The 68331-nt window shown below is 59.8% G+C and overlaps 5 protein-coding genes and 1 long non-coding RNA gene across 29 annotated transcripts in view; 5 read left to right on the top strand and 1 right to left on the bottom strand.

Annotated features, from left to right (window-relative positions):
- Positions 1-1952, top strand: part of LOC135975916 (uncharacterized) — a 6395-nt gene extending 4443 nt beyond the window's left edge. Inside the window, exon 3 of the mRNA XM_065569259.1 lies at positions 1849-1952. Within this exon, the coding sequence (XP_065425331.1) occupies positions 1849-1952 (104 nt within the window). The remainder of the gene's footprint in view (positions 1-1848) is intronic.
- LOC135976007 (uncharacterized) overlaps positions 1-6592 on the top strand; it is an 18246-nt gene extending 11654 nt beyond the window's left edge. Inside the window, exons 2-3 of the long non-coding RNA XR_010593248.1 lie at positions 1981-2071; positions 3887-6592. This is a non-coding gene — a long non-coding RNA (uncharacterized LOC135976007). The remainder of the gene's footprint in view (positions 1-1980; positions 2072-3886) is intronic.
- Positions 6593-9984: 3392 nt separating this feature from the next.
- LOC101947743 (lysophosphatidic acid receptor 6-like) lies at positions 9985-16706 on the top strand. The gene is made up of 2 exons (XM_005313679.3): positions 9985-11403; positions 14316-16706. The coding sequence occupies exons 1-2, from the start codon at positions 11317-11319 to the stop codon at positions 15402-15404; spliced, it is 1176 nt and encodes a 391-aa protein (XP_005313736.3). The 5' UTR covers positions 9985-11316; the 3' UTR covers positions 15405-16706.
- Positions 16707-25840: 9134 nt separating this feature from the next.
- Positions 25841-40736, top strand: LOC101947482 (lysophosphatidic acid receptor 6-like). 4 transcript variants are annotated; one of them, XM_065569045.1, is made up of 3 exons: positions 25841-26166; positions 31565-31670; positions 37570-40736. In XM_065569045.1, exon 3 carries the CDS (start codon positions 37696-37698, stop codon positions 38704-38706), a length of 1011 nt encoding a protein of 336 aa, XP_065425117.1. In that variant the 5' UTR covers positions 25841-26166; positions 31565-31670; positions 37570-37695; the 3' UTR covers positions 38707-40736. The 4 variants fall into 4 exon arrangements, with proteins under 4 accessions (XP_065425117.1, XP_065425118.1, XP_042702112.2 ...); XM_065569046.1 differs by lacking the exon at positions 25841-26166 and adding an exon at positions 27164-27472; XM_042846178.2 differs by lacking the exon at positions 25841-26166 and adding an exon at positions 28098-28448.
- Positions 40737-45718: 4982 nt separating this feature from the next.
- Positions 45719-53371, bottom strand: LOC101946749 (uncharacterized). Of its 3 annotated transcripts, none has more exons than XM_065569043.1 (7): positions 52995-53371; positions 52140-52241; positions 50668-50894; positions 50167-50305; positions 47548-47678; positions 47072-47124; positions 45719-46862 (listed from the first exon to the last, which is right to left on the bottom strand). In XM_065569043.1, exons 2-7 carry the CDS (start codon positions 52176-52178, stop codon positions 46081-46083), a joined length of 1371 nt encoding a protein of 456 aa, XP_065425115.1. In that variant the 5' UTR covers positions 52179-52241; positions 52995-53371; the 3' UTR covers positions 45719-46080. The 3 variants fall into 3 exon arrangements, with proteins under 3 accessions (XP_065425115.1, XP_065425114.1, XP_023969496.3); XM_065569042.1 differs by having other exon boundaries at positions 52140-52210; positions 52995-53370; XM_024113728.3 differs by lacking the exons at positions 52140-52241; positions 52995-53371 and adding an exon at positions 51094-51251.
- Positions 53372-62505: 9134 nt separating this feature from the next.
- ZNF3 (zinc finger protein 3) overlaps positions 62506-68331 on the top strand; it is a 10841-nt gene continuing 5015 nt past the window's right edge. For 3 of the 19 annotated variants that reach the window (XM_065570258.1, XM_065570251.1, XM_065570244.1), the window contains exons 1-4: positions 62619-62751; positions 63599-63740; positions 66993-67055; positions 67745-67871. In XM_065570258.1, the coding sequence (XP_065426330.1) occupies positions 67032-67055; positions 67745-67871 (151 nt within the window). In that variant the 5' untranslated portion in view covers positions 62619-62751; positions 63599-63740; positions 66993-67031. The other 16 variants (XM_065570255.1, XM_065570249.1, XM_065570243.1 and 13 more) reach the window with 10 other exon arrangements.

The following is a 68331-nucleotide window of genomic DNA, read 5'->3' as shown; positions in this document are numbered from 1 at the left end:
CACACGCACCCCCCACACCAACACCCCGTCACACACACCCCCCAGTCACACCCACATCGACACCCCGTCACACCCCCACACACCCCACGTCACATACACCCCCACGTCACACCCACCCCCCAGTCACACCGACACCGACACACCGTCACACCCACCCCCCACACCCACCCCCCAGTCACAGCCACACCAACAACCCTTCACACCCAACCCCCACACCAACACCTCGTGACACCCACCCACACACAGACACCCCATCACACCCACCCACCAGTCACACCCACACCAACACCCCGTCACACACCCCCACACACACAGACATCCCGTCACACCCACCCCCCAGTCACAGCCACACCAACACCCCGTCACACCCACCCTCCACACAGACACCCCGTCACACCCACCCCCCAGTCACACACCCCCCCACACACAGACACCCCGTCACACCCACCCCCCAGTCACAGCCACACCAACACCCCATCACACCCACCCCCACGTCACACCCCCCCACACACACCCCATGTCACTCCCTCATGGACCCCACGTCACACCCACACACACCCCCACGTCACACACACACACAGCCCACGTCACACCCACACACCCCACACCAACACCCCGTCACACCCACCCCCCAGTCACACCCACACTACGTCACACCCAACCCCACACAGACAACCCGTCACACCCACCACCAGTCACACCCACACCAACACCCCGTCACACCCACCCCCCAGTCACACACACCCCACACACCAACCCCCCGTCACACCCACCCCCCAGTCACACCCACACACACACACCCCATGTCACTCCCTCACGGACCCCACGTCACACCCACGTCACACCCACACCCCCCATGTCACACCCACACACCCCACACCAACACCCCGTCACACCTACCCCCCAGTCACACCCACACCCCGTCACACCCACCCCCCACAGACACCCCGTCACACCCACCCCCCAGTCACACACACCCCACACACCAACGCCCCGTCACACCCACCCCCCAGTCACAGCCACACCAACACCCCATCACACCCACCCCACACACAGACACCCCGTCACACCCACCCCCCAGTCACACACACCCCACACACCAACGCCCCGTCACACCCACCCCCCAGTCACAGCCACACCAACACCCCATCACACACCCCCACACACAGACACCCCATCACACCCACCCCCCAGTCACACCCACACCAACACCCCGTCACCCCCCGACACAGACACCCTGTCACACCCACCCCCCAGTCACAGCCACACCAACACCCCATCACACCCACCCCCCACACAGACACCCCATCACACGCACCCCCCAGTCACAGCCACACCAACACCCCATCACACCCACCCCCCACACAGACACCCCGTCACACGCACCCTCCAGTCACACCCACACCAACACCCCATCACACACACCCCCGACGTCACACCCACCCACACACACCCCATGTCACTCCCTCACGGACCCCACGTCACACTCCCACACACACCCCCACGTCACTCCCACTCACAGCCCACGTCACACCCACACAGACACCCCGTCACACCCATACCCACACAGACACCCCATCACACGCACACCCCACATCACACCCACACCCCATCACACCGACACCGACACCCCATCACACCCACACCCCACGTCACACCCACAGCCCAATACACCCACACCGACACACTATCACACCCACACAGACACCCCTACACAAACACCCCACATCACACCCACACAGACACACTATCACACCCACACAGACACCCCGTCACACACACACCCACGCAGGCACCCCGTCACACCCACACCCCACATCACAAAGTCCGCCTTCACCACCCCAATAGGGCTGTTTGAGTTCCTGGTCCTGCCTTTCGGCCTCAAGGGGCACCTGCCACCGTCCAGCGCCTGGTGGATCAGTTGCTCAGGGGGATGGAGGGCTTTGCTCTAGCGTATATTGACGATATCTGTGTCTTTAGCCAGACCTGGGAGGAACAAGTGTCCCAGGAGAAGAGGGTGCTGGGTCGCCTCCAGGATGCAGGACTGACCATGAAAGCTGAAAAGTGCAAGGTGGGGATGGCAGAGGTTTTATACCTGGGCCACAAGGTGGGGGGTGGCCACCTGAAGCTGGAGCCGGCCAACGTGGAGGCAATCAAGGCCTGGCCGCTCCCCAGACTAAGAAGCAGGTCCAGGCTTTCATTGGGATGGCGGGGTACCACCGGAGGTTTGTGCCCCACTTTAGCTCCTGGCAGCTCCCCTCCCGGAGCTGTGTCGAAAGGGAAAGCCGGACAAGGTGGTCTGGACCGAGCAGTGCCGGAGGGCTCTCTGTGCGCGGAAGGGGGCACTCATCCAGGGCCCGGTGCTGGTAAACCCGGATTTTAACAAACCCTTCCTGGTGTTCACCGATGCCTCGGACACAGGGCTGGGGGTGGTGCTGATGCAAACTGATACTAAGGGGGAGAGACACCCCATCGTGTACCTGAGCGAGACGCTGCCCCGGGAGCAGCACTACGCGGCCATCGAGACGCAATGCCTGGCCGTGGGGTGGGCCCTTAACAAACTGCAGCCGTATCTATGTGGGCAGCACCTCACCGTGTGCACCGACCATTCGCCCCGACGTGGCTGCACCCAATGAAAGGGGCTAATGCCAAGCTGCTGAGGTGGGCCCTGCTCCTCCAGGGGTATGACATGGAGGTGGGTCCATGTGAGGGGGAGGGCCAATGTTATAGCCGATGCTTTATCACGGGGCGGGGACCCTGAACTTCCCCAGGTCACTGGCTAAGTGACCCTGCTCCGTTCAGCCTGGAACGGGGGAGAGATGTGACGAAGTGGGGGTTTTTCTTGTTTTCTGTAGAGTTTAAATGGTTTGCATGCAGAGGGGGTGGGACTCAGTTTCCCTGGGTGTTAGTGGTTTAACAAGGTGAGGGGAGAGGGAGTGTGTTATGAGTCGGCAATGTGATGTGGCCGTGAAAAAAGCTAATGCGGTCTTGGGATGCATTAGGCGAGGTGTTTCTAGTAGGGATAAGGAGGTGCTGGTTCCGTTATACAAGGCACTGTGAGACCTCACTTGGAGTACTGTGTGCAGTTCTGGTCTCCCATGTTCAAAAAGGATGAAATCAAACTGGAACGGGTACAGAGAAGGGCCACTAGGATGATCCGAGGAATGGAAAATCTGTCGTATGAAAGGAGACTCGAGGAGCTCGGTTTGTTTACCCTAACCAAAAGAAGGCTGAGGGGGGATATGATTGCTCTCTTTAAATATATCAGAGGGATAAATACCAGGGAGGGAGAGGAATTATTTCAGCTCAGTACTAATGTGGACACGAGAACGAATGGATATAAACTGGCCGTGGGGAAGTTTAGGCTTGAAATTAGACGAAGGTTTCTAACCATCAGAGGGGTGAAGTTTTGGAACAGCCTTCCGAGGGAAACAGTGGGGGCGAAAGACCTCTCTGGCTTTAAGATTAAGCTTGATAAGTTTATGGAGGGGATGGTTTGATGGGATACAGTGATTCTAGTCAGTAATGATGGTCAATGATGGGATATTAAAAGTTACTACAGAGAACTTTTCCAGGTGGTCTGGCTAGAGAATCTTGCCCGTATGCTCGGGGTTCAGCTGATCGCCATATTTGGGGTCGGGAAGGAATTTTCCTCCAGGGTAGATTGGCAGAGGCCCTGGAGGTTTTTCGCCTTCCTCCGCAGCATGGGGCAGGGGTCGCTTGCTGGAGGATTCTCAGAGACTTGAAGTCTTTAAATAATGATTTGGGGAGTTCAACAGCTAAGTCAAGGGAGAGAATTCTTCCAGGAGTGGGTGGGTCAGGTTTTGTGGCCCGCATCATACAGGAGGTCAGACTAGATGTTCATAATGGTCCCTTCTGACCTTAGAGTCTATGAGTCTATGAGGACATGGGGACCCAGCTGATGGCCGGGAGGATGGATACCCCAGCGACCGGCGACCTGGTGACCCGGAGGCCCAGCTGAGGAGACGCAGCCGGTTCTGGCCAGTGGGAGGACAATGGGCTGCAGAGTGAGGACCCAGTGACCTAACCAGCCGGTTCCAGCCAGAGGACAGAAGCGAGGAGCGGAGGCCCCGGTTTACAACCCTGTTTACCTGGAGAGAAGACAATGGACAGAGGCGGGGTCTGGGGCCAGTGATCTCAGATGCCCAGCTGCGAGCAGGGGGGCTCTGGGCTGGAGAGGGGGAGCAGGCAGAGCCCACCTGAGTTATACCAATAAAAACTAGCAGGATCTTATTAAAGGGGACAAGATAAAGATGCCACATTTATTATGATAACAATTTCATTTATGACCAATAACTAATATCTTAATCCTTATACACACACATTATACCAAATACCTACACACACACACACACACACACACACACACACACACACACACATCCATCAGATGTTCTGCAGCTGCTGCATAGTTACCAGTCCTGCTTGAGTCTGTGGCTTGAGTTTGCAGCTTGGGTTCGTAGCTTGTGGCGGTAACTGGCCAGGAAAGCCGGGCACAAGGACGAGCTGGGTCTCTGTTGGGCGCACCGATGCCCTTCCATGTTGGCAGCAGAATGTTACCCTCCTCCAAAGTTTTCCATCTCACCCATCCTTTTTGTAGGCTTCAGTTTGAATCCAGAGTCTATAGGTCTTGCTGTGTCACGCTGCCTCTGGGTTTGGTGATTGATCACCCGTCAATTGCAGACATGACTTTCAGCCTGGGACCGGGCTTTGATCTTCCTTCTATTGTACCTTTTCTTTTTAGGGTGGATTCTTCTTACTGTGTTAGGGCTCTTGTCCTCATCTTCAGCCGTTGGTGTTTGAACTCTATTTCATCAGGACAGGCTGGGGCTGGAGGTTGATTCCATCATCCATCCATACCTCATTCACACATCTAAACTAAACTAATGAGATTACAGCAGGGTTTGCAGAAATGAAGGTTGCAGCAAGCCCTTACAAAATGGAGTAAGCGTTTTAAAATGGGGTGTGAATTACAATATGGCGAACAGTGAACAGAAGTTACAATATAGACAAGTATAATGGATGGCAAACAGTGAACAGAAGTGACACTGTAGCAAGTGTAATAAATGGTGAACAGAAGTTACAATCCTGAAACAGGGCAAGTCTCAGTGATTTCAGCAGGAATTGGATTGATAGTGAAACGTACAAAGGCAGCTGACTGAACAGCTATGGCTCTTAACAAGCATCTTAACTGTCAATTAGCCAGTTATTGGGGTAACCGGTTTTAGGAATGAATATTGTTTCATTCATAAAACTTTACTTATGAAGTTACATTAATAAAGTGAACAATTAAAAACAATTTAATTTAGGGTTACCATAGGTAATTTAGGGTTACTCCAGGGCCCGAGCTGACCCAAGCTGGAGAGGCCGGGGGGGCCAGACTGGGCCGCGCCTCCTCCCCCCACACCGCCCTTACCTGCTTCAGGCTTCCTGTGAATTAAATGTTCGCGGGAAGCAGGGGAGGGGGCGGAGTTGGGGTGGGGACTTTGGGGAAGGGGCGGGGCCCCGTGGAGTGTCCTCCTTTTGGAGGCTCAAAATATGGTAACCCTATTTAATTCATCAGTTATACACCTGGATGCAGAGAGACTGGGGTGTGCTGGGCCGAGGGAGGCCAGGCCTGAGGGTCAGAGAGTTTCCTGTGCTGTGTTCAACTCTCAATAAATCCTCCTGTTTTATGCTGGCTGAGAGTCATAGATTCATAGATTCTAGGACTGGAAGGGACCTCGAGAGGTCATCGAGTCCAGTCCCCTGCCCACATGGCAGGACTAAATACGGTCTAGAGAACAGGGTGGCATCAACCCCTTCGGGGGTGAAGGACCCGGGGGTCCAGAGCGAGGGGACTCCCTGAGGGGGCCCACGACAGAGATGGACGTGCTGAGGCTCCGAGAGGTGCGGCTCCAGGAGGTGGAGGTGTCACGGAGTCCCCGGGCGATACTCGGGAACTGCTCCCCACAAAGCCAGTCAGGACTTTGGGGAGCCTCCTCTCCCTCAGAGCAGACTGTCTTCAGGGCAAGACGCTCACACGGCTTCACCTCCTGGGTCTCTCCTGGGAGCATTCAGCATATGCCCCTCCGTGCGCTTCCCACAGCGAGTCCACCCAGGCGGGGTCCTGGGGAAGCCAAAGGGGTCTGCACCCCCCACTTCGCAGTCAGACGTGACTCTCAGCCAGCCAGTAAAACAGAGGTTTATTAGTGAAGGGTTAAAATCCATGTGCATGTTATATAAACAACCTGGTATATGAATTATGCCAGCTCTTTTCCAGACCCAAAGTCCAGAGTTTGGTCTGGAGACCAGAGGCCTAGCTAATAGTGATCAGCTACGAGAAAGCTGGGGTAAACAAGATAACATTGCCTTTGCTAAGATATGCTTGCTCAGTAGAAATGCCAGATGTTGAAGCAATAACTGAATAATTATGTTTCATCCAATGTTTCAAATTGAACAAAGGATCCCTGTTCCTATTTCGGTGCATCCGAAGAAGTGAGGTTTTTACTCACGAAAGCTTATGCCCAAATAAATCTGTTAGTCTTTAAGGTGCCACCAGACTCCTTGTTGTCCCTGTTCCTATTGTGTTTCTCCTGAAGGGAAAACAGTCTTCCCACAGATCCAACCTTGAGTTTATGAAAATTGGCACATGTCACTATAATGATATGGCACCCTTCCACTTCCCTTCCAAGGGACCAATGCACTGCCTTAAGACATAAAGGAGACAATCTCTATTTTCATATGCTTTCACTGTTTCTTTGCTTTATCCCCTAGACATGTACCTGTCGGACAATCAAAGGAGTTACTCCGTTCCTATGGACCCCAAATCAGAATTCAACATATATATTTTATACTAATAACATTTTATCAAAGTATTAATCAAATGTTAACTTGCTAACTTGAGACCATGGGCGGAGACATTGTGTAACCTTTTAACCATTGGCTATTGTGCTATCTTGTCTTGCTGCAAAAACTATCCCAGGGTGTGGAACTGCCTACCCCGTCACTCCCCCCCGCCCATGGAAAATCTATATATTCCATTGTAATCAATTGATTGACAGTGTCTCTGAGCCTAATAAGCCAAGTGACACTCCGCCAGCGCTGTGTGTAATAAACCCCTATGCTTTGACCTCTACGCGGTGTGGATTTATGTCCTTCAATTAGATGACAGGAACACGGTCTAAAACAGAGCTTGTAAGTACAGCGAATGGGATTCCTCCACCGGGTCCATTCTGGGGCCCAGTTAGGATGACCAGACAGTGAGTGTGAAAAATCGGGACGGGGGGTGGGGGGTAATAGGAGCCTATATAAGAAAAAGACCCCAAAATCGGGACTGTCCCTATAAAATCGGGACATCTGGTCACCCTAGGCCCAGTGAGGCAGACCCCCGACTGCCCTCCCTTCCAGTCCCCAGCTAGCTCCAAACTCCAACCCCCGTCCAGCCCCTCCTTCTCTGGGCTTTGTCTCTTTCCTGGGCTAGGAGGTCACCTGATCCCTTTGTCTCCAACACCTTCAGTTGGCACCTTTGCAGAGGAGGGGCCCAGGCCATCAGTTGCCAGGAGACAGAGTGTCGGGCATTTATGTACCCTGGCCCTTTGCTCTGCAGCAACCATACACCCTTATCCCACCACCTAGATACTTAAGAACTGCATAGGGGAAACTGAGGAAAACATTAAGAACAGTCCCACTTCATCACAGGAGGGGCCTGACCCCGAGAGAGAGTGGACCCCCACGAAGGGCTGTCTCACTGAAAGGGGCACCCCCCACGGACCACAAGGGGCCAAGAGTGGGCACGATCTGTGAGTCCGTGACACCTGCACCCCCGTCACACCCACACCGACACACTATCACACCCCACGTCACAGACACACACACCCCATGTCATCCCGTCAGACCCGCACCCCCGTCACACCCACACCGACACCCCGTCACACCCCACGTCACAGACACACCCACCCCACGTCACATCATCAGACCCGCAGCCCGTCACACCCACACAGACACCCTGTCACACCCACACTCAGACACCCACCCCATCACACCCACACCCCATCACACACACCCCAAGTCACACCTGCACCCCGTCACACCCACACCAACATCGCATCACACCCACACAGACACACTATCACAACCACAGAGACACCCCCCCCACATCATACCGTCATACCCACATCCCGTCACACCTACACTAACACCCCATCACACTCACACAGGCACCCTGTCACACTCACACAGACACCTCGACACCCCCCCATGTCACACCGTCAGATCTGCACCCCGGCACACCTACACCAACACCTCGTCACACCCACACAGCCACGTGTGACAAAGTCGTGTTTTATTCATCTTGTTATGTTGCATGTGAGTTTCCCTGTGTGCTGCCCCAATACTTCGGGGATGGGAATTGGGGGGTGATTTTGCTGAGGCCGTGGGGCAGGTGAGGCTGCCCAGCTGTTGGCACCTGTGTAACCTGAGACCCAGGAGGGGGGTGCGACCAGGTGCCAGGTTTGGCCGGGGAAGTGAGACACAGAGAAGGAGGAGGGGCATGAGGGGGTGTCGGAGGTGGGGTGGCTGGAAGCTGGCAGTCTGCGTGGGGGGGCTGGAAGAGGGGGAGTCCAGGGCATTTGGCCTGGGGTCCCCCCAAATGGACTTGGCTGAAAGTCACTGATTTCTGTGCTAATGAGTTCTGTCCTATGCTGTGATCCTGTTGACTAATAAATCTTCTGTTCTCCCGGCTGGCTGAGAGTCACGTCTGACTGCGAAGTGGGGAGTGCAGGACCCTCTGGCTGCCCCAGGACCCCGCCTGGGCGGACTCACTGTGGGGGCGCCCGGAGGGGGCATATGCCGAATGCTCCGAGGTCAGACCCAGGAGGTGAAGCCGTGTGAGCTCCTTGCCCTGGAGACAGTCCGCTCCGAGGGAGAGGAGGTTCCCCAAAGTCCTGCCTGGCCTCGTATGGAGTAGGTGACACCACGCACCCCATCACAGCCACACACAGGCACCCCCTTGCCCTGTTGCACACACCCCAGCACGCACAGACACCTCCCCCGTCACAAACACCCCCCCATACGGGCACACACCCCATCACACCCACACACAGGCATACCCTGTCACACACGTACCCACACATGGGTGCACACTCCATCACAAACAGACCCGCACGCACACACACAGCCCACCATCACAGGCACACCCACATGCGCACACACCCCGTCACAGACACACCCGCACACACTGACACTCCGCATCGCAGACACACCAACTAACGCACACTGCCCCAGACACAACCATTCATGTGGACACCCCCCGTCTCTCTCACACACACCTTCACACACATACCCTCTCACAGACACCCGTGTGCACACCCACCTTTGTGCACACACACCTATGACAGACACTTCACTGTCACAGATACTCGTGTACACACATACTTCACCATCACAGACACACCTGCACAGACACACACCCTGTCACACCCACAGGTACAGACATACCCACCCACCGCACACCCCACCGTCACATATGCACACCCCCATCACAAACACACACAGCCCACCGTCATAGGCATAGGTGCCAACTTTCCCCATCGCCGGCGGGTGCTTGTGTCCCCCCCGCCCCTGGCCCCACCCCGACTCCACCCTTTCCCTGCCCCACCCCCATTCCAACCCCTTCCCCAAAGTCCCTGCCCCAACTCCGCCCCCTCCCTTCCCCAAATCCCCTCCCCAGCCCCACCTCTTCCCCCGAGCGCCGTGTTCCCCCTCCTCCCTCCTAGCACTTGCCGCGTGAAACAGCTGGGAGCCAGGGGGGAAAAGCGGGCACACGGCACGCTCAGGGGAGGAGGCGGAGGTGAGCTGGGCCGTGGGGGTGGGGTGGGGGGCTGCCGGTGGGCGCTCAGCACCCACCAATGTTTCCCCGTGGGTGCTCCAGCCCCGGAGCACCCACGGAGTCGGCGCCTATGGTCAGAGGCTCAGTCACACACAGCCCATATACAGCCCCCCACAGTCACGCACACACTTGCCCACACGTGCCACACACCACAATCGTGCACACGCCACACCCTGTCACACACAACACATCACAATCATGCATGCCACCATCACAGCTGCACACCATATTCACACCCAATGCCCACTCCTCACGTACAGTGCCACCCCCAGGCACACCCCCTTCCGCATACCACCCGGCCACCTAGAGTCTCACATCATGTTCACACACCACCCCCCTCACATCTCATGTGGACAACCCCACCACAATCACAGACCACATTCACACCCCCACCACAACGTCACACCCACAGCTGCAGGAAGCTCATCTCGGAAGCATTTTGCAAAGAATCCGGTTACTTAATAATGGGAATTTCCCAGCCCTGGGGCTGTTTCCCGTCAGCCTCCCCCTCAGCCTCCCCCCCCCCCCCCCCCCGGTGGAGACAGGATGGGGTTTCCCGCTCCCCGCCCCGGCCTGCGGGCAAATCAGCCAAAAATAATTTGTGCCAAATTGGGGGAGGGGGTGAAAAAGTCAGCCAAACGCAGGTTGGATGTGTCAGGCTGAGTGGGGGGGCATGCGTGGGAGTGAGCAGAGGCGTGCAGGGTGTCGGTGCAAGTGTGTAAGGCCCGCAGCGTGTGGGTGTGAATGAAGGCGTATTGTGTGTGTATGAGTGAGGGTATGCAGGAACAAAGGGTGTGACTGTGTTGATCTGCAGGGTGTGTGTGTGTGTGTGTGTACCTTTGTGTGTTTGGGTTAGTGTGTGTGTTTTTAATGGTATGAGGGTGTCTGTTTACACGGCTGTCAGTGTGTGTGCAGTGCATCAGTGTGCATTTGTGTCTGTGTCTCGTGTGTGTACGTGAATGAGCAGTAGGTGGGGTGTGTGTGTGTGTGTGGCAGGGGGTGACAGTGCCTGTGCATAGGGACCAGATAACACCCTGCAGGTGGCAGACAGCGGCTGGGCCGTATGTACGGTGTAACGCCCGGCCTGTCGGGGGGGCTTTCACCCCAAAGAGAGAGGAGCCGCCCACTCCAGGAACAGCAGGGTCACTAGATGCCCAGGGACAGTCCTGGTGCCTCTCGGCCATGGGGCCAGCAGCCTCACCCCGGACACAGGGAGCCACGAGCGACGACTTGCTGGGACCCCCGGCAGCCCCCTAGGGCTGGTCTTATTGGGGATCAGCCCCCACCCCGCCACGGCAAATCGTCTGCTCAGGGTTAGGGTGTTCTCCGCCCCCCCCCCCCGGGAACCTCCTCCCTGGCTAGGGGGTGGGATTAGGGTGTTCTCACTTCCCCCTCTCCCCCCCGAGCCTCCTCCCTTGCTGGGGGAGATGGGGCAGATGGAACAGCCCAGCCCAGTCCGTCTGTGCCTGGACTCTCCCCAGAGAAGCTGCAGGATCCTCGTTCCCATGGACGGGGTGAGTCAGAGCCACAAGGGGGTCGGCGGGGTCTGGCTGGGACAGGTGGGGAAGGGCTGGGTTGGGGCAGGGGGTCCCTGGGTCTAGGACAGCTGGGAGAAGGGAGGGATGCCTGGGGCTGGTCTACAGTTGGGGGGAAGGGTTGAGGGCAGGTCCCACCCATGGGGAACCTGCTCCTGCAGTGGGGCCCCACCCAGGTGCTGAGAGGCTGCGTGGGGAGTTTGGGGGAGACAGGGCAGAGGGAGGCACCATGGTGGAGAAGGGGGTTGGGGTCCCCCCATCCTGCTACGGGAACAAGGGGTTGTGGGATGCAGTGGGGGATGGAGAGGGCCCCTGAGGGCAGGTTCTCCCCCCATCCCCTGCGTCCTGACCCCCCGGGGTGTTCTGTCCCGGGGCTCAAGCAGGCTGGGGAATCTCTGACCCTAGGACAGCTCATTTCACCCCTCAGCCAGTGGAACTACCTGCCACTGGGTATTGGGGCTGAGCAGGGTTCAAAACAGGATGTGTGAGTGTTGTATGGAGAATGACAACATCCAGAGTTATCCCAGGAGACCCCACTCCCCTCCTGGCTCCCAGCCCCCCTGCTCTAACCCACCAGCCCCCACTCCCCTCCCAGAGCCGGGGAGAGAACCCAGGAGTCCTGGCTCCCAGCCCCCCGGGTCTAACCCCCCAGCCCCCACTCCCCTCCCAGAGACGGGGAGAGAACCCAGGAGTCCTGACTCCCAGCCCCCACCCTGCTCCAACCCCCCAGCTCCCCTCCCCTCCCAGAGCCGGGGAGAGAACCCAGGAGTCCTGGCTCCCAGCCCCCCCGGTCTAACCCCCCAGCCCTCACTCCCCTCCCAGAGCCAGGGAGAGAACCCAGGAGTCCTGGCTCCCAGCCCCCCCTGCTCCAACCCCCCAGCCCCCCTCCCCTCCCAGAGCCAGGGAGAGAACCCAGGAGTCCTGGCTCCCAGCCCCCCCTGCTCTGACTCACCAGCCCCCACTCCCCTCCCAGAGCCGGGAGAGAACCCAGGAGTCCTGGCTCCCAGCCCCCCCTGCTCTGACCCACCAGCCCCCACCCCCCTCCCAGCGCCGGGAGAGAACCCAGGAGTCCTGGCTCCCAGCCCCCCCTGCTCTGACTCACCAGCCCCCACTCCCCTCCCAGAGCCGGGAGAGAACCCAGGAGTCCTGTGGGCAGCTGGGTGATGGGGGGGTTTGGAGCAGGAAGAGGGAATTCTCTGCCAGCTGGCGCCTGAATTTCTTCCTGCCCATCCCGTCGCAGCCTGGCTCTGACCCCGGTCCCCGCTGGCCGCTCCCCCGCGCAGTGGGCAGCCCCGCCTGTGGGCGCAGCAGGGTGCAGATCCCGTTAAGCAGCATTTGTGTTGCAACACTGCTCCTGGGTGCCAGCCCCCCCACGCCCCACCCCCGGCGGGAGAGCCGCCCTGGGCATGCCTAACATCCTCCCTCGCAGCTCCTCCGGGAAACCCCTGGGCAGGGTCCCGCCCGGGCTCTTCCCAGGGCTCTGGGATCCAGGGGCAGCGGGGGGGGGGGGGGGGAGCTCAGTTCTTCGGCATTGGCCTCCCACTGGCCAGAACCGGTTGGGACTCCTGAGTTGGGTCTCCGTCAGGTCACCCGTCTTCCAGGCCATCAACAGGGGGCCCAAGATCCCTCGCTGGTCCTGTGTACCAATAAATTCCCTCTCCCCTCCCTCGTTAAACCAGTAACACCCAGGGAAACTGAGTCCCACCCCCTCTGCATGCAAACCATTGGAAAACCACACAAAAAATCCCCCACTTCGTCACAGGCACTAAACGGGCCCCCAGGGACACAGCCCCCCCCCCCCCCCCCCAGGACCCTGCGCTGGGACAAACGAAGGAGATTCCTGGGCCCCAGCCCAGCTGTAACTGCACAAAACCAACCGTAGTGTCAATCTAGCAGGGGCTGCGGGTCGGGAGTGAGGGGCACCGGCAGAGCTGGGGGGGGCAGGGCAGGGCTGGCAGGGGCTGCGGGTCGGGAGTGAGGGGCACCGGCAGGGCTGGGGGGGGCAGGGCAGGGCTGGCAGGGGCTGCGGGTCGGGAGTGAGGGGCACCGGCAGAGCTGGGGGGGGCAGAGCTGGGCTGGCAGGGGCTGCGGGTCGGGAGTGAGGGGCACTGGCAGAGCTGGGGGGGGCAGGGCTGGGCTGGCAGGGGCTGCGGGTCGGGAGTGAGGGGCACCGGCAGAGCTGGGGGGGGCAGGGCTGGGCTGGCAGGGGCTGTGGGTCGGGAGTGAGGGGCACCGGCAGAGCTGGGGGGGCAGGGCTGGGCTGGCAGGGGCTGTGGGTCGGGAGTGAGGGGCACCAGCAGAGCTGGGCTAGCAGGGGCTGTGGGTCGGGAGTGAGGGGCACCGGCAGAGCTGGGGGGGGGGCAGGGCTGGGCTGGCAGGGGCCGCGGGTCGGGAGTGAGGGGCACTGGCAGAGCTGGGGGGGGGCAGGGCTGGGCTGGCAGGGGCCGCGGGTCGGGAGTGAGGGGCACTCGCAGAGCTGGGGGGGGGGGCAGGGCTGGGCTGGCAGGGGCTGCGGGTCGGGAGTGAGGGGCACCGGCAGCGCTGGGGAGGGGGCAGGGCTGGGCTAGCAGGGGCTGCGGGTCGGGAGTGAGGGGCACTGGCAGAGCTGGGGGGGGCAGGGCTGGGCTAGCAGGGGCTGCGGGTCGGGAGTGAGAGGCACTGGCAGAGCTGGGGGGGGCAGGGCTGGGCTGGCAGGGGCTGCGGGTTGGGAGTGAGGGGCACTCGCAGAGCTCGGGGGCAGGGCTGGGCTAGTAGAGGCTGCAGGTCAGAAGTGAGGGGCACTGGCAGAGCTGGGGGGGCAGGGCTGGGCTAGCAGGGGCTGCGGGTCGGGAGTGAGGGGCACCCGCCGAGCTCTGCGTGGGTTTTAACTTCCCTCCCTCCCTCCCTCCCAGCCTCACTGGACCCTGGCCGTGAACGCCTCGGCGCTGCCCCCCAACGAGACGGGCTGCGGGGAACAGGCCGACTTCCAGTACGTGCTGTTCCCTGTGGTTTACAGCCTGGTCTTCGTGCTTGGCCTGGCCGGGAACCTCTCCGTGCTCTGGTACTTCCTGCGCACCCGGACGGCCACCGCCCCGGCCAACATCTTCCTGGCGAACCTGGCGTCCCTCGACCTGATCTTCGTGCTGACCCTGCCCTTCCGGGTGGCCTACCACGCCCTGCGCAACGACTGGGTGTTCGGGGAGGCCATGTGCAAGATCACTGGCTCCCTCTTCTACGCCAACCTGTACGGCAGCTCTCTCTTCCTCACCTGCATCTGCCTGGAGCGCTACGTGGCCGTGGTGCACCCGCTGCGCTCGCTCCGTCTGCGCCGGCCCCTCTACCGCGTGGCCAGCTGCCTGGCCGTCTGGGCCCTGCTGGCCGTGGCCGTGCTGTACCTGACGCTGCGGGGCCCCCTGACCCGCCCCTTCCCCGACGGGCGCCTGGCCTGCCTGGAGAACTTCTCCAGCGACTCCTGGAAGGGCCGGATCTCAGGTGTCAGCCTCTTCGCCGCTGCTGTTGGCTTCCTGGTGCCGCTGGTGCTCATCGGCGTCTGCTACCCGCTCATCGCCCGCCGGCTGCTGGAGACGCCGGGGATGGCGCCCGGCTCACGGGCTGCCCGGCGCAAGGCGCTGCGCACGGTGCTGGTCGTGCTGGTCGTGTTCCTGCTCTGCTTTGCCCCTTACCATGTCACCCAGGTGGTGCACACCCTGTGGCGCCTGGGGGCGCTGGAGGGCTGCCCGCTCCTCCGCGGCACCTACGCCGCCCGGCGCGTCACCATGGCCCTGACCAGCCTCAACGCCTGCCTGGACCCGCTGGTCTATTACTGCGCAGCCGAGCGCTTCGCCTGGAGCCCGCCCTGCAGCGGCCGGTGCTGCTGGGGGCGGCCGGCTGCCTCCGGGGACCCCCAGGGCTCAGGGCTGCAGGCGCTGGACAATGGGGTCTCTCGGGGGGCCCAGGCCGAGACAGTCACCTCGTCCCACGGCGCCCACGGAGGGGCCTGAAGGGTCCCCCCGCACTTGGCTCACGGGGACACACCAATGGACTCCCCCCGCTTGCTGTGCCGTGGACTCTGGGGCCCTGCGTCCCAGCTCTCAGTGTTCCCGCCCCCGGAGCCAGGCTGTTGGGGTCTCATCTTCTGGAGAAGGGAGGGATGGTGGACAGTGTTACATGGGTGTGTAGTATTACGTGTGCGCACAGTCATATGTGTGTGTGAGCGCACAGGCGTGCCAAAGACTGAGGGGTCGGCGTCTCTCCCTTGTTCACGCTGCCGTTTGTCGGGACCATCGGATCTCGCCGAATTGAACGGACGTTGTGTGGCGTGGCCGTGGGCGTGCGTGCGAGGGAGTCCGTGGGTGTGACTGAGTGTTCGCGCCAGGATGTGAGTCTGTGTGCGTGTGACAGGAGCGTGGGTGTGTGTTTTATCCTTGTGTACGGCCTAGCGTGCATCTCCTGGTCTGTGCCACTGTGTGGGGCTGTCCTGTGGGGAAGGATGAGACTTGGGAGGGTTAGGTGTGCGTGTGTGTCTGTGTGTGAAACAGAGAGAAACCCTGGGCAGGGGACACTGGGGGACGCTGGCGTTTGTGTGTCTTGGGGTGGAGGGAGGCGGCTGTGTATGTCTGGGGCAGTTGCAGCTAGTTGTGTGTGTGCACGACGCTGTGCGGGTGCTGGCTTGTGTGTGTGTGACGCTGTGCGGGGTGCTGGTGTGTGTGTGAGAGAGAGAGGCTGTGCGGGTGCTGGGGTGTGTGTGAGAGAGAGATGCTGTGCGGGTGCTGGGTTGTGTGTGTGTGACGCTGTGCGGGGTGCTGGTGTGTGTGTGAGAGAGAGATGCTGTGCGGGTGCTGGGGTGTGTGTGAGAGAGAGACGCTGTGCGGGTGCTGGTGTGTGTGTGTGTGACGCTGTGCGGGGTGCTGGTGTGTGTGTGAGAGAGAGATGCTGTGCGGGTGCTGGGGTGTGTGTGAGAGAGAGACGCTGTGCGGGTGCTGGTGTGTGTGTGTGTGACGCTGTGCGGGTGCATGGGTGTGTGTGAGAGAGAGACGCTATGCGGGTGCTGGGGTGTGTGTGTGTGATGCTGTCCAGGGTGCTGGTGTGTGTGTGTGAGAGAGAGATGCTGTGCGGGGTGCTGGGGTGTGTGTGTGTGTGTGTGTGAGAGAGACGCTGTGCGATGTGTGTCTCTGAACGGCTGGCAGGGGACGCTGTAACCTCCCCTGTTGTGTGTTTGTGTCCCTGCTCCCCCCCGACCCCCGGTCCCGGCTCCTTTTTGTATATTTTGCACTTTGCCAAGTAAAAGAGACATTTCCATCCTGCTCCGTCCCCATCACTCCCCGGATTCGCCTCACGGCACCTCTGGCTCCGCACAGGCCCTGGGAGCCCAGGGCGGGAGTGAGGGGCACTGGCAGAGCTGGAGGGCAGGGCTGGGCTGGCAGGGGCTGCGGGTCGGGAGTGAGGGGCACCGGCAGAGCTGGGGGGGCAGGGCTGGGCTGGCAGGGGCTGTGGTTCGGGAGTGAGGGGCACCGGCAGAGCTGGGGGGGGCAGGGCCGGGCTAGCAGGGGCTGCGGGTTGGGAGTGAGGGGCACCGGCAGAGCTGGGGGGGGGCAGGGCTGGGCTAGCGGGGGCTGCGGGTTGGGAGTGAGGGGCACCGGCAGAGCTGGGGGGGGCAGGGCTGGGCTGCCAGGGGCTGCAAGTCGGGAGTGAGGGGCACCGGCAGAGCTGGGGGGGGGCAGGGCTGGGCTGGCAGGGGCTGCGGGTCGGGAGTGAGGGGCACCGGCAGAGCTGGGGGGGGCAGGGCTGGGCTGGCAGGGGCTGCGGGTCGGGAGTGAGGGGCACCGGCAGAGCTGGGGGGGGCAGGACTGGGCTAGCAGGGGCTGCGGTTCGGGAGTGAGGGGCACCGGCAGAGCTGGGGGGGGCAGAGCTGGGGGGCAGGGTCGTGGCTGGGTCACATGAGGTCTCCCTGCTGACCCTCCCCCCCCGTCAATGATGCCCCTGGAGGGGCCGGAAGCTCCGGATGCTGTGGTGGCTCCCGGGGACTCGATGGGCAGTGCAAGGTGAGTCCCCCCCCTCTTCCCTGGCTCCCAGGGCCCCTCCCCGGGTCTGGGGGGGTGTCACTGGGCTGGTGCCCCGCTGTCACTGCCCCCCCCCGGGAAGCCCAAGCAGCCCCCTGGGGTGGGGGTCCCCCTGGCAGCCCTCCCCCCGGCTGGGCCCCACGTGGGGGGAGGTTCCCAGGGAGCCCCCGGGACAGGGCGGAGTCCTGGGAGCTGGGTCTGAGCCTGGAGAGCCTTGGGTCCCGTCCCCCCCGGCGGGCTGTTTGTGTCTCTGTCTCCAGCCTGGGGAGCCCGGGGCGGGGAATGGGGCAGAAGCGCCGCAAATGCCAGGTGCGGGGAGAGCCAGGTGGGTGCATGGGGGACAGGGGGATGGAGGGGTGTGTAGGGCTGTTTGGGGGGATGGATGGAGGGGTGTGTATGGCGTGGATGGGGGGGAAGGGGGATGGAGGGGTGTATATGGGGGAAGGGGGAGCGAGGGGTGTATGGGGGAGGGAGGGGTGTAGGGCTGTTTGGGGGGATGGAGGGGTGGGGGGGAGGGTATATGGGGATGATGCAATGGAGGGGTGTGTATAGGGGGAGGGAGGGATGTGGATGGAGGGGAGGAAGGAGGATGGAGGGGTGTATATGGGGGGAGGGAGGAGGGAGGATGGAGGGGCGTATATGGGGGAAGGGGGATGGAGGGGTGTGTAGGGCTGTTTGGGGGGATGGATGGAGGGGTGTGTATGGCGTGGATGGGGGGGAAGGGGGATGGAGGGGTGTATATGGGGGAAGGGGGAGCGAGGGGTGTATGGGGGAGGGAGGGGTGTAGGGCTGTTTGGGGGGATGGAGGGGTGTGTGGGGGAGGGGATGTGGGGATGACGCAATGGAGGGGTGTGTATAGGGGGAGGGGTGTGTATGGGGTGGATGGAGGGGGGGAAGGAGGATGGAGGGGTGTATATGGGGGAGGGAGGATGGAGCGGCGTATATGGGGAAAGGGGGAGGGAGGGGTGTGTATAGGGCTGTTTGGGGGGATGGAGTGGGGGGAGGGTATATTGGGATGACACAGTGGAGGTGTGGGAGGGAAGAAGTGTGTATGGGGAGGAGGAAGTTAGATTAGACAGATCCCCCCGCCAAGCCCCACTGCCGGCCCAGCCCTGTCTCCGCTCTGTGGGGGCCCTGCAACGTGTGCCCCCCCGGGAGCTCATAGACTCATAGACTTTAAGGTCAGAAGGGACCATTATGATCATCTGGTCTGACCCCCTGCATGCTGCAGGCCACAAAACCGTCCCTACCCCTTCCCTGGACTCAGCTGTTGAAGTCCCCAAATCCTGTGTTTTAGTGACTTCAATTGGCAGAGAACTCTCCTGCTAGCGATCCCTGCCCCATGCTGCGGAGGAAGGCGAAAAACCTCCAGCCAATCTACCCTGGAGGAAAATTCCTTCCCGACCCCAAATATGGCGATCAGTAATACCCCGAGCATGTAGGCAAGAGTCTCCAGCCTGACCCCTGTTTGCCATTATACTATTTACCTTCCATTGCTCGGTATTCCTCAGCTAATATGTTCTACCATGAAACCATTCCCTCCATAAACTTATCTAACTTAATCTTAAAACCAGACAGGTCCGTTGCCCCCACCGTTTCCCTCGGAAGGCCGTTCCAATATTTCACCCCTCTGACGGTCAGAAACCTTCGTCTGATTTCAAGCCTGAACTTCCCCACGGCCAGTTTATATCCATTGGTTCTCGTGTCCACATTAGTACTCAGCTGAAATAATTCCTCTCCCTCCCTTGTATTTACCCCTCTGATATAGTGAAAGAGAGCTGAGGTCTGTGTGTTGGGTGGGGGGAATCTGGGCACTGTGGGGCAGGCAGGGACCCTACTGCTCCCTGGGGGTCAGGGCCGCATCCTCCCTGCCGGCCACCAGGGGTCGCTGCTCCACCCCAGACACCCCACAGCTGGGCGCCCCCCCCCCGTCCCCTCTGGGGCAGGGTGAGTCCTGGGGACCCAGCCACACTGCAGGGGTCTGGCCTGCCCCCCCCCATGGGACCCTGCCCCCAAGACCCTACCCCCGACCCTACTGTCCCCCCACGCCCCAGGACAGACTCTGACCCCCACCCCCACACTCTGACCCTGACACCTGCCCCCCCGACCCTACTGTCCCCCCATGCCCCAGGACAGACTCTGACCCCCACCCCCACACTCTGACCCTGACACCTACCCCCCCGACCCTACTGTCCCCCCATGCCCCAGGACAGACTCTGACCCCCACCCCCACACTCTGACCCTGACACCTACCCCCCCGACCCTACTGTCCCCCCATGCCCCAGGACAGACTCTGACCCCCACCCCCACACTCTGACCCTGACACCTACCCCCCCCGACTATACTGCACCTCCCACGCCCCAGGACAGACTCTGACCCCCACCCCCACACTCTGCCCCTGACACCTGCCCCGCAACTCTACTGCCCCCCCACGCCCCAGGACAGACTCTGACCCCCACCCCCACACTCTTCCCCTGACACCTGCCCCCCCGACTCTACTGCACCCCCCACGCCCCAGGACAGACTCTGACCCCCACCCCCACACTCTGCCCCTGACACCTGCCCCCCAACTCTACTGCCCCCCACACCCTAGGACAGACTCTGACCCCCACCCCCACACTCTGCCCTTGACACCTGCCCCCCAACTCTACTGCCCCCCCACACCCTAGGACAGACTCTGACCCCCACACTCTGCCCCTGACACCTGCGCCCCCGACTCTACTGCCCCGCCACGCCCCAGGACAGACTCTGACCCCCACCCCCACACTCTGCCCCTGACACCTGCCCCCCCGACTCTACTGCCCCGCCACGCCCCAGGACAGACTCTGACCCCCACCCCCACACTCTGCCCCTGACACCTGCCCCCCAACTCTACTGCCCCCCACACCCTAGGACAGACTCTGACCCCCACCCCCACACTCTGCCCTTGACACCTGCCCCCCAACTCTACTGCCCCCCACACCCTAGGACAGACTCTGACCCCCACCCCCACACTCTTCCCCTGACACCTGCCCCCCCGACTCTACTGCACCCCCCACGCCCTAGGACAGACTCTGACCCCCACCCCCACACTCTGCCCTTGACACGTGCCCCCCCAACTCTACTGCACCCCCCACGTCCCAGGACAGACTCTGACCCCAACCAGGGGCAGTTCCAGGTGCAGCCACTCGCCCGGGGGGGGGGGGGATGATTGCAGACAATGACTGACACCCTCCCCGCCGCCCCCTCAGGGAGACCCGTGCGGGCTGGGCAGCCCCCCACGGTCGAGTCCCTGAGCCCACGGCTCACAGCAAACACCAGCCCAGGGACCGGTGGTGAGTCCAAACCCCTCCAGCACCCAGACGCCAGGATCAATGGGCTGCGTTGTGCCGCACCCCAGAGCCAGCCGCCTCTCAGTGCCGGGCAAGGGATCCCCATGTAGACACCCCCCTGCACCCCACCCCAGAGCCAGCCACCACTCGGTGCCGGGCAGGGGGTCCCTGTATAAAAATCCCCCGCACCCCACCCCAGAGCCAGCCGCCTCTCAGGTGCCGGGCAAGGGGTCCCCCCCGTAAACATCCCCCGTGCTCCAGCCCAGAGTCAGCTGCCTCTCAGTGCCAGGCAGGAAGTCCCCGTGTAAACATCCCCTGCGCCCCACCCCAGAGCCAGCCGCCTCTCGGGTGCCGGGCAAGGGGTCCCCCCGTAAACATCCCCCATGCTCCACCCCAGAGTCAGCCGCCTCTCAGTGCCGGGCAACGGGTCCCCATGTAAACATTCCCCGGGCCCCACCCCAGAGCCAGCCGCCTCTCGGTGCTGGGCAAGGGGTCCCCCTGTAAACATTCCCCGCGCCCCACCCCAGAGCCAGCCGCCTCTCAGTGCCGGGCAAGGGGTCCCCGTGTAAACATCCCCCGCGCCCCACCCCAGAGCCAGCCGCCTCTCAGTGCCGGGCAAGGGGTCCCCCCGTAAACAGCCCCCTGTACCCCACTCCAGAGCCAGCCGCCTCTCGGTGCCGGGCAAGAGGTCCCCGTGTAAACATCCCCCATGCTCCACCCCAGAGCCACCTGCCTCTCAGTGCCAGGCAGGGGGTCCCCCCATAAACAGCCCCCGCCGTCACCTTCGCCGGCCTGTGCCTTGCGGAGCTGTGCCTGGAGACGGGGCTGGGGCTGCAGCTTAGTGCCCGGGTGAGCTGAGGGTCTGGGGGGCTCCTGTGGGGCCACGGAGAAGATGAGCCGGGGCATCGACACATCCCCAGGGACCAATGGCACCACCTTGCCCTCCTGTTTGGGGGGCAGCGCTGGGAAGGGGCCCCACGGCTCAGCGGCCCCGGGGGCCCCTTGCCCTGGCACCTCTGGAAGGAGGAGACGTCCCATGGGACCGGGGCCGGGGCTGCTGTGCCAGCTGAAGGCTCAGGTGACGGTGCGGACCCTGCACCCGGGGGAAGGGCCCTTCGCCGCCCCCGAGTGGAGGGGGGTTCTGCCCCAGAGGGACCTGGCGGAGGAGCTGGCCCCCTGCGGACCTGCGCTGTGGGGAGCTCGGCCGGGTCCCTGCAGAATTTAGGCCTTGGCAAGGAGATCGGTGAGTGCATGGAGAGCGTGAGTGCCGATTCGCACGAGGGGTATGTGCGAGGATGAGCAGCCCTCTTCGCACAAGGGGTGTGCCTGGTCCCATTTGCACGAGGGGTGTGTGTGACAAACTGGGACTGTTCTTAATGTTCTCTGTGAATGCTGTGTGGGGAGTGTTGGCTGGGAAGGTTGCAGGGGAGTGTGGCTAGGACGGTCTGCACTGGGGGATGGGAGACTGATGGACGGAGAATACCTGAGCATGTAACCTGAGAACCCAGGAAGGGCTTAGAGGCCAGGTGACACCTGGGCCCGGGAAACTGAACAAAGGCTGGGGGAGGGAGAGTTTCAGGAGCTGGCTGGTAATGGAGGGAGCCCAGACGGGGCTCTGCCCGCCCCCAATGGGGCTGTGGTACACCAAGATGGACCTAACTGAGGGGGTCCTGTTGTCTGTGCCTGCAAGACCTGTCTTGGACTGTGTTCCTGTCGTCTAAATAAACCTTCTGCTTTACTGGCTGGCTGAGAGGCATGGTGAATCGCAGGAAGCCGGGGGTGCAGGGCCCTGAGTCCCCCCCACACTCTGTGACAGTGTGTGAGCACGAGCAGCCCCATTTGCACGAGGGATGTGTGAACACGAGCAGCCCCATTCACATGGTGGTGTGCCTGGCCTCATTTGCACGAGGGATGTGTGAGCGTGAACAGCCCCATTCGCATGGGGGTGTGCCTGGCCCCATGTGCACAAGGAGGGTGTCAGTGTGAGCAGCCCTATTCGCACGGGGACTGCCTGGCCCCATTCGCACGCGGGGTGTGTGAACATGAGCAGCCCCATCCCCTGGGCTGTGTGTGAATGTGGGGGGCATTCGGGGGCGTGCGAGCTCCTCTGCCCAGACGCCCATGACGTGGTGCTGAGGTTCAACACGGCCCCAACCGCCAGCTACGAGCGCGACATGGGATCCAAACTGCCCTGCGGCTGCTCACCTCCCAAGTGGGGGCTGGGGCCATTGGGGGGCCTCAGGGGTGCAGGGCAGGGGAGGGGGCAGTTGGGGGGCTGGGGGGTTGCAGGGCAGGGGAGGAGGTGGCTGGGGGGGGTGCAGGGCGGGGGAGGAGGTGCCTGGGAGTTGCAGGGTGGGGGAGGGAGTGGTTGGGGGGCTGTGGGGGTGCAGGGCAGGAGAGGAGGGATTTGGGGGGTGCAGGGCAGGGGAGGAGGTGGTTGGGGGGCTGGGGGGTTGCAGGGCAGCTGGGGAGGTGCAGGGCTGGGGAGGAGGCAGTTGTGGGGCTGGGGAGGTGCAGGGTGGGGGAGGAGGCGGTTGGGGGGCTGAGAGGTGCAGGGTGGAGGAGGGGGGGTTGGGAGGCTGCGGGGGGTGCAGGGTGGGGGAGGGGGGCTGTGCTGCCCTCCCCACAACTAACCCCCCCCACCCCCCAGCTGATGGTGTCCAAGGGGCACCACTTTCTGGACGAGCCGCCCTACGGCTCCGGGGTGCTGGTGGCCTGGGACCTGCAGGAGGTGAGACCTGGGGACTGAGGGGGGCAGGGGAGGGACTGGCTGTGTGGCCCATGGGGCCGGGGGAATGGGGGCTATGGGTGGTCAATGCACTGCAGGAGCATGGGACGGGGTCCTTGAGGACTGGGGTCTGTAGCGGGGTTTGGGGACCCTTCCAAGGGACCCGTGCGATAGCCGTGGGAGGTCCTGGGATGGAGCCAGATGGGGAAAGGGGCCGAGGCTGGCGGTGGTGGGGCTGGCACGGACCCCTGGGCACCACAGGGGTCCTGGGAAGTGGCGGGCAATGGGGGGGCTGTGGGGAGTTTGTTCCTTCTGGGGGCCCCCTGGGGGTGGGGTGTATGGAGTGCTGCAGGGATGTGGGTGCCGAACGTCCCAGGGGAAAGTCGGGGGGCTGGGGATGGGTTGGGGGTGACAGGCACCAGGGCCCTGCTGAGCAGAGTGGGATTATGGGGGGGCTGTGTTGGGGGGCTGAGGGAGCGCATTGGGGTGTCAGTGGTGGGATGGGGAGGGATCTGTCTCTCTCACCGACCGGCCCCTCCCTGTAGTGGTACCAGAGCTCTGACTACCCCCATCTTCACCCAATGCTGGATCGGGGGGCACGGGCCCCCCCCAGGCCACCCTCCCTCTGCACCCGCCGCTCAAGCGGCAGCTCGGGGACCTCGTCCAAGAGAACGTGGCCGAGGCCATTCAGCGCAACCCACCCTCCTCTGGGCTCCTGGGTGAGACCCCCCGCGGGACCGGCCAGGGACACCCCCTGGAAACCCCCCCAGAAACCTACCTCCACGATGGCCCAGGGACCCCCCGACACCCCCCTTGGCACCTGCCCCGGCACCCCCCCTGGAAACACCCCCACGACCGCCCAGGGACCCCTCCGGCACCTCCCCTGGAATCCCCACTCCACAACCGCCCAGGGACCCCCCGGTACCTCCCAGTAACTGCCCAGCACCCCCCTGCCCTGTGTGTGGCCCCTCAGGGGGCAGTGCCTGTACTTCCCCCCACGGGGCGGTGCCCCCTGGGGGCTGGGTGGGGCCTAGAGCGGCAGTGACCCCTGGGGGCCGGGTGGGCGCTGCCTGTATTCCCCCTATGGGGCGGTGCCCCCTGGACGCGAGGAGGGGCCGGGAGGGGCGGTGACCCCTGGGGGCGGGGAGCGGCGGTGACCCCTGGGGGCCGGGGGGGGCGCTGCCTGTATCCCACCATGGGGCGGTGACCCCGCTGATCCCGCTCTCTGCCCCCCAGGCCTGGTGCTGATGCGGTCCCTTTGCCGGCTGGCCCCTGTCCCAGCTCCTGCCTGATCGGTGCCAGGATATGGCCTGCGCTGGGCACCCGCCACCCACTGCGCTTCCCTGGTGCGGCGCACGAACCGCGGCTCCCCCGCCCATGTCGCCCTGCACGGGTGGGTCATGCTGCCGGGGCTCGGTGCCCCGCACTGCACGGAGGGGCCCCGGGGGGGGGGAGCGCCCTGCACTGCATGAGGGGCCCCGAGGGTGTGTGTGCGCTCCGCGCTGCACGGAGGGGCCCCGGGGTGTGTGTGCGCCCCGCGCTGCACGGGTGGCCCTGGTGGGGAGGGCGAGCACCCCACACTGCACGGGGAGGGCCCGGGGGGAGGGTGAGCGCCCCGCGCTGCACGGGGGGCCCCGGGGGGAGGGTGTGTGCCCCGCGCTGCAGGGGGGGCCCGAGGGGGTGAGCACCCCTCACTGCAGTTCCCCAGGGCAGATGCCCCCCCAGCCCCGTGCCTGCGCAGGGCGTGGGGGAAATGATGCAGCACTGGGAGCGATGGAGCAATCGCGCTGTGGGGAAGTGGCAGGGTGGGGCCTGCGGGGGGGCAGCGCTGGGGACTGGGGCTTCCTCCCCCCTCCCCCGCCGGAGTCAACCTAGATTACCGAACTTTCTGACCCCTAACCCCGCCCCTTCCCTGAGGCCCCGCCCCCTGCTCATTGCATTCCCCCTCCCTCGGTGGCTCGCTGTCCCCCACCCTCACTCACTGTCACTGGGTGGGGGTAGGGAGTTAGGGGGTGGGAGGGGGTGAGGGCTCGAACTGGGGGTGCGGGTTCTGGGGTGGGGTCAGAAATGAGGGGTTCAGGCTGCGGGAGGGGGCTCCAGGCTGGGGCAGGGAGTTGGGGCGTGGGAGGGTGCAGGCTCTGGGATGGGGGTGCAGGCTCTGGGGTGGGGCCAGGGATGAGGAGTTTGGGGTACAGGAGGGGGCTCTGGGTTTGGGGGGGGCTCAGGGCTGGGGCAGGGGGTTGGGGTGTGGGAGGGTGCAGGCTCTGGGATGGGGGTGCAGGCTCTGGGGTGGGGCCGGGGATGAGGAGTTTGGGGTACAGGAGGGGGCTCTGGGTTTGGGGGGGCTCAGGGCTGGGGCAGGGTGTTGGGGCGCAGGGTTGGGACGTGGGCTTACGTGGGGGGGCTCCTGGTGCAGCAGGGCTGAGGCCGGCTTCTTGCCTGTCCTGGGGCACCCCGCTGCACCCCAGAAGCAGCCAGCAACTCCGGGACCAAGGCAAGAGGGCCAGGAGGGACCATGTGCTGCCCCCCCAGCCCGTATTGGCCAGTTCCCGACAAATGGGAGAGCAGTGCCGGTACCCGGCACGGGGGCAGCGCAGGGAGACCTGTGGGGCACCCTCCCCACCCCGCCTAGGAGCCAGACTGGGGCGCAGCGCGGCCAGCACAGGTAGGGACTCGCCTGCCTTCGCCTTGCGGCACCGCAACCGGGTGCTGCCCGGAGCCGCCAGGGTCCCTTTCCGACCGGGGACCGGACACCTGGTCGCCCGAATTAAACCCCTTGGGCTGCCCTGCTTGGCCGCTGAGCAGGGACCGGGTCCTCTGGAACTGGGGGGGGGGTGGGGGGCGCTGGGTCCCCGTGGATCGGGGGTTGGGGCAGTGCCGGCGTGTCCCTGTTCTGAGCTATTTTTAAATAAATGTCTGTGGAACAACGCCCCCCACCACCACCGTGTTGCGGTTGCTGAACTTCCAGCTGAGCCCATAGACAGACCCCCCCACCCCTCAGCTGGGCACTCTGCCCCCTCCCTTAGCTCCCTGCCCCCCCAGCTGGGCACTCTGCCCCCTCCCTTAGCTCCCTGCCCCCCCAGCTGGGCGCTCTGCCCCCTCCCTTAGCTCCCTGCCCCCCCAGCTGGGCGCTCTGCCCCCTCCCTTAGCTCCCTGCCCCCCCAGCTGGGCGCGCTGCCCCCTCCCTTCGCTCCCTGCCCCCCCAGCTGGGCGCTCTGCCCCCTCCCTTAGCTCTCTGCCCCCCCAGCTGGGCGCGCTGCCCCCTCCCTTAGCTCCCTGCCCCCCCAGCTGGGCGCTCTGCCCCCTCCCTTCGCTCCCTGCCCCCCCAGCTGGGCGCGCTGCCCCCTCCCTTCGCTCCCTGCCCCCCCAGCTGGGCGCGCTGCCCCCTCCCTTAGCTCCCTGCCCCCCCAGCTGGGCGCTCTGCCCCCTCCCTTAGCTCCCTGCCCCCCCAGCTGGGCGTGCTGCCCCCTCCCTTCGCTCCCTGCCCCCCCAGCTGGGCGCGCTGCCCCCTCCCTTAGCTCCCTGCCCCCCCAGCTGGGCGCTCTGCCCCCTCCCTTAGCTCCCTGCCCCCCCAGCTGGGCGCGCTGCCCCCTCCCTTAGCTCCCTGCCCCCCCAGCTGGGCGCGCTGCAGCCTGCAGCTGCCTGGGTTTGCTGCACCCCACCCTACGAGCTCCAGGCCACCGCAGGCCCCCACCGCAGGCAGGGCCCCTCGCTTCAGCGCCTCCTGCCCACGGGCCCTGTGCAAACAGCTCCCAGTTCACAGCGAGGACAAGCCCCCGCCCCAGACCCCACCTCCTGCCTCGGGCAACCCGCCCCCAGGTCATCACAGAGTCACCAGGACCTGGGAGAGAACCCAGGAGTCCGGCCTCCCAGCCCCCCCCCCACTCCTTTTCCAGAGCTGGGGGTGGAACCCAGGAGTCCTAGCACCCAGCCCCCCTATCCCCCCAAAATAAAGGCTGTCGGGTTAACTGGTAAGTGCGCCCCTGAATAACTGCTGAGGAGTCGGGTATAGGGGGTTTGGGTGGGGGCCGGGAGCCAGGACGCCTGGGTTCTCTCCCCGGCTCTGGGAGGGGAGTGGGGGCTGGAGGGTTAGAGCAGAGGGGGCTGGGAGCCAGGACTCCTGGGTTCTCTCCCCGGCTCTGGGAGGGGATGGGGGGTTGGTAGGTTAGAGTGTGGGGGGGAGGTTGGGAGCAGGACTCCTGGGTTCTCTCCCCCTCTCTGGGAGGGGAGTGGGGGCTGGTGGGTTAGAGCATGGGGGCTGGGAGCCAGGACTCCTGGGTTCTCTCCCCGGCTCTGGGAGGGGAGGGGGGGCTGGTGGGTTGGAGCAGGGGGGCGCTGGGAGCCAGGACTCCTGGGTTCTCTCCCCGGCTCTGGGAAGGGAGTGGGGGCTGGTGGGTTAGAGCATGGGGGCTGGGAGCCAGGACTCCTGGGTTCTCTCCCCGGCTCTGGGAGGGGAGGGGGGCTGGTGGGTTGGAGCAGGGGGGCGCTGGGAGCCAGGACTCCTGGGTTCTCTCCCCGGCTCTGGGAGGGGAGGGGGGGCTGGTGGGTTGGAGCAGGGGGCTGGGAGCCAGGACTCCTGGGTTCTCTCTCCGGCTCTGGGAGGGGAGGGGAGGGGGGGGCTGGTGGGTTGGAGCAGGGGGGCCCTGGGAGCCAGGACTCCTGGGTTCTCCCCTTGGTGCTCCAGTTCCCCGCCCCGCCATGTCGCAGGGTGGCGGTGACCACGGGCACGGCTGCGGAACGGGCTGCTGCTGGCACCTCTGCCCCCGCATTGGGGTTTTTTTCACTCTCCTGTGATATTTTTGCTCTCAGGAAGCGCGAGCGGCTATGAAATGCTCTGCGCGCGGCAGGCACAATGGTGGCTGTGCTGAGCTGCTGCCGGGCTCGGTTCCTGCTTTCTCGTGCTGTGCCAGCAGCAGCGCGGGCCGGGGTGGGCAGAGGCCCTGCCAGGTGAGAGATCTTGCCACGGCTCAAGGCTGCTCCAGCCCAGAGGGGCCGAATGGGGAGGGGGGCATCAGGCAGGGTGAGGAGCCTGCAGAGATGGGGTGGGGGGCAGGCTGGCAGCGAGGGATGCCTGGGGTTAGGGGCTTGGCTGGGGGGTTGGTGTGGGGACGGGTGCGGGGTGTCCATCCGTGTCTGGCCCTTTGGCTTCCCCAGTGGGTCTGATCTGGAAGCGAATTTGGAGCGCGGCGGGGTGGGGAATGTTTGCCGTGAGCCGTGTCCTTTTGTCTGTTAGAACAACCCCCAACCCCTTCAGCTGAGGCCCCATCCCTCCCCACTGCCGTAGACACAAATCCTGGATAAACATGGTTTCCTCCAGTAGTGTACCCTGAGCCCCGGGAAATTGCTCTGGGGCTTATGCTGGGCTGGGCTGTGGTGTCGGAGGAGGCCGAACCTAGCTGTTCCCAGCACAGGGGCGGGCACACGGGGTCTCCGTGGGTGTGGGTGGGCACCCCGGGGACCCCCTCCCTCATCTGTCCCTGCAGAATGGCAGGCAGTATGGCATGGGGAGGCGAGTTGGACGAGAGCGGCGGAGACGCCTGCGTTACGATGCCGAGGTCCCGGGTTTGAGCCTTGGTGCTGATGACCCAGGGCACAGTGTTTTGAATCGGTCTCGCTGCTTTCGCAAGGCTTGGAGCTGGGCCGGAGGCCATTGGCTATTGTACTTCATCCAGGTCATCGATGAAGTACATTGATGAAGTCAACTACCTGAAGGGGGGTTCCAAAGAGGATGGAGCTCAGCTGTTCTCAGATGACAGAACAAGGAGCAATGGTCTCAAGTTGCAGTGGGAGAGGTTTAGATTGGATATTAGGAAAAACTTTTTCACTAGGAGGGTGGTGAAGCACTGGAATGGGTTCCCAAGAGAGGTGGTGGAATCTCCTTCCTTAGAGGTTTTTAAGGCCCAGCTTGACAAAGCCCTGGCTGGGATGATTTAGTTGGGAATTGGTCCTGCTTTGAGCAGGGGGTTGGACTAGATACCTCCTGAGGTCCCTTCCAACCCTGATCTTCTATGAGTCTATGAAGATAAACTCCCTGCTGATGCAGTGGCGGGGAGGGGGAAGGAAGCAAAGACTGGCAGATAATTGGTACATAAGTGTTAGGCCGGGCCAGGCGTACGGCGCTAAGCCGGGCCCAGCCAAACCCCGTGAGATGGATAACACAGCCGGGGCGCAGCGGTACACCGGGGAATGAGGAAGCCAGGCTGTACTGCAGCACGGGGGCCTGAATCCTGGATAGTGGCGCCTGGAAAGGACTTAGGGGGCAAACAGTTCCACACGCGTGCCCAGCGCGATGCTGGGGGGAAAGGGCCATGAATGTGACCCTTGGATGGAGAAACGGGTGGAGTGAGAGCAGCAGGGCGGGGAGTTTACACGGCGCTGCTCAGATGGACAGGGCCAGCTTTAGCAAGAGCGGGGCCCGATTCCTGGGGGCGGGGCTTGCCGCAAGCCCCGCCCCCAGGAATCGAGCCGCGCTCCGGCCAGGGTCACCAGGCTTGAGTCCGGCCCAGAGCCGCTCGGCGGTCGGAGTCGAGCAGAGCCGCGGGGCTGGGCTGGACCCGAGCCGCGCCGTGACGCGGGGGCTGGGGTGGAGCCAAGTCGGGCCGGAGCTGCTGGGGCGCGGGGCCCTCTTAGCGCGGGACCCAATTTGGCTGAATCGGCCTAAAGCCGGCCCTGGAGATGGATACTGGCTACTGCGCCCAGCTCTGCTCTCCGGGTTATCAAGGGGAGGCTGAAAAGTTGGCGAGGAGGCAGAAAAAGGGATTCAGGATTCAAGGGCTGGAGAAACGTCTTTACAGCGAGGGACTCAATCCGTTTAGCTTCTCAAAAAATCAGAATGACTCAATTCCGGTGTCTACTTAGCTTCCTGGGGAGAAAATACCAGGTACTAACAGGGGTCTTTAACATAGCAGAGAAAGACCGAGTGAGAGCCAATGGCTGGACCTTAAAGCCAGACAAATTCTGGCTAGAAATCACAATTGTTCACAGTGCGGGTGATTAACTGTGGGAACAAACGCCCCCGAGCAGTGGCGGATGGTCCCTCTCTCGGACTGGAGCTTTCTGGGAGATGCTTTAGGGACTGGGCCCCGTGCAGGGCCTAGGTGGCCAGGGCTATGCAGGAGACCCTGCCCGTGTAATGGTTTCCTAGGCGACTGGCTGATTGAATGAACCCTTCTGCAGGGCAGGGGGCAGGTCGGCAGACTTCTCTCTCTTGGTGGCTTGTGGGGGTGAGGACATCACTGGCAGTTTGCTCTGACAGGTTTAACATAGGGCCCGATGACTTAACGCTTTTCTCGCCTGTGATATTTCCGGCCATGGCCGTTTTCAGAGGTGTGATGGCACGTTGACAGCTGTGAACGCTTTGAAGAGCGGAGCAGCTGTTTTCGGTTCGGGGCTCAAACTCAGTCCAGGGAAGCCGCCCGCGTCCTGTTTCCAGGGCTCGAAAACGGCTGTTGCCACTTCCTAGCGTCTCTCAGCTGCCCTCTACGTAACCCCTGCACAAAGCTTCTGAAGTAAAATCTGAGGCCCGGATCCTCAAAGGTGTTTAGGCACCGAACGCCTGTTAAAATAAAGGGAGTGAGGGGGCCGGAGCAGGGCCTGAACTTGTGCCTGGCTTTCAGAGCACTTGGTGATACCAGCTGTCAAACCGGACGCTCTGCTCGCAGGGCAAAAGCTTCCAGCAGAATCCCCCTTTTGCAGAGAGCAATAAAGGGCCCGACACACATTTCTCGAAACCTGCCCAGGGCAGTTTCTCACGGTGCACGGATGCTGCCGAGGGCCGCAGCACGTCGTGTGTTCTGGTGCCAGGCTGCCGGCAAACACGCTGGCTTGCCACCGGGTACAAGGCCTTTGCGTCAGCTCGGCTCAGGCCACAGTGGAGCGCCAGCCAGTTTTTTACCCTCAGGAAGGATTTCAGTCTTGGTTCCCCAAAGGGGCCGTGGGTGCCGGACACCAGCTGGGATCAGTCCCAAGGAGTGAGAACGGTTAGGAGAGGCAGAGTCTGCGCCCTCGGCCTGCGCTGTGTAAGAATGGCAACACTTGGATGATTTCCCATGATTTTATTTTAGGGGGGGAGCTGATTCTTGGGAAACCTTCGCACAAACGGCCTCAAATCTGGACCAGTGACATGACCCGGGATCCCCGTGAGGCCCAGCGATTTTCACATCAATCCAAGTAAGCGGCCAGGTTTTCGAGCACGTAGAAAAAACGGGTGTTAAAGATTCACAGAGTATCAATCTTAACCATAATGGTGCATCCTTCCCTCCCTCCATCCGTCCCTCCCTCTTTCCATCCCTCTGTCCATCCGTCCTTCCCTCCTTCCATCCCTCCCTCATTCCTTCCTCCTTCCGTCCATCCATCCATCCATCCCTCCGTCCCTCCCTCTTTCCATCCCTCTGCCCATCCTTCCCTCCTTCCATCCATCCCTCATTCCTTCCTCCTTCCCTCCATCCATCCGTCCCTCCGTCCCTCCCTCTTTCCATCCCTCTGTCCATCCTTCCCTCCTTCCATCCATCCCTCATTCCTTCCTCCTTCTGTCCATCCCTCCCTCCCTCTGTCCATCCATCCTTCCCTCCATCTCTCCCTCCCTCCTTCCATCCTTCCCTCCTTCCTTCCGAATGATTTCCTTCTCCCTGCACCAGGAGCTTTCTGGAACCTGACTCCCGGTCGCAGGCTCAGTTCTCTGGTGCAGGCTTCATCTCCCAGGGCTGTTCACCGCCCCCACCACCACCCCACACACATGCAATCTCTGAGCGAGCAGACCCAAAGCAGGCCCTGAGCCACAGACAAACACAAACAGACTCAGCCGATAGCATCTTTGCACAATCCCCCGACGGACGGACGTGGTGGTGGTGGAGGGGCGGACGGGGTTTGTGGCTCAACTTGCTGTAACTTCTGAGAGTGAAACATGAGGCCGAGTCCTGCTACAGTACCCCCACTGGTGCCTCTCAATCCCGACCTGCTGCAGCCCTCTGCTAGCCCAGCCCTGGGTCCCCTTCCCCCAGCTCTGCTGGTGTCCCTCAAGCATGCACGAGACCTCACCTCCCCATGCCTTGGCTGAGAACCGGATGATAACAGAGGAAAGATAATTCCTTCAAAGTGTCTTGTCTGCACAAATGCTGACCTGTTTTTTCCTCTCCCTGCGCGAGGTTGCCCCCCAGTGCTGCCTACAATCTGTGGCTGCTGAATCGGCCGTGACATTGGAGGTGTGGCAAACAGCTTGACATGGCTCAGCCACCCTCACAGCCTTTGGAGAGATGTGGGGCCAGAGGCCAGGACTTTGTTCAGCCAAACGCCTAGTAAACTGCCCGGCTCAGATTCCCTCACCCCCAAGGGCTTAGCTATTGCCCATGCAACTGCCTCTTAACGTGGATTTGTTAACAACAGCTGTTCTGTTCCCCCGGGCAGATTGATTTAAATCCAAGTGAGTCAAGCCACTGACACAAATCAGCAAGCAGGAAATCTTGTTTTAAATCATCAGTTTAAATCTTCTTTTGCCTTTGTACTTAAAGAAAGGTAGATTCTCATTGGTTGGTATAATTTGGTCCTTCTTTTTGCTAACCAGGATGATACAGTGTATCTATCCACATTTAGTTAAGCAGTTATACAGCATAACATACTTTTATCCAGTCCTCATCTGAACGTTTATTGTTATGCTATGTTAGAAAATGGTGAATGACACATTTCCTATTGACGAGATGAGGAACTTCTTACTCGTGGTTTGGTCACGCTGCATTTGGGTGGAAACTGGAATTCAATTAAAAATGCACAAAACCAACATTTTAAATTTGTTTTTATTGCATAAATCAAACTAGTTTACACGTGCTGGACACGTGAAGAGAAAAAGGAAGTTTATCAAAATATGTTTTGCATTTAAAACTGATGGATTTGTTAAACAAAGGAACTATTGGTATCTGCAGTTAAGTGAAGCAAACTTATTGTTTCTGGTCACCTCACCCTTCACAATTTTAGAACTAGTAGATCTCATCCTCACACCTAGTTTTTATTCAGCTATTGGAAGAGGAAAAACAAGCTTTCCTGCTTTTTCAACTCCCAATCCACGTCACATAGAATCATAGAATATCAGCATTGGAAGAGATCTCAGGAGGTCATCTAATCCCACCCCCTGCTCAAAGCTTTGAACTGAACTAGTTGAATAAACTTCAGTGAAGAAAATATTCCCTCTGCACCTCCTGAAGAAGCTCCTGGCGTCACAAGCTGGCTTAGTATGTCAACAAACTCTGGTTTCTCGGTGCTTAACCAGTGACATCCACCAGTTCAGGGGTTTCCTGTTCTGCTTGAATATTGTTGCCCCTGTTGACCTGAGTCATTCACCAATATTCGGGTTGCAGTGGGTTGTTTCCATTAGGGGGGAGAAACTGATGATGGACTCAGGCATTTATTTGAAGCCACCCTGTTTCTTTACAAAGAACCGCAGCCAGCCCTCTGCTCAAAAGCTCCTGCGCTTCGCCGTTTCTCGGTGCTTCTCTGGCTGTCTCTGGGGGCTTCCTGCTGTTAGTTCTCTGTGTGCTGCTGTGGCCTTTCTGCACGGACCCAGACCCGGCTCCCTCCCTCCAACAATCAGCTTTCTCATCTCAAGGAGAGCCCTGCAGACTTGGGCTTGGTTTTGTGTGGGTGGCTCCTAGTGTTTCGGGTGTCTGTTTCACAAAGGGGCTCTGTGGCTTTGTACATTTGTCGTGAATTCAGGATGGCTGCCACACCCACCAGCTTCAATTAGGCTTTGCTCAATCCCCAGCATAACAGGGTTATTTTTAAAAATAATTTACATGATTTTAATACATTATAGTGCCCCTCAATCCTGGATCGCAGTCCCTGCTAGCCCTGCCCTGCCCCCCACCTCCCCGAGCTCTGCTGGTGCCCCTCACTCCCGACCCGCAGCCCCTGCTAGCCCAGCCCTGTCGGTGCCCCTCACTCCCGACCCGCAGCCCCTGCTAGCCCAGCCCTGTCGGTGCCCCTCACTCCCGACCCGCAGCCCCTGCTAGCCCAGCCCTGTCGGTGCCCCTCACTCCCGACCCGCAACCCCTGCTAGCCCAGCGCTGTCGGTGCCCCTCACTCCCGACCCGCAGCCCCTGCTAGCCCAGCCCTGTCGGTGCCCCTCACTCCCGACCCGCAGCCCCTGCTAGCCCAGCCCTGTCGGTGCCCCTCACTCCTGACCCGCAGCCCCTGCTAGCCCAGCCCTGTCGGTGCCCCTCACTCCCGACCCGCAGCCCCTGCTAGCCCAGCCCTGTCGGTGCCCCTCACTGCCGACCCGCAGCCCCTGCTAGCCCAGCCCTGTCGGTGCCCCTCACTCCCGACCCGCAGCCCCTGCTAGCCCAGCCCTGTCGGTGCCCCTCACTCCTGACCCGCAGCCCCTGCTAGCCCAGCCCTGCCCCCCCCATGCCCTGCCGGTGCCCCTCATTCCTGACCCGCAGCCCCTGCTAGCCCAGCCCGAGGTTCTCCTTGTAGTGGTGCTCTGTACAGGGTGAGTTTCATAGGCCAGATGGGTCCATTGTGATCCTCTCCTCTTCCCTGACACAAGCCACAGGACTCCCCCCTATTTAGGGTGTGAAAGCAGGGGCTTGGTGTTCGGCAGAACCGGGCCCTGGCCGAGCTCTCTTCCCCCACAGCCCCCTGCCCAGCTGAAGTGGGGAGCTCCAGGTGCTCAGTGGTGCTGAGGAGCAGATCCAGGTTTGGCTCTTATCTGGCTGTGCCTCAAGCCCCTGTGGTTTCTCTGAAGAGACTTCTGCTTTTCTGCATCAGCCACCCCTGCTTGCGTGACTTCACCCTGCCCCTCCCACTGCCCTGTCTATCCATCCGTCTGTTTTCATTCACTTGGGCAGGGACGGTCGTCTGGGCCTAGCGTCTGCCCAGCGCCGGGCATAGCAGACCCTAACCCCTGACTCGGGCTCCCTGTGGGGGGCCGCAGCACAGACAGTCTAGCTACAATGGGCCAGGTGGTCCTGCGATAGAAAATGGGATGTGATCTCTTTAGCGTCACAGAGGGATGGTTAAAGACCAGGAAGAAACCGACTGTGGGGGGTCGGTTATCCCACATCTGCTACCGCGGGGTCTCATGCCAGGGTGTCAAGATGGGTCTCCGTTCTGGTCCAGCGTGGTGTTGCCTAAGGATCTCTGCCCGTAAGTACCAGCTCTAGCAAATGGGCTCTCTCTCCACGAGAGGCTTCCACAACAACAGACGTTTTTTGTGCATGTTGAAATTTTTCAGGGGTTTTGGCCAACTGAAAAATTTGACAAATCCCCCACAAGGGTCGTTGACAATGGACGTTTCCAGTTCAACCCAAAAGCCATTTTCCACTGGAAAAGATTTTTCTACCCTCTCTGCGAAGTCGCTGAACGAAGAGATGTCTGGTCCTTGCGTTCTCCTTTATCCACCAGGAAAAGGCAGAACAAGATGCAACAGCTGGACAAATTCACACTGAAAACAAGTAGCCAAGGTTCAGAAGGGACAGGAATTAACCTCAGGACTGTGGTGTATTGAAAATTGTATTGCAATCAGGGCCGGCTCCAGGCCCCAGCCGAGCAAGCTGGTGCTTGGGGCGGCAGATTGAACGAGGCGGCGTTCCGCCCAATCCTAGGGCGGCACGGCCGCGTTTTTTTGTTCTGCTCTGGCCGCCCTGTAGGGGGCGGTGGCGCAGAGGATGGGAGCTCCCTGCAGCAAGCCCGGCAGGGCAGCCCACGTCCTTCCCTCCCAGCCGACCAGAGCGGAGCCCTCCTGGCAGGCGGCGCAGCGGGAGGGGCCACATGGCAGTGCCCCGCTGTAGCCCTGGCCACCTCCCTCCCCTCTCCCCCCACTAGCTGGTCCCCCGGCACCCGCGCTCCGGCCGCGGTGCAGGTTTTTTTCCCCTCTTTGCCGTTCTGGCCGCCCCGTTTTTTTTTGCTTGGGGCGGCCAAAAAGCCAGAGCCGGCCCTGATTGCAGTTATAAGCTGTCACTTTAAATCACAGAATCTCAGGGTTGGAAGGGACCTCAGGAGGTGTCTAGTCCCACTCCCTGCACAAAGCAGGACCAATCCCCATCTAAATCATCCCAGCCAGGGCTTTGTCAAGCCGGGCCTTAAACACCTCCAAGGAAGGAGATTCCACCACCTCCCTAGGTAACGCATTCCAGTGCTTCACCACCCTCCTAGTGACATAGTGTTTCCTAATATCCAACCTAAACCTCTCCCACTGCAACTTGAGACCATTGCTCCTTGTTCTGTCATCTGCCACCACTGAGAACAGCCGAGCTCCATCCCCTTTGGAACCCCCCTTCAGGCAGTTGAAGGCTGCTATCAAATCCCCCCTCATTCTTCTCTTCTGCAGACTAAACAAGCCCAGTTCCCTCAGCCTCTCCTCAGAAGTCATGTGCTCCAGCACCCTGATAATTTTTGTTGCCCTCCACTGGACACTTTCCAATTTGTCCACATCCCTTCTGTAGCCGGGGGACCAAAACTGGACTCAGTACTCCAGCTGAGGCCTCACCAGTGCCGAATAGAGGGGAACGATCACGTCCCTCGATCTGCTGGCAATGCCCTTACTTATACAGACCAATATGCTGTTGGCCGCCTTGGCAACAAGGGCACACTGCTGACTCAGGGGTTTTCCTGGTCCTACTTGCAGGCTGGGGGCTCTGTAGGGAAGCAGGTGATCTGTGTCTAGCATTGGCCAGTCTGCAGATGGCCTACCGCAAAAATGGGGTGAGTTGGGCCTTTCTACCTTATGGCGCAGCCTGCTTTGTCTCTCTCTGTTTGGGTGTGTGTGTGCCGGGGCTCTGGATTCTAAGAAGTAAACTCATGTTACTTTGCAACCGTCCAGCAAGAGTATTTTATGTTTTTTATTTAACAAGTGTGTGCCCCTGCACACGCGTGCCATGATCAGACAGGGACCAACTGAGTCAGGGCTGGGGGCGGATTCTCCAGCATGTGGAAATTAGGCATTTCTTTCTTACAGCTCCTCAGATCTGGGTTGTATTCAGGAGCCCGGTGCTGGGGCGATGCGGGAGCCCAGAAGGGTCCCACAAATCTATTTCATCCTGGGCCAGTGGGACAAACTCACCTGTTCCCTGCTTTCTCCTAGGTTGAGGACGGGCGGCGCTTGGAGAGATCGTGGGTCACGGAGCCACGTGGGGGGCAGCAGCCGGTGCTCGGCGGGACAGATACTGCCCGAGCTTGTCCCTCACATGATCTGGAGCTTCACAACAAGATGACCTCCAACTGCAACAACAGCAGCAGCTTGATGGACCCGGTCTTTGTGGGGCTCTACACCCTCATCTTCACGCTGGGGCTGGTGCTCAACCTGGCCGCGCTCTACATCTTCTTCCGCTGCAGCAGCATCCGCTCCCTCACCACCGTCTACATGAAGAACCTGGCCGTCTCCGACCTGCTGCTGGTGGTGTCCCTGCCCGTCCGGATCTATTACTATAGCCGGCGGCCCTGCCTGGGGGACCAGGTCTGCGAGATCACGGGGCTGCTGCTGCTGGTCAACATGTACGGGAGCATCTTCCTGCTGACCTGCATCAGCTGGGACCGCTGCATGGCCGTCTGCTTCCCCATGCACCCCCGGGTCAAGGCGCTGCGCAAACAGGCCAAGTATATCTGCCTGGGCGTCTGGCTGCTGAGCTGTGCCGGCACCGTGCCCACCTATTTCACCCAGGCTAAGGGAGAACGGATGGAACACTGCTTTGACAACAAGCCCAAGTACGTCACCCAGCCCAGCGTGTCCTCGGCCATGGCGCTGTGCTTCGTCCTGCCGCTGCTGGTCATGGTGGTCTGCTCCTGGGCCCTGCTCCGAGCCATCCGCCGCAGCGCGGCCGCCCAGATGGAGCTGGTGAACAGCGCCAAGATCCGCAGCATGATCGTGGCCAACGTCACCATCTTCCTGGGCTGCTTCCTGCCTTTCCACCTGGTGCTGATCTGCTACCAGGTGGAAGCCCTGCGGGGTGAGATGCTGGAGTTTTCCTACCGCTGCACCTTGCTGGTGGCCTCCGCCAACGCCGCCCTGGACCCGCTGGCCTATTACTTCGCCACCGAGACCTTCCAGCGCATGGTGGTGATGGACAATCTGCGCAAGGCCTGGGGCTTTCACACCGACAGCGCCGAGGGGCAGAGCCGCTCCCAGACGGCGCTTAGGCAGTGCATCTACTTGCAGAACATCATGGCCGTGCCTAACAGCACCCCACTGGTGGGCAGCCCCAGCTGGGAGCCCAGGAGCTAACGGGCCCTGGGACTGGGCTGCCCTCGCCACACAGGGTCCCCTGGGCAGGGCACAGGACAGTGGGACGTGCATGAGCAGGGCTGGAAGCAAGGGAGGAGGGCAGTTTGGTATGTGGGCGTCGCAGGTTGGGTTTGTGCTGGGACGAGGGGTGTCGCTGGCTCGGGTTACGATGGGCACTGGGACGTTGCAGGCTGCGTTTGCGCCAGGCGCTGGGACAGGGGCATCGTGGGCTCAGGGTGTGCTGGGCACTGGTGTAACCCACACACCTCCTGGGCATGGTGCTCTGTCCCGTCTAGTGGCACCAAGACCGCCTAGAGGTTAATGAGTCTGCTACAGCTTTAGCAAACAGCCAGCTGGCTTTTAGCTCATGCAGTAGAGGCTCCAGCACTAAGCTTCAGAGGTCCCAGGTTCGATCCCACCCGCCGCCGACCGGGGTCTGTCAGCGTTACGCTGGGTTTGCACCGGGCGCTGGGCTCAGGTAGCACTGGGAGCTGGTGGTGGCAGTCCCTCGGCTAGGGAGACGTAGCGCTCAGAGCCTTGCCTGGGTCCCATCTTGGTCTCATCCGTGGGAGGTGTTAGAATCAGCAACGGCCCAGCTGTGAACTGTCACCTTGAGCTGCCCGGGGCTCGCAGCCCCATCTCCTCACCACGGGGCCCAGGGACCCCGAGCTCCCCTTTCCCCCAGCCCAGCTGTTGGCCTCTGGGGGGGGGGGGAGTGTGTGTGTGTGTGTGTGTGTGAGAGAGAAATTGGGTGGAGGGCGGCTGTTAATTTGGGCTGAGCCTCCGCGGTCGTGGCATGGGGAGGTGTCTCCTGGGTTACAACTTTGCTTCTCCCTCCTGGCCCTTCTGCTGCAGCCTGGGGGCCAGCTCGGTGCAGCGTTTCCGCAGTGCCTGCCGGCGGGGTTTGCCCTGAGGTTTCATGCCCAGGCTCCTGGCAAAGGTAGCAGGAATTTCCCCCTCCCCGAGCAGCAAGTGCTTGCGGTTAAACTGATCCGGTGCCACAGCTGGGCGGACCTCGCCTGCAGAGGATGACTCAGGGCTTGAGCAGTGGCTGCTCCTGCTCTGAGCTCCAGGGGTCCCCGGTTCGGTCCCCCGGCTGTCGGTCATCACACAGGCATTTCTACTCCGAGCAGCGTCCGAACCCCAGTGTCCCATCTGGGCCAGCACCACACCCAGAGCCTGAGCATCAGAAATTCAGCCTGGGCCAGCCGGGACCGCTGAAATGGGCTTTAAGCTGCACAGGGTAGGGCCAGATTTCACAGAGGCGCAGCTCCCAGCTGGGTGCATCGAAGAAGCTTTGTCTGCTGGGGGTTTGACCCTCTGGGAGCTTGAAATTCTGGCCTTTAACTACTCGGCCTGGCCAGTCCTGACTCTGCACCGGGGTTTGGAACAGTCGCTGCTACAGCACGGGGGAGCGGCCAGGGAGCTGGTGCTAAGAAGGACGTCTCACCCCCAGCCTCGTGTTTATGATGGGGAACCGGGACTCAGGTTCTGTTCCTGACTCTAGGCGGGAAGCGGGAACGAAGGATTACGCCCAAACTCCTGCCGAGCGTGTGCCAAGTCCCATCCCCGCTTGGCGGCTCGGGGGTCCCTGGCGGTGTAATGGAGTTAACGCCGCCTGACCTCGGGGGGTGTGTTTGTTTGCACGCTTGAGGTGCCGGGGGCCCGGTGGAGCCTCACGGCCTGGCAAAGGGGCCGGAACTCATCCACTTTGTGACATTTGCACTTTAGTGCCGGCCCAGGAGGCAATGACCACGGCGGGCTAGATGGTGGTATCCAGGGGTTGCCCCATTTCCCTTCCCGCTCTGCAGGCTATTCCAGCACAGGCTGGTCACGCAGCCAGGAACCTCCCCTGGGGAAGGAGGAACAGGCGGGTGTCTGGGGGGCGGGGGGTTAGAAATAATGCAGGAGAGTGAGGGGCTGGACAGGGGAGTGGCTGGGCCTGGTCCTTCTATTTGCAGCGACTCATCTCCGGCTCTGATGGGGCTGGTTCTTTTAAAGCAGCAGCAAATAAAACAATTTTGAAGCAAGAGGCAAGTGTGACACTTGTGACACAGGGCACTGGGGGCACTGCTGGGGTGGGGTGGGGTGGGGTGGGGGGCCTCAGGCAGGAAGCATGGCTGCTACCCCCCCCCCTGCACAGTGCTCCCAGCCCTTCCACCCACCCCTCTGCCTCTGAGTCTGGTGCCTTTTGCTGCTACGGGGCAGGGGGCCCAGCAACAGAGCAAGCGGCCTGTGAACTGGTTTGGTTTATGTGTGAGCGTGTCCGTGTGTGTGTGTTGGTCCAGGGGTGTCTGCGTGTCTGGGGGGGGAGGGTTATAGCATGTATCTAGGGTGCTGTTTGGGGGGTCTGTAGGGCTGTCTGTGGTGGGTGTGCATATGGGATTATTTATAGGCTGTGTGTCTGTCTGGGGGCATGACTATGGGGAAGTTGCTAGTACGTGTGTCTTTAGGGGCTGTTCATGGGGTCTGTGCCTGTACCAGGGTTTTTATGGGGTGTCTGTGCCTGTAGCTATAGGAAGCATCGGGGGGGGGTGTGCACTTGTTTATATAGGGTCCCCGTATGTCTACAAGGGATTTTGGGGGGGTGTTCATGGGGTATTGAGGGAGTTATTTATGGGGGTGTCTATGTCTAGGAAGGGGTGATCTGTGGTCACCCATCTGTGGCCCTTTGATCACAGAACCCTGTGGGGCAGGGAGGGGTTATCACACCAGGGCCCCATAGCCTGCTGGGATGGCCGCCCCCCCATACACAGGTCCCCAAGGGATCAGGGAGGTTCATGGGGGGGCACAGATACCTACGTCCAGGCTGTAGGGTTGGCACACTAGGGGTTCTTCCTGGAAACCGTGGGGAGCTGAGAGCACACGGGCCTGTGAGGCAAGCAGCTGGAGGACGAGGACCGCTCTAAGAAGCGGATTCCTGACCCAGACGGGACTACAAGAGGTTCTGGGAGCAGCAGCCCCAGTCTCTAGCCCCCTTGCTGGGTCCCAAGGCCTTAGACGCTGTCAGCCAGATGGGTGGGGTGGTGGACAGGCTCCCACTCCTGGCCCAGCCTATATGTCTGCGTGGAGTCTCCTGGGCTCAGGCCCCTCGGACCCCCAGTGGGAGCAGAAGGTGGGGGTCAATGGGGAGACCTGCCTGGGGTGGGGAGACCCTGGGACAGAGAGAACTGTTGTCAGGCCCTGGGTGGTGCAGCCGCAGCTGCTGAGGGGCTGTGTGACCTGGGTGAAGGTCCCCGGGATGAAGGCTAGGGTGACCAGACAGCAAATGTGAAAAATCAGGACAGAGGATGGGGGGGGGGTAATAGGAGCCTATATAAGAAAAAGACCCCCAAATCAGGACTGTCCCTATAAAATCAGGACATCTGGTCACCCTAATGAAGGCCCTCGTCCTGCCTATGGCCGGATCCCTGTGCAGACCCAGGAGGGGTCGGGCTGGCTGGCCATTGGGGTTCTCCAGGATCTCGGCTGTGAGGTCCTGTTGGGGGGTGACTGTCTCCTTGGGACAAGATCCAGGCCCTGCCCCTGTAACGGCCGAGGATTTGAATTTGAATCCAGGGAACCAATTGGCTAAGAGGGAAATGGTCAGTGAAAATGCAAATGACCTGGCTGGCAGGAGGGAGGTGCTGCTGGGCTCAGGATACCTGCCTACCTGTAACCAGACCCCTGGGGCTGAGTGTGTCAGAGAATTACTCCCTGCCCCCCTGCACACCAGAGCAAGGAGATTGCTGCCTGCCCCCACTGGGACAACAAGGACAGTGCTGGGTGTGGTGGGAGCTGAGACCCCAGCTGAGCGGGGGGACACAGGCAGGGCAGGTCAGCTGCCAACCAGGATTGCCTGGTCCAGACGTGCTGCTGGGATGTGATTACACAGCAGGGACGGAGCTACCAGGGACAGGGCTCGGGGGGCTGTGACCCCAGCCCCAGCCAGCAAGCGGGAGCAGGTCCCACTCCCTTCCCCAGCAGCTGAATTCCCGACCGAGCTGCAGAGGGATCCCTCCTTGGAGAAGCTGAGGGAACTTGCTGGCCACAGCGCTGCAAACCACCTTGGGGAAGGCTGCAGGACAGAGTCCGGTGGGAGAAGGGATTCCTGTACCGGGAATGGGCTCCCCAAGGGGAAGTAGAACTGGGGGGAATCGGGAGGCAGCTGGTGGTACCCCAGGAATCCAAAGGGTTCTTCCCTTTCGAGCTGCTGTATGGGAGGAGAAGGGGGAAGACCCCTGGTGGATCTCTTCCCTGAGGTGGGAGCCAATCTCCCCATCAGGTGTTCCCCATTCAGAGTCACTGGGGAAGCAGCCCAGAACCTGGAGAGAGAGGTCAAGGACATGCTGGCTTTAGATGGGATCCAGCCGTTCAACAGCCCATGGGCCTCACCCGTGGGGCTGGTCCCCAAGGAAGACGGGATGATCTGGTTCTGTGGGGACTATCGGAAGCTTAAAGCCATCACCGTGTCCGATGCCCGCCCCACGCCTAGGCCTGGGGAGAGTCTAGACAAGCTGAGGGGGATGGAGGACTTGGCCCTGGCGTATGTCGATGACGTGTGTGTCTTTAGCCAGACCGGGGAGGAACAGGTGTGCCAGGTGAAGAGGGGACTGGGCTGCCTCAAGGAGGCAGGACTGACGGTAAAAGCCGAGAAGGAGGTGGAGATGATCAGAGATTGGCCCATTCCCCAGACCAAGAAACAAGTCCAGGCCTTTATCAGGATGGCGGGGTGCTACCAGAGGTTTGTACCCCACGTTAGCCCCCTAGCTGCCCCCACCCCGAGCTAGGTGAGAGGGGTAAGCCAGACGAGGTGGTCTGGACCGAGCAGTGCCAGAGGGCTCTCTGTATACTGAAGGAGGCTCTAATCCAGGGCCCGGTAAATCTGGTAAACCCAGACTTTGCCAAGGCTTTTGCAGTGTTCACCAACACCTCAGACGCAGGGCTGGGCACGGTGCTAATGCAAGCCGATGCTAAGGGCGGGAGACACCCCAGCGGGTACCTGAGCAAGAAACTGCTGCCCTGGGAGCAGAACTATGCAGCCTCAGAGAAGAAATGCCCGGCCATGGGGCAGGCCCTTAGAAAGCTGCAGCTGCATCTATTTGGGCGGTGTTTTACTGTGTTAAGACAAAGTTCCTCCTCTATCTTGGTGGGTACTGCACTTATTGGCGGATTTTCTTGCCTCAGAGATTCACCATGTGATTTGGGGGAACAGCCCACAGACCTTCCCCTCTGGAAGAACCCACAGTCCAGGTCAATTGGGAGGTTTGGGGGGAACCCAGGCCCGCCCTCTACTCCGGGTTCCAGCCCAGGGCCCTGTGGACTGCAGCTGTCTATAGTGCCTCCTGTAACAGCTGCATGACAGCTACAACTCCCTGGGCTACTTCCCCATGGCCTCCTCCAAACACCTTCCTTAGTCTCACCACAGGACCTTCCTCCTGGTGTCTGATAACGCTTGTGCTCCTCAGTCCTCCAGCAGCACACCCTCTCACTCCCAGCTCCTTGTGCCTCTTGCTCCCAGCTCCTCACACTCACACCACAAACTGAAGTGAGCTCCTTTTAAAACCCAGGTGTCCTGATTAGCCTGCCTGCCTTAAACGGTTCTAGGAGGTTCCTGATTACTCTAGTGCAGCCCTTGCTCTGGTCACTCAGGGAACAGAAAAGTACTCATCCAGTGACCAGTATATTTGCCCTCTACCAGACTCCTGTATCCGCTGGCTCCCTTGACGCCTTCGAGGAGCAGTGGGCGCTGTCCGGGGTTCTCTGCTCGGTGTCTCCGTCTGGTTCGCTTCGTTTGACCCTTTGACCTCACTCCTGTCCCTGTTCTTTTATTAGTTGTCCCCCGTAATTTTTTGATCTCCAGGCCCTGTGGACCCCCCCTTAGGCTGGGGGGGATCCTTTAGCAGTGGGCGGCCTTTGCCCGCCCACTTCCTGGATCCCAATAGGACCAGACTCCTGTACTCCACTGGTCTGGGTCTGTCACAGTGTATACTGACCACTCTTCTCCGACGTGGTGGCATCAAATGCAAGGGGGTGAGGCTGGGGACAGAGACACCTGTTCAGAGGGTGGCCAAGGTTAAGATGGTGGCTCTTAGCCAAGAGAGCCTGAATTGCAGCCCTCCAAACTGGACCGCTGGAAAAAGACCCAATCTCAGTTTAAACTCCAGGGGTATTGGGGTGGCAAAAGGGCACGGGCCGCGTAAACCTTCCCACATGCAGCCTGCAAGTGCCATCAAGCACAACAGACCCACGGGAGGGTGTGAAACTGGAAAGGCCTAGTGTGTAACTCCCACCAAGGAATGGGAAAGATGCTGGGGCATCCATGGGAACGTTGGTGGGTTCAAACTTCCCCAGGTCACTGGCTAAAATGACCTTGCTCAGTTCGGTCTCGAAGGGGGGAGAGATGTGATGAAGTAGGACTGTTCTTAATGTTTCCTCTGAATACTGTGTGGGTGCCTCAGTTTCTGGCCAACCCTCTGTCGCCTGGCAACTAATGGCCAGGCCCTTCCCCCCTGCAAGGGGATGCTAAAGGTGTGGGAGAACAAAGAGGTCAGGTGACCTCCTGGCCCAGGAAAGTAACAAAGCCCAGAGGAGGAGGGGCTGGAGGGGGTTTCAGTTGGGAGCTGGCTGGGGATGAGGAGTGAGGCAGTCGGGGGTGTCTGGCTCGCTGGGCCCCAGAATGGACCTGGCTGAGGGATCCGGTTCTCTGGACTACAAGCTCTGTTTTAGACTGTGTTCCTGTCATCTAATAAACCTCTGTTTTACTGGCTGGCTGAGAGTCACGTCTGACTGTGAAGTGGGGGGGCAGGACCCTCTGGCTGCCCCAGGACCCCGCCTGGGCGAACTCGCTGTGGGAAGCGCACGGAGGGGCAGAAGCTGAATGCTCCAGGGTCAGACCCAGGAGGTGAAGCCGTGTGAGCTCCTTGCCCTGAAGACAGTCTGCTCCGAGGGAGAGGAGGCTCCCCAAGGTCCTGCCTGGCTTTGTGGGGAGCAGTTCCAGAGCATCGCCCGGGGACTCCGTGACAGCAGCAGGTTCAGGTTTTACCCTTTATTTGCTCATTTCTTTACTATCAAACCGCCCAGGACCAAGGTTTCGGCTCCTTGTGCTAATGGCGCCGATTCCCCACCGGCCCCAATGCGCCAGGGGATTTTATCCCTGCTCGGCTGTGGCGGGAAGGCTGGCCAAGTCCCCAGCCTTCAGGGTGAGCAGAGGATGCAGGGCTGGAGGCAGCGATGGTGAAGGGGCTCCGGCTGCACTGGCTGGGTCAGACAACGACCCACCGGCTAACCCTCCGCCTAAGACCGGGAGCCAGGCACGGGCGGGAGCTCCGTCTCCATTGCCCCCAGCCCCTCTGGCCTGTCCCCTTTGTGCAAAGCAAGTGTAGAAAGGGACCATTACATCCCCTCGCCTGGGGTCCCCCCGGGGTCTGCCCCCACCAGCTCCCACTCCTCAGCACTCAACACCCTGTAGTTGAGGCTCCGGTAGCTGGAGACGTCCTGCCTGCGGCTCTCCCGCGTGGACTCGTAGATCTTCCTGACCACCGGGAGCAGGGGCTCGAACCCACCCAGCCGTGCCAGCTCCTGGCAGTAACCCCACTGCAGCTCTCCCAGCCGGTGGAAGTGCTTGGGGGCCCCCCCGGCCCCTAGATGCTGCCGCAGCTGCCCCTCGGCGGCCACCTGCATCTCGGCAGCAGAGGGCAGGCAGCAGGTGCCCACCAGCACCGCCAGGCAGAAGAGCAGCTGGCAGTGGAAGTGTGGGAAGGGGCAGATCTGCTTGCAGAGCCCGATGAAGAAGAGACTGGGATGGTGCGGCGGCAGCAGGTGCCGGTACAGCGGCGTCACCGTGTGGTCCGTGATCCGCAGGCCCAGGCGGGCGGGCGACAGGAAGGGGAAGCGGTAACGGTACCCGGTGCAGAGGATGAGGACGTCGGCCCTGTGCTCGGCGCCGTCCCCGAACTGGACCGTGTCTCCCGCTACGCGCACCGCCGGCGCTGCCTGCAGCACGTTCCCAGGCAGCGCGGACAGCGTGGGCTGCCGGTGGCTCAGGATCACCCGCTGGGCCACGGGGGCCAGCTGCAGCGTCAGGTCCACGCCGGACGGGCCGGCCCCCAGCAGCACCACGGTGCGGCCCGCAAAGGGCTCCGGGCAGCGGTATTCGTGGCTGTGCAGCAGCCGGCCTGGGAGGAGGGAGAGGGGGGTGAAAGGGGGAGCTGTGGGGGTTCCCCGCCTCCCAATGGGTTCCCCACGCACAGGGCTGCCCTGCCCCATGGAGCGTCTCCCTCCTGCTGTCTTCTCCAGGGCAGCCCCTTCCCCATGTCCCAGAGCCCAGAGCAAAGGGCAGGTCACAGGAGACGGATTTTCCCCAGGGGACCCCGGAGGCTCTTACCTGGGAAGGTCTCGAGGCCAGGGATGGGGGGGACGAATGGGTCGGAATAGTGACTGCAAAGGGAGCAGAAAGAGGGACCCTATTAGTGCTTCCCTGGGGGCCCCCGTTTACTGACACAGGCCCCCCACAGGGAGGGGCATTCTCCAAACTCCAGGCCCAGGACCAGAAGTTTGCTCACCCCCTGGGGAGGGGTTTTTCTGGGGCTCCCCACCCGACACCCCAGGGACTGGTCTATGACTGCCCCCAACACCCTGGGCTCCCCCACAGCCACGGTTTTTACCCCCCTCTGCACACTCCTGGGGCCCCTTGCACCCCCTCCCCGCCCAGAGCCGGGAGAGCCCCCCGCACCCGACCCCGGTGAGTGACCCTGCTCAGCCCCTTTGCCAGCAGCTCCGAGGCACCCACAGGGCAGGGGGAGCAGCAAACTGGGAGCGATCCCCCCCCCCACATTCCACGCAATCGCCCAAGGGCCTCACCCGCTGCAGACAATTACAGCATCGAAGCGCTCGGTCGCCTGCACCATCCGGTCCTGGGCCCAGCAGGCGGTGACGTCCCAGCCGCCCTCGGTGCCCTCGGCCGGGCTCACGGCATCCACCAGCCACGAGAACTGGAAGGGGAGACGGGAGCAGGTCAGAGCCGGGCAGGGAGTGCGGGGGGGGGGGGAAAGGTAACAGCCTCACCCGGGGACTGCTGGAGCAGCCCCTGCAGGGGCCTTGGCTGGGCAGGGTCTGGGCTGTGCCTCTGGGGGTCGTGTCCTGCCGGGGTGACCAGGTGTCCGGTTTTCGACAGGAACACCCGGTCGAAAAGGGACCCTGGCGGCTCTGGTCAGCACTGCCGACTGGGCCGTTAAAGGTCCGGTCGGCATTGCTGCGGGGTTAAGGTAGGTACTTGTCCTGGGGCACTGCGATGCACCTCGGACGCAGCCAGCAGGTCTGGCTCCTAGGCAGGGGGCGGGCAGGAGGCTCTGCGGCACGTGCTGCCCCCGCCCCGAGCACCGGCTCTGCACTCCCATTGGCCGGGAACCTGCCTTAGCCCCGCTGTGCTGGTGACCGGGAGCCAACCAAGGTAAGCCCACGCCCCAACCCCGAGCCCCAACCCGCTGCCCCAGCCCTGACCCCCCCCAAACCCGAGCCCCCTCCTGCACTCCAAACCCCTCGTCTCTGGCCCCAGCCCTGAGTCTCCCTCAACCCAGAGCCCCCTCATACACTCCCAGCCCATAGCCCCCTCTTGCACCCCAAACCCCTCATCCCTGCCCCAGCCCTGAGGCCCCCCCCAAACCCAGAGCCCCCTCCTGCACCCCAAGCCCCTCGTCCCTGGCCCCAGCCCTGAGTTCCCCTCAACCTGGAGCCCCCTCGTGCACCCCCAGCCCAGAGCCCGTATCCCCTCCTGCACCAGAGCCCATACCCCCCCAAACCCAGAGCCCCCTCCTGCACCCCAACCCCCTCATCCCTGGCCCCAGCCCTGAGCCTCCCCCAAAACCTGGAGCCCCTCCTGAACCCAAGCCTGCACCCCCAGCCCAGAGCCCTCTCCCACACCCTGAACCCCTCAGCCCCACCCCAGAGCCCTCACCCCCTCCTACTCCCCAAACCCCTCATCCCTGGCCCAACTCCCTCCCGCACCCCAACCCGCTGCCCCAGCCCTGACCCCCCCAAACCCAGAGCCCCCTCCCACACCCCAAACCCTTCATCTGTGGCCCCAACCCAGAGCCTGCACCCCCATCCCAGAGCCTGTACCCCCTCCTGCACCCCAACCCCCAGGCCCCCCCAAACCCAGAGCCCCCTTCTGCATCTGAGTCCGCACCCCCAGCCCAGAGACCTCTCCCCTCCCTGCACCTCAACCCCTGCCCCGAGCCCCCTCCAACCCCCTAAACCCCTCAGCCCCAGCCCAGTGAAAGTGAGTGAGGGCGGGAGAGAGCAAGCCACCGAGGGAGGGGGAATGCAGTGAGCATGGGGGGGGGAGTTGCCTCGGGGAAGGGGGGGCCTCAGGGAAGGGGCGGGACTAAGGTGTTTGTTTTTGTGCCAATAGAAAGTTGGTGACCCTCGCCGGGGTCCAGCACTGTGCTCAGGCCCGGTCTCAGGGGGGCAGGCAATGGTAGGGTTACCATACGTCCGGATTTTCCTGGACATGTCCGGCTTTTTGGGCTTCAAATCCCCGTCCGGGAGGAAATCCCAAATAGCCGGACATGTCCGGGAAAATAGGGAGGGAGGGCCTGGTGGTGCTCGGCCGGGGGCCGGCAGTGCGGGGCTGGCGGTGCTGGGCCAGGGGTGCGGGGTCGGGGCTGGGGCCGGCGGTGCTCGGCCGGGGGTGCGGGGCCGGGGCCGAGGGTGCTGGGCCGGGGGTGCTGGGCCGGGGGCCGGGGGTGCTGGGTCAGGGGCCGGGGACGGCGGTGCTCGGCCGGGGGCCGGGGCCCCAGGGTCGGGGCCCCAGGGCCCGAGCCGAGCCGGGCGGGAGACACCGGGGCCAGAGCCTCTTGGCCTGGGCCGGCCGGCCGCCAAAGGGAGCCGCTCGGCCGGGGGGCCGGACTGGGCCGCATCCCGCCCCAGCCCCAGCTTACCTGCTGCCTCCCTGTTTCAGGCTTCCCGCCATCATTTGATTCGCGGGAAGCAGGGGAGGGGGAGGAGCAGGGGGTGGAGCGTTCAGGGGAAGGGGCAGAGTTGGGGCGGGGACTTTGGGGAAGGGGCGGAGTTGGGACGGGGAAGGGGGACGGGGAACGGGCGGAGTTGGGGCAGGGCCAGGGCCCCGTGGCGTGTCCTCCTTTTTTAAAATTAAAATATGGTAACCTTAGACAATGGGGGGGGTCTGGTCTGCACCCCTGGGGGCCGTGTCCTGCCAGGGCCCATCTCCGTGCTCAGGCCCGGTCTCTGGGGGGCAGGCAATGGGGGGTCTGGCCTGCACCCCTGGAGGCCGTGTTCTGCCAGGGCCCAGCTCTGTGCTCAGGCCCAGTCTCTGGGGGGCAGGCAATGGGAGGGGGGTCTGGCCTGCACCCCTGGGGGTCATGTCCTGCCAGGGCCCAGCTCCATGCTCAGGCCCGGTCTCTGGGGGGCAGACAATGGGTATCCCCAGGTGTGCCTGCCCCTCCCGGGCCCCTCACTCACCCTGACGTGCTCTCGGACGCGGAAGTGGTCGGTGTAGCTCTCCAGATAGGCCAGCACGTCCGAGTGGTGCAGGAAGGACGGCAGGGAGGGGTCGAAGGGGAAGTCTGGGAACGCCATCACCTCCTTGGGCAGGTTTGTCCTGGGGGGTGTGAACGCCGGTTAACCCCCCTCCTCGCCAGGATGGCGGTGCCGCCCTCCCCCCCCCCAGGTCCCCATCCCCTCCTGCATCTGCCTGCCCCTTCCAGGGCTCGGCACCCCCAGGACTGACCCACGTGGGTAGCAGAGGGTGTCCCAGCTGCAGCGGGAAATGGGGGAAGTGTGGAGGGGGAGGCAGTGAGGAGACAGATCCCCTGGGAGGATGGGGGGGGGGGGGGCTAGTCTCAGGGGAGGGGATCCTACCCTCACACACACACACACACACACACTTGGAGGCCTGGCAAGCTCCTCTGCCCCTGCCTGGTGCCCGGAAGCACACGGCACCCGCAGCCCCGCGCCGGCTACCTGAGGTCCCGGTACATGCTGGAGTGGACGGGGAGCCCATCCGGTCTCTGCCCTGTCTCTTCGGTATAGACCCAGGTGCCCCCGATGCGGCTGGACGCCTCGAACACCACGGGGGGCGCAAAGGACTCGGGGCGGGCAGCGATGTGACGGGCCGCACACAGCCCGGCTGCTCCTGCCCCGATCACCGCCACCCGCAGCTTCCCTGGGGCCGTCATCCTACAGTGCGGCTGGGAACAGGCAAAGCAGAGGGGATGAGAGTTGGGGGCCCAGGCCTCTCTCGCGCCCACTCACCCAAAAACTCCCTGCAACTGCCACAACCCCCCAAAGTTCCCCATTGCCCCTCACCCCTAGATCTCCAAACAGCCACACCCCCATAACTGCCCCCCACTTTCTTCCCCCTGCCTCCTCCATAGAACAGGCTCCTACCCCATTCACAGGCACAAAAACTGCGTCCAAACCCTGCGTGGACTTTGGCCACATCTCGCAGACACTCAGCGGATTCCCCACAGGCCGTCACGCTGGCGTGGTCACCAGGGGAAAACTTTTATAAAGAGTTTGGCACCCATATCCCTAGCACCTCCCCACCACTGACCCCGGACAAACTAGTTACACCAACAGGGATTCCTCGCCCGCACTGAGATGCAGCTGCCTCTGGGGTGGAGGGTTAGGATTATTTATAGAGATGTAAGGGACCGGGTAAAAAAAAAAGTGGAGGAGGGGGATTTTTTTTTTTTTAATGTTTCTGAAGCCTAGTCTGGAAACCTTGGGCATATTGAGAAAAATGGAAAATAAACTAGTATATGAAATATTTTCTCTCAGAAAGAACAGTGCAAGAATTTTTAGTGTTATGTTTAAGATAATATTTTAGTGCAGTCCTTCAAAAATGCTTTCTACTAGTAACTGGTACGTTTTTACAATTAATCAAATGTTTCTCTAGAAACACGAGTTTCTTCTATTTCTGCATGATAATGTCAGTCATTTCTGAGCCCACAGGATACAACCTTCCTCCTTTGTTATAACAATATTGATGTATTCTGTTGTCAACATTTTTTTCTTGTTTGCCAACAGGCAAAAAAAAAAAAAAAAAAAAACACACCTAAGTGCCCCAATACCAAAACTAAATAATTTATACTTATTTCAGATAGATACTAAACAAGATTTTGTTAAGTTTCAGAGTAGCAGCCGTGTTAGTCTGTATCCGCAAAAAGAACAGGAGTACTTGTGGCACCTTAGAGACTAACAAATTTATTAGAGCATAAGCTTTCGTGGACTACAGCCCACTTCTTCGGATGCATATAGAATGGAACATATATTGAGGAGATATATATATACACACATACAGAGAGCATAAACAGGTGGGAGTTGTCTTACCAACTCTGAGAGGCCAATTAAGTAAGAGAAAAAAAACTTTTGAAGTGATAATCAAGATAGCCCAGTACAGACAGTTTGATAAGAAGTGTGAGAATACTTACAAGGGGAGATAGATTCAATGTTTGTAATGGCTCAGCCATTCCCAGTCCTTAATAGCCATGTTAGTCTGAATCTGTAAAAAGCAACAGAGGGTCCTGTGGCACCTTTGAGAAGTATATACAGAAGTATTGGGAGCATAAGCTTTCGTGGGTAAGAACCTCACTTCTTCAGATGCAAGATTTTGTTAGGTGCTAACTAAATTCTACACAATACCCATTTGATTCTTAAAGAAATAAACGAAGTTTAATGACAGGTTTCAGAGTAACAGCCGTGTTAGTCTGTATCCGCAAAAAGAAGAACAGCAGTACTTGTGGCACCTTAGAGACTAACAAATTTATTAGAGCATAAGCTTTCGTGGACTACAGCATCATCATCCGAAGAAGTGGGCTGTAGTCCACGAAAGTTTATGCTCTAATAAATTTGTTAGTCTCTAAGGTGCCACAAGTACTCCTGTTCTTCTTTTTACGAAGTTTAATGTTGATCAGCAAGTAACTAGCTGTTTCAATTTCCCCCACATTTTCTAGGTAGTTTACACCCCAGCTGTGTAGACAGGAACCCAGCACGGTAAGGAAGTGAAAGATAATCCTGTTTCCAGCTGACACTGCGGTGGATATCCCACGCCGTGGGGCCAGGACACTAGGAGGGAGCTGCCTAGGTGGTCTCTAACGAGCACAACAGGGCGGGGGGTGGTCTCATTCTCTTCGCCCCAGACGGGGACTGCCCCCCAGCTGTGCCCTGGGGCTCCAGTAAAAGGGATTTCCCCTCACCCTCCTACAGGCATAACTGGGGCTCAACCCCTCCCCGCGCATGGCTCATTGCCCGCCCCCTCTCAGCCCCACTGCTGCCCCCTGACTCACCAGCTGCGCTCAGACCCACATGCACCTTCCTCCGTGGCACCCCGCAGCATGCTGGGAGTTGTAGTCTTCTGCTTCCTGCCCAAACTTGGTGCCGAGGTGCGGGGTCCTGTGTCTGAACCCCTTCAGCCCCCCGCCGGGGGCAGCAACCAGCCCCCTTTCCTTGTACAAGGAGCGTCCAGACAGAAATCAACACAACCAGCCTCTGAACGTCGTTGTTCTTCTGGAGTTACGTCAAACGGCCTTAAATGTGCTGGAGACATGAAGAAGCAAAGCGTGGGGCCAAGGGGGTGACGGGCCGCGCGGGGAGTGAGCGATGCCCTGTGCCCGCCCCCCATGGATGCAATGGCTCCGGGGGGCAGGTGGGACAGTGTCCTGCAGCTATTCCCGCCGCCCAAGGCTAATGACACTGGTAGCCACGTGGGGCAGTGCCCTGTGTGTATCCCCCAGCCCCACACATGGTGCGGGGGTGTGTGTGTTGGGGCGGGGGGGGATAACCTCTGGCATCTACATGGGGCAGTATCCTGTGTATAGCATCACAACTGCAGCAGTGACCCCGGGGGTGTGTGTGTGTATCCTGTGTATAGCATCACAACTGCAGCAGTGACCCCGGGGGTGTGTGTGTATCCTGTGTATAGCATCACAACTGCAGCAGTGACCCCGGGTGTGTGTGTGTATCCTGTGTATAGCATCACAACTGCAGCAGTGACCCCGGGGGTGTGTGTGTATCCTGTGTAGAGCATCACAACTGCAGCAGTGACCCCGGGTGTGTGGGTGTGTATCCTGTGTATAGCATCACAACTGCAGCAGTGACCCCGGGGGTGTGTGTGTATCCTGTGTAGAGCATCACAACTGCAGCAGTGACCCCGGGTGTGTGGGTGTATCCTGTGTATAGCATCACAACTGCAGCAGTGACCCCGGGGGTGTGTGTGTATCCTGTGTAGAGCATCACAACTGCAGCAGTGACCCCGGGTGTGTGGGTGTGTATCCTGTGTATAGCATCACAACTGCAGCAGTGACCCCGGGGGTGTGTGTGTATCCTGTGTAGAGCATCACAACTGCAGCAGTGACCCCGGGGGTGTGTGTGTATCCTGTGTATAGCATCACAACTGCAGCAGTGACCCCGGGTGTGTGTGTGTATCCTGTGTATAGCATCACAACTGCAGCAGTGACCCCGGGGGTGTGTGTGTATCCTGTGTAGAGCATCACAACTGCAGCAGTGACCCCGGGTGTGTGGGTGTGTATCCTGTGTATAGCATCACAACTGCAGCAGTGACCCCGGGGGTGTGTGTGTATCCTGTGTAGAGCATCACAACTGCAGCAGTGACCCCGGGTGTGTGGGTGTATCCTGTGTATAGCATCACAACTGCAGCAGTGACCCCGGGGGTGTGTGTGTATCCTGTGTAGAGCATCACAACTGCAGCAGTGACCCCGGGTGTGTGGGTGTGTATCCTGTGTATAGCATCACAACTGCAGCAGTGACCCCGGGGGTGTGTGTGTATCCTGTGTATAGCATCACAACTGCAGCAGTGACCCCGGGGGTGTGTGTGTATCCTGTGTATAGCATCACAACTGCAGCAGTGACCCCGGGGGTGTGTGTGTATCCTGTGTATAGCATCACAACTGCAGCAGTGACCCCGGGTGTGTGTGTGTATCCTGTGTATAGCATCACAACTGCAGCAGTGACCCCGGGTGTGTGTGTGTATCCTGTGTATAGCATCACAACTGCAGCAGTGACCCCAGGGGTGTGGGTGTGTGTATCCTGTGTATAGCATCACAACTGCAGCAGTGACCCCGGGTGTGTGTGTGTATCCTGTGTATAGCATCACAACTGCAGCAGTGACCCCGGGTGTGTGTGTGTATCCTGTGTATAGCATCACAACTGCAGCAGTGACCCCGGGTGTGTGTGTGTATCCTGTGTATAGCATCACAACTGCAGCAGTGACCCCGGGTGTGTGTGTGTATCCTGTGTATAGCATCACAACTGCAGCAGTGACCCCGGGTGTGTGTGTGTATCCTGTGTATAGCATCACAACTGCAGCAGTGACCCCAGGGGTGTGGGTGTGTGTATCCTGTGTATAGCATCACAACTGCAGCAGTGACCCCGGGTGTGTGTGTGTATCCTGTGTATAGCATCACAACTGCAGCAGTGACCCCGTGTGTGTGTGTATCCTGTGTATAGCATCACAACTGCAGCAGTGACCCTGGGTGTGTGTGTGTATCCTGTGTATAGCATCACAACTGCAGCAGTGACCCCGTGTGTGTGTGTGTGTATCCTGTGTATAGCATCACAACTGCAGCAGTGACCCCAGGTGTGTGTGTATCCTGTGTATAGCATCACAACTGCAGCAGTGACCCCGGGTGTGTGTGTGTGTATCCTGTGTATAGCATCACAACTGCAGCAGTGACCCCGGGTGTGTGTGTGTATCCTGTGTATAACATCACAACTGCAGCAGTGACCCCGGGGGTGTGTGGGTGTATCCTGTGTATAGCATCACAACTGCAGCAGTGACCCCGTGTGTGTGTGTGTGTATCCTGTGTATAGCATCACAACTGCAGCAGTGACCCCGTGTGTGTGTGTGTATCCTGTGTATAGCATCACAACTGCAGCAGTGACCCCAGGTGTGTGTGTATCCTGTGTATAGCATCACAACTGCAGCAGTGACCCCGGGTGTGTGTGTGTATCCTGTGTATAGCATCACAACTGCACCAGTGACCCCGGGTGTGTGGGTGTATCCTGTGTATAGCATCACAACTGCAGCAGTGACCCCGGGTGTGTGGGTGTGTATCCTGTGTATAGCATCACAACTGCAGCAGTGACCCCGGGTGTGTGTGTGTATCCTGTGTATAGCATCACAACTGCAGCAGTGACCCCGGGTGTGTGGGTGTGTCCTGTGTATAGCATCACAACTGCAGCAGTGACCCCGGGTGTGTGGGTGTGTCCTGTGTATAGCATCACAACTGCAGCAGTGACCCCGGGTGTGTGGGTGTGTCCTGTGTATAGCATCACAACTGCAGCAGTGACCCCGGGTGTGTGGGTGTGTATCCTGTGTATAGCATCACAACTGCAGCAGTGACCCCGGGTGTGTGTGTGTATCCTGTGTATAGCATCACAACTGCAGCAGTGACCCCGGGTGTGTGGGTGTATCCTGTGTATAGCATCACAACTGCAGCAGTGACCCCGGGTGTGTGTGTGTATCCTGTGTATAGCATCACAACTGCAGCAGTGACCCCGTGTGTGTGTGTGTATCCTGTGTATAGCATCACAACTGCACCAGTGACCCCGTGTGTGTGTGTGTGTGTATCCTGTGTATAGCATCACAACTGCAGCAGTGACCCCGGGTGTGTGGGTGTGTCCTGTGTATAGCATCACAACTGCAGCAGTGACCCCGGGTGTGTGGGTGTATCCTGTGTATAGCATCACAACTGCAGCAGTGACCCCGGGGGTGTGGGTGTATCCTGTGTATAGCATCACAACTGCAGCAGTGACCCCGGGGGTGTGGGTGTGTCCTGTGTATAGCATCACAACTGCAGCAGTGACCCCGGGTGTGTTGGTGTGTCCTGTGTATAGCATCACAACTGCAGCAGTGACCCTGGGTGTGTGGGTGTGTCCTGTGTATAGCATCACAACTGCAGCAGTGACCCCGGGTGTGTGGGTGTATCCTGTGTATAGCATCACAACTGCAGCAGTGACCCCAGGTGTGTGGGTGTATCCTGTGTATAGCATCACAACTGCAGCAGTGACCCCGGGTGTGTGGGTGTGTCCTGTGTATAGCATCACAACTGCAGCAGTGACCCCGTGTGTGGGTGTGTGTCCTGTGTATAGCATCACAACTGCAGCAGTGACCCCGGGTGTGTGGGTGTATCCTGTGTATAGCATCACAACTGCAGCAGTGACCCCGGGTGTGTGGGTGTGTCCTGTGTATAGCATCACAACTGCAGCAGTGACCTCGGAGGGGGGGGGTGTGTATCCTGTGTATAGCATCACAACTGCAGCAGTGACCCCGTGTGTGGGTGTGTATCCTGTGTATAGCATCACAACTGCAGCAGTGACCCCCGGTGTGTGGGTGTGTCCTGTGTATAGCATCACAATGCAGCAGTGACCCCGGGTGTGTGGGTGTGTCCTGTGTATAGCATCACAACTGCAGCAGTGACCCCGGGTGTGTGTGTGTGTATCCTGTGTATAGCATCACAACTGCAGCAGTGACCCCGGGTGTGTGGGTGTATCCTGTGTATAGCATCACAACTGCAGCAGTGACCCCGGGTGTGTGGGTGTGTATCCTGTGTATAGCATCACAACTGCAGCAGTGACCCCGGGTGTGTGGGTGTATCCTGTGTATAGCATCACAACTGCAGCAGTGACCCCGGGTGTGTGGGTGTGTCCTGTGTATAGCATCACAACTGCAGCAGTGACCCCGGGTGTGTGTGTGTATCCTGTGTATAGCATCACAACTGCAGCAGTGACCCCGGGTGTGTGGGTGTATCCTGTGTATAGCATCACAACTGCAGCAGTGACCCCGGGGGGGGGGGGTGTATCCTGTGTATAGCATCACAACTGCAGCAGTGACCCCGTGTGTGTGTATCCTGTGTATAGCATCACAACTGCAGCAGTGACCCCGTGTGTGTGTGTATCCTGTGTATAGCATCACAACTGCAGCAGTGACCCCGGGTGTGTTGGTGTGTCCTGTGTATAGCATCACAACTGCAGCAGTGACCCCGGGTGTGTGGGTGTATCCTGTGTATAGCATCACAACTGCAGCAGTGACCCCAGGTGTGTGGGTGTATCCTGTGTATAGCATCACAACTGCAGCAGTGACCCCGGGTGTGTGGGTGTGTCCTGTGTATAGCATCACAACTGCAGCAGTGACCCCGTGTGTGGGTGTGTGTCCTGTGTATAGCATCACAACTGCAGCAGTGACCCCGGGTGTGTGGGTGTATCCTGTGTATAGCATCACAACTGCAGCAGTGACCCCGGGTGTGTGGGTGTGTCCTGTGTATAGCATCACAACTGCAGCAGTGACCTCGGAGGGGGGTGTGTGTGTATCCTGTGTATAGCATCACAACTGCAGCAGTGACCCCGTGTGTGGGTGTGTATCCTGTGTATAGCATCACAACTGCAGCAGTGACCCCCGGTGTGTGGGTGTGTCCTGTGTATAGCATCACAATGCAGCAGTGACCCCGGGTGTGTGGGTGTGTCCTGTGTATAGCATCACAACTGCAGCAGTGACCCCGGGTGTGTGTGTGTATCCTGTGTATAGCATCACAACTGCAGCAGTGACCCCGGGTGTGTGGGTGTATCCTGTGTATAGCATCACAACTGCAGCAGTGACCCCGGGGGGGGGGGTGTATCCTGTGTATAGCATCACAACTGCAGCAGTGACCCCGTGTGTGTGTATCCTGTGTATAGCATCACAACTGCAGCAGTGACCCCGTGTGTGTGTGTATCCTGTGTATAGCATCACAACTGCAGCAGTGACCCCGGGTGTGTGGGTGTGTCCTGTATATAGCATCACAACTGCAGCAGTGACCCCGGGTGTGTGGGTGTATCCTGTGTATAGCATCACAACTGCAGCAGTGACCCCGGGTGTGTGGGTGTGTCCTGTGTATAGCATCACAACTGCAGCAGTGACCCCGTGTGTGGGTGTGTATCCTGTGTATAGCATCACAACTGCAGCAGTGACCCCCGGTGTGTGGGTGTGTCCTGTGTATAGCATCACAATGCAGCAGTGACCCCGGGTGTGTGGGTGTGTCCTGTGTATAGCATCACAACTGCAGCAGTGACCCGGGTGTGTGTGTGTGTATCCTGTGTATAGCATCACAACTGCAGCAGTGACCCCGGGTGTGTGTTTGTATCCTGTGTATAGCATCACAACTGCAGCAGTGACCCCGGGTGTGTGGGTGTATCCTGTGTATAGCATCACAACTGCAGCAGTGACCCGGGTGTGTGTGTGAGTATCCTGTGTATAGCATCACAACTGCAGCAGTGACCCCGGGTGTGTGTTTGTATCCTGTGTATAGCATCACAACTGCAGCAGTGACCCCGTGTGTGTGTGTGTATCCTGTGTATAGCATCACAACTGCAGCAGTGACCCCGGGTGTGTGGGTGTATCCTGTGTATAACATCACAACTGCAGCAGTGACCCCGGGGGTGTGGGTGTATCCTGTGTATAGCATCACAACTGCAGCAGTGACCCCGGGTGTGGGTGTGTATCCTGTGTATAGCATCACAACTGCAGCAGTGACCCCAGGGGTGTGTGTGTATCCTGTGTATAGCATCACAACTGCAGCAGTGACCCCGGGTGTGTGTTTGTATCCTGTGTATAGCATCACAACTGCAACAGTGACCCCGGGTGTGTGGGTGTATCCTGTGTATAGCATCACAACTGCAGCAGTGACCCCGGGTGTGTGTGTGTATCCTGTGTATAGCATCACAACTGCAGCAGTGACCCTGGGTGTGTGTGTGTATCCTGTGTATAGCATCACAACTGCAGCAGTGACCCCGGGTGTGTGTGTGTATCCTGTGTATAGCATCACAACTGCACCAGTGACCCCGGGTGTGTGGGTGTGTCCTGTGTATAGCATCACAACTGCAGCAGTGACCCCGCGTGTGTGGGTGTATCCTGTGTATAGCATCACAACTGCAGCAGTGACCCCGTGTGTGTGTATCCTGTGTATAGCATCACAACTGCAGCAGTGACCCCGTGTGTGTGTGTATCCTGTGTATAGCATCACAACTGCAGCAGTGACCCCGGGTGTGTGGGTGTGTCCTGTATATAGCATCACAACTGCAGCAGTGACCCCGGGTGTGTGGGTGTATCCTGTGTATAGCATCACAACTGCAGCAGTGACCCCGGGTGTGTGGGTGTGTCCTGTGTATAGCATCACAACTGCAGCAGTGACCCCGTGTGTGGGTGTGTATCCTGTGTATAGCATCACAACTGCAGCAGTGACCTCCGGTGTGTGGGTGTGTCCTGTGTATAGCATCACAATGCAGCAGTGACCCCGGGTGTGTGGGTGTGTCCTGTGTATAGCATCACAACTGCAGCAGTGACCCGGGTGTGTGTGTGTGTATCCTGTGTATAGCATCACAACTGCAGCAGTGACCCCGGGTGTGTGTTTGTATCCTGTGTATAGCATCACAACTGCAGCAGTGACCCCGGGTGTGTGGGTGTATCCTGTGTATAGCATCACAACTGCAGCAGTGACCCGGGTGTGTGTGTGAGTATCCTGTGTATAGCATCACAACTGCAGCAGTGACCCCGGGTGTGTGTTTGTATCCTGTGTATAGCATCACAACTGCAGCAGTGACCCCGTGTGTGTGTGTGTATCCTGTGTATAGCATCACAACTGCAGCAGTGACCCCGGGTGTGTGGGTGTATCCTGTGTATAACATCACAACTGCAGCAGTGACCCCGGGGGTGTGGGTGTATCCTGTGTATAGCATCACAACTGCAGCAGTGACCCCGGGTGTGGGTGTGTATCCTGTGTATAGCATCACAACTGCAGCAGTGACCCCGGGGGTGTGTGTGTATCCTGTGTATAGCATCACAACTGCAGCAGTGACCCCGGGTGTGTGTTTGTATCCTGTGTATAGCATCACAACTGCAGCAGTGACCCCGGGTGTGTGGGTGTATCCTGTGTATAGCATCACAACTGCAGCAGTGACCCCGGGTGTGTGTGTGTATCCTGTGTATAGCATCACAACTGCAGCAGTGACCCTGGGTGTGTGTGTGTATCCTGTGTATAGCATCACAACTGCAGCAGTGACCCCGGGTGTGTGTGTGTATCCTGTGTATAGCATCACAACTGCACCAGTGACCCCGGGTGTGTGGGTGTGTCCTGTGTATAGCATCACAACTGCAGCAGTGACCCCGGGTGTGTGGGTGTATCCTGTGTATAGCATCACAACTGCAGCAGTGACCCCGTGTGTGTGTGTGTGTCCTGTGTATAGCATCACAACTGCACCAGTGACCCCGGGTGTGTGGGTGTATCCTGTGTATAGCATCACAACTGCAGCAGTGACCCCGGGTGTGTGTGTGTATCCTGTGTATAGCATCACAACTGCAGCAGTGACCCCGGGTGTGTGTGTGTATCCTGTGTATAGCATCACAACTGCAGCAGTGACCCCCGGTGTGTGGGTGTATCCTGTGTATAGCATCACAACTGCAGCAGTGACCCCGGGGGTGTGTGTGTATCCTGTGTATAGCATCACAACTGCAGCAGTGACCCCGTGTGTGTGTGTGTATCCTGTGTATAGCATCACAACTGCAGCAGTGACCCCGTGTGTGTGTGTGTATCCTGTGTATAGCATCACAACTGCAGCAGTGACCCCTGGTGTTTGTGTGTATCCTGTGTAGAGCATCACAACTGCAGCAGTGACCCCGGGTGTGTGGGTGTATCCTGTGTAGAGCATCACAACTGCAGCAGTGACCCCGGGTGTGTGTTTGTATCCTGTGTAGAGCATCACAACTGCAGCAGTGACCCCGGGTGTGTGGGTGTATCCTGTGTAGAGCATCACAACTGCAGCAGTGACCCCGGGTGTGTGTTTGTATCCTGTGTAGAGCATCACAACTGCAGCAGTGACCCCGGGTGTGTGGGTGTATCCTGTGTAGAGCGTCACAACTGCAGCAGTGACCCCGGGTGTGTGGGTGTATCCTGTGTATAGCATCACAACTGCAGCAGTGACCCCGGGTGTGTGGGTGTGTCCTGTGTATAGCATCACAACTGCAGCAGTGACCCCGGGTGTGTGGGTGTATCCTGTGTATAGCATCACAACTGCACCAGTGACCCCGGGTGTGTGGGTGTATCCTGTGTATAGCATCACAACTGCACCAGTGACCCCGGGTGTGTGTGTGTGTATCCTGTGTATAGCATCACAACTGCAGCAGTGACCCCGTGTGTGTGTGTGTATCCTGTGTATAGCATCACAACTGCAGCAGTGACCCCGGGTGTGTGGGTGTATCCTGTGTATAGCATCACAACTGCAGCAGTGACCCCGGGTGTGTGTGTGTATCCTGTGTATAGCATCACAACTGCAGCAGTGACCCCGGGTGTGTGTGTGTATCCTGTGTATAGCATCACAACTGCAGCAGTGACCCCGGGTGTGTGTGTGTGTATCCTGTGTATAGCATCACAACTGCAGCAGTGACCCCGGGTGTGTGTGTGTATCCTGTGTATAGCATCACAACTGCAGCAGTGACCCCGGGTGTGTGTGTGTATCCTGTGTATAGCATCACAACTGCAGCAGTGACCCCGGGTGTGTGGGTGTATCCTGTGTATAGCATCACAACTGCAGCAGTGACCCCGTGTGTGTGTATCCTGTGTATAGCATCACAACTGCAGCAGTGACCCCCCCCACCTCTGACCTGGCCCCGCCTCCAGCTGCTTGACCCTCCCGGCAGTCAGTGTGCGCCCCCTGCCCAGACTCCGCCCCTTCCCCCGCGCAGGGGAGTTTCGGGCCAAGTCAGGGCAGCGTGAGGGCGCCGCGGCTTCAGCGGGTGCTACTGAGCGTGCGCCGCCCGTGCTCTGCGCCCATGCGCAGTCCCAGGCAAGGCAGCGCGCGCACGCTGAACCCACCTCCCTGGTCCGACCCGGTATCGCCGCGTCCCCAGCGTCAGGTACCGGGGCGGGGTCTGTACGGGGCGGGGCTGGGGTCAGGCTGGGCCCGAGCGGGCGGCGGCGCCCCGGGGCAGGCTGGGAGATGTAGTTCCTGGCGCACCGCGGGACCGTGGACCCCAGTGACGGTTGGAGGCGGTTAGCGGTGCGCGTGAGGGGCCCCGCCCCGCTCGCTGATTGGCGGAGAGACCCCGGGGGCAGCCGCGCGCGCGGGGCCGGCAGGAGAGAGTCTCCCGGAGGGGCAGAGGGTGTGAAATGGGGGGAGTCACGCGGGGGGCTGGACAATCAGCCGGGGTGGGGGAGGGGCAGAGGGTGTGAAATGGGGGGGGGGTCACACGGGGGTGGCTGGACAATCAGCCGGGGTGGGGGAGGGGCAGAGGGTGAGAAATGGGGGGATCAGGCGGGGGGGGGGGCTGGACAATCAGCCTGGGGGGGGGGGGAGGGACAGAGGGTGTGAAATGGGGGAGGGGGTCATGCGCGGGGGGGGGGAGGGGCAGAGGGTGAGAAATGGGGGGATCAGGCGGGGGGGGCTGGACAATCAGCCGGGGTGGGGGAGGGGCAGAGGGTGAGAAATGGGGGGATCAGGCGGGGGGGGCTGGACAATCAGCCGGGGGGGGGGGGAGGGACAGAGGGTGTGAAATGGTGGGGTCAGGCGGGGGGGGGGGGACAGAGGTCCAGGCGGCGGGGCGGGGGGGCTGGAAAACTGTTGCTGTGAATCCCTCTCAGCACATGGGGAGCGAGGGGGTGGAAGGAGTTTCGATCCCCCTGCTGCAATGATCCGTTTAAAAGGATTCTGGCCTCCTCCTTCCTGAGCCACGTTTCGGGTCTCGCTGAGACGCGTGTTAATCCGGAGTCACTGCAAGGGAGAACAGGGAGTGACTCCAGATTAACATGGGGGGCAGATAAGATCAGGGCGTGTCCCTGTGCGGAGGGGGTTTCAGTTGTTGCTAAAGGGGAGAAAGTGACTCAGTTTCTCTCTTTCTCTGCCTCAGGATATTGGGGTTGAGCTTCCTGGTTCAGATGCTGCTGCCCCGATTGTGGTCTGGGGGCCCAGGCTGAGCAGCTGCTGCTCCCCTCAGCGGGATCGGGGCTGGGGAGTGACCGTGAGTAAAGCTTCCTCTGTGCCCAGCCAAGGTGAGGATTTTCTCCAGCTGTAATTAGGCCCATAGGTCAACCCAAGGCTCTGCCCACCCCAACATCTGAGTCAGAGACAACAGGTGATTGTTAGAGACCTCAAGGGGCCGGCCAAGGGGCCGAGAGGACCCAGCAGGTGAGGCCAGGGGGTGGAGAGGAGCCCTCAGTGGGCAGGCCGAGAGGTTTAAGGGTGGGGGGAGCTAGTGGGCTGGCGGGGTCTCAGGGCACAGTGCAAGCAGAGCAGACTGGGGCTCCTTCTGAGCATGGGCCCGGCCCCATGGCGCCACTGGCACCATTGTAAACCCAGCACTTACAAGGTGAAGTGCAAGGTGACGCAAAGCCAGTTCCTGACTCTCCCTGTAGCCCCTGCTGTAGGATTGTGCTGCCCTGGGGACAGTGTCAGGGGGAATCCCCCAGTGTCACTCCTTGTGTTCTGTGCTTCTCTCCCATTCGGTTCCCAGACTTTGTTACTTGGAGGGTTTCAAAATGTCTCAGTGGTTTAGTGCTAGTGGGAGGGGCCGGTCAGTGCTGTAATAAAGTGGCCAAACGTTTCCCCGCATAGAATCATAGAACTGTAGGACTGGAATGAACGGTGAGAGGGCATCTAGTCCAGCCCCCAGCACTGAGGTGTTTGTCCAACCTGTCCTTAAAAACCTCCAGTGATGGGGATTCCACCACCTCTCTTGCTAATTTATTCCAGTGCTTCATTAGGGTTTTTTTTCCACAATTGACTCAGATTCAGTTTGTGATCCACTATAGCCCCCGATCATTTTCAGTAGTACAAGCCCCTAACCAGCTATTCCCCACTTTGTAGTTGTGCATTTGGTTTTCCTTCCCTAAGTCTAGTACTTTGCACTTGTCTTTATTGAATTTCATCTTGTTCATTCAGCCCACTTCTCCAGTTTGTAAATGTTGCCTTGAATTCTAATCCTGTCCTCCAATGTGCTTGCAGCCCCTCGCAGCGGCTGTTATCTGCATATTTAGACAGCATGCTCTCCAGTCCATTATCCAAGTAATGAGTGAAAATATTGACTCTATCAGATCCTGGACTGGCCCCTGGACACCCCATTGTATACATCCTCCCGTTGGACAGTGAACCACTAATGATTACTGTCTGAGTACAACCTTCCAACAACATTTTCTCCCATTTTATAGCACATTCATGTACACCACATTTCCCTGTGAGAATGTACACCACATAGTTCACTGTGAGAATGTCATGGGGGCCTGTGTCAAAAGCCTGACTAAAATCAAGATATGTCCTATCTACAGTGTCCCCCGTATCCATAAGTCCAGTATGCCTGTGAACGCAGGAAATTAGATTGACTTGGCATTATTTGTTTTTGGAAATTCATGCTGGTTATAACTTATCACCTTACTAGCCTCTGCTTGCTTACAAATTGATTAATAAGTTGTTCATTCCAGGTATTTAAATAAGGCTTGACTTTATTTCCCAGTTCTGTTTGTTCCCCTTTTAAAAGATGGGTAGAATGCTTGCTCTTCTCCAGTCTTCACCGTTCTCCAAGCGTTCTCAAAGATAATTGCTAATTTTTCCGAGATTGCTTCAGCTAATTCCTTGAGCACCCGAAGATGAATTTCATGGCTGATTTTAATATATCTAACGTATCTACATATTTTTAACCTGTTCTTTCCCTATTGTGGTGTCTGTTTCTTTCTCCTCTTGGGTAATAATAATAATGACCCTACCTGAAACGCGGGATGATCTTCAAATAATTGCAGCTGAGTTGCAAAGATGTCTTGGACAATCGCAGAAAAGTAATAATGGACCTTTATGAATTGCCATAATTTGGAAAAGCCACAGCAGACCTATTTGTTTAAGAAAAATCTGCTGGAATAATATAAACACTCAACTATTACATTACGCCTGTGAATTGTTTTGGTAACCAGACAGGTTGGTGCAGCTACAGGGCCATAACTAGGGTTGGGGTTCAGGATTCCTTTTTATTGTCTGGTCATTAAAGAGCTCCTAATGGAGCCAAATTGACAGCTTACTATTCTTTCTGTCTTTCCTTCGCATTGTGATAATTTGCTGTTGCTCCTTTAGTACTGTCTCTGAGAAACTGCCAGCTCTCCTGAGCTTTATTCTCCTTAGAATTTTATTCCCATGGGACCTCGCTGTGACGGGTTTGGGCCCTTTGGGGTGTCACCTGATGTGCTGGGGTGCCACTGAGACAGCCTATTCTGCCAGCTTCGGTGCACTTTACCTGGCCGGGTTAGGCTCACAAGCCTCTTCCAGCCAAGCACACAGGCAGGGCCACGCCCAGCTGCACAGAGAGACAGAGATCTGCTCTGGAAAGATTCAGCTTTAGGGGCTTGACGCAACACACTACAGCGAGTATAGAAGAGGAATTCAAAGCACTGACCGCTTTGATACAGAAATGATACATGCACACGAATTGGATAATCACATTCAGTAAATTATAACCTTTCCAATATCAGAGGGGTAGCCGTGTTAGTCTGGATCTGTAAAAAGCAACGGAGAGTCCTGTGGCACCTTTAAGACTAACAGATGTATTGGAGCATAAGCTTTCTTGGGTGAACGCCCACTTCGTCGGATGCATGTGCCGACGAAGTGGGCATTCAGCCACAAAGGCTTATGCCCCAATACATCTGTTAGTCTTAAAGGTGCCACAGGACTCTCTGTAACCTTTCCAATGATATCTTACAAGACCCATCTTGCACAAAGTACATCTCAGTTATCTCATATTCATGTCATAAGCATATTTTCATAAAGAATATGGAGTGAAATGTCACACTCACATACCAGTTTTCAGAGTTTGTTGAAGTCTGCCTTTTTGAAGTCTGTTGTCCTTATTTTCCTGCTCTAACACGTTCCTTCTCTTAGACTCACGAAATCATCATTTCATGAACACTTTCTCCCATATTGCTTTCCACCTTCCGTTTCCTAACTAACTCCCGCCTGTTAGTCAGAATCAACCCTGAAATGCCTGTCTCCCTGGTTACTACCTCCATCTTCTGAAGCAAACAGGTGTCCCCAACACATTCCAAGAACTCATTGGACAGTTTGTGTTTGTATTAATTCCTTTTCTAACATGGGGCCTCGGTCGCTAAAGTCCCATGCCCCCCGCCCCCCATTACTAATTCTGTTTTGAATATTTCCGTTATTTGCATGACAGAGTTGAGAACATCCGTCTGCGGGGAAAGAGCCGGGGGGAATTGAGATGTGACGTTACTGTCGTGTTCTGACACGTCCCCTTCTTGCCCTGACAGGCTGCAGCGTTACGTCCCATCCTACCAGGGACCAGGGAAATGGCTGCCGTGGAGCCAGTTCAGGTAGGGATTATCGGGGAGTTGCTGGTGGGCTCCTGTTGGCGGGAGAAGGGCAGTAAAGACACAGAAGGTGGGTGCTTCTGGGGGTGGTCAGGAGGTGGGAAGGGGCAGGAAACACACAGGGTGGAGAAAGGGGGGGGGGGGGGGGACAGGGTGTGACAAACCTGCTGGGATTTGTTTACGGTGGGGCCTAGATTTTAACAGACCCATCGGGTTTGTGGGTGGAAATTCCCTAATTTCGCAAGCGGGTAACAACCCCCCTGGACTGGGCTAGGGAAATGTACCAGCCTCCAATACTGGAGTCTGAACCTACTAGCCAGAGGGCAACCGCCAGTGAGGCCCGGGGAAGACACCCCATCCCGTCCCATCCAACTACTGGCACTGGGGAGGGTGTTGGGATTCCTGCCAGGGGGCTGTCCCCGGACCCTGCTGGGGGCTCCATCTCCTGTATCAGCTTCTGGCTGGTAGGTGAGTGCTGAATGGGAAGACCCCTGCCATCTCTGTCTGCTAGAAGGGGCGAGGGGCTCTCTCTCTTTTGCTCCTCACCCTGATGCCTCCTGGCTGCTCTGATGGGGAGGGGGTGGGATCCTGCCTGCCTCCCAGAACTTCCATGTGACTGGCCCTCCTCCCATGTGAGTGGTGGGGATGTCGCTGGGCAGCAGGTGCAGAGTGGGGCGCTCTTGCTTTTTCAGGGGCCGGTGACTTTCGAGGAGGTGGCTGTGTATTTCACCAGGGAAGAGTGGGCTCTGCTGGACCCCGCTCAGAGAGCCCTCTACAAAGATGTCATGCAGGAGAACTATGAGAACATGACCTCGCTGGGTAAGGATTCCTGTCCCCTAGGTTCTTAGAAGGGGAAATGAAGAGTTAAGGTTCACAGTGCAGCCTCAACTTTGCCCTGTTTCAGCAACATTCTGACAGGCCAATGAGACACAGACCGGCGCTCTGCCCTCCCCGCTACAGAACACTTTGGGAACAGAGCACAGGTGCAGGACAGCACAAACGCTAACACTGCAAAACTTGGGGTTAGGTCCGATGTAGGGAACAGAAGCTGCCTGCCCCTGGCCTGCACTCAGACACTGAGCCTACTGCACACAATCCATCTTGGACTTTCATAATGTCACCATCCCTTTACCCTTCCAATGAGGATTCCGTCTGAGTCGTTGCCTTCACTTACCCCTCCCTGAGCCCTGGGGACCCTGTGCACGTATGGCACCAGCCTGCTGACAATCCCTGTGGCAAGAACACACCCTTGTGTGCCTTTATTGACGCCGCCTACACC

This window comes from Chrysemys picta, chromosome 16 (genome assembly GCF_011386835.1).
Source record: "Chrysemys picta bellii isolate R12L10 chromosome 16, ASM1138683v2, whole genome shotgun sequence".
Classification (NCBI taxonomy): Eukaryota; Metazoa; Chordata; order Testudines; family Emydidae; genus Chrysemys; species Chrysemys picta.
This window is presented reverse-complemented; position numbering and strand designations above follow the sequence as displayed.

Coding starts and splice junctions, on each gene's coding strand:
- LOC101947743 (XM_005313679.3), top strand. CDS start 11,317: ATGGGGCAGATGGAACAGCCCAGCCCAGTCCGTCTGTGCCTGGACTCT. Junction 11,404..14,315: donor TCCTCGTTCCCATGGACGGG/GTGAGTCAGAGC, acceptor CCTCCCTCCCAG/CCTCACTGGACCCTGGCCGT.
- LOC101947482 (XM_065569045.1), top strand. CDS start 37,696: ATGACCTCCAACTGCAACAACAGCAGCAGCTTGATGGACCCGGTCTTT.
- LOC101946749 (XM_024113728.3), bottom strand. CDS start 51,147: ATGTGGCCAAAGTCCACGCAGGGTTTGGACGCAGTTTTTGTGCCTGTG. Junction 50,306..50,667: donor AGCATGTACCGGGACCTCAG/GTAGCCGGCGCG, acceptor CACACCCCCCAG/GACAAACCTGCCCAAGGAGG. Junction 47,125..47,547: donor GCTGTAATTGTCTGCAGCGG/GTGAGGCCCTTG, acceptor CTCCCTTTGCAG/TCACTATTCCGACCCATTCG.